This window comes from Procambarus clarkii, chromosome 35 (assembly GCF_040958095.1).
Source record: "Procambarus clarkii isolate CNS0578487 chromosome 35, FALCON_Pclarkii_2.0, whole genome shotgun sequence".
Lineage (NCBI taxonomy): Eukaryota > Metazoa > Arthropoda > Malacostraca > Decapoda > Cambaridae > Procambarus > Procambarus clarkii.
In genome coordinates, this window is record NC_091184.1 from 17985695 (window position 1) to 18057783 (window position 72089).

Below are 72089 nucleotides of genomic sequence, written 5' to 3' on the forward strand. Positions count from 1 at the left end.
GAGAGAATGTGCAGTGACTTAATATCTAACATATTCAGAGATTTGAGTAGGGGTACCGAGTGATGTCTGGGGCCAGAGTTGGATATTGTTCTAATAGCGGCTTTGTGTTGGGTAATTAGAGGACGTAAGTGATTTTGGGTAGTAGAACCCCAAGCACAAATACCATAGTTGAGATAAGGATAGATAAGGGAGTAATAGCCCAGCAAACACAGAACGTTTGTGGACGTTTTTAAATGGTTCCACAAAGGTAATACTGTAACTTTTGACAAAAATACGTATATCTGATGTTCTTAAAACCAAAGGATATAACTAAAAACATATATTCTTGAGACACAGTTTTTTAAGATTTATGTAAAAATTTAAAAATAATAGTGAATGCTATGGTATTATAATGTTTTCATGCTTTATATTTAAGAATAAATAATTTTCAGTCAACATTTAGTTTTTTTTGTTTACTTTCTGTAAAGCTATCCAATTTACGTTCTTATAACATAAATATAACATTTATATGACGTCAGTATAACGTTATTTACACGACATCATTACGTTATTATGATGTTATATTAACGTATAATTCCTGTGTGAAAACCAGAATATATATTGAACTTTATGTTTTAAACCTTGTAAAGTTATCATAAAACTTGGAATAAGACGGTAAGCATGCTTTACTTATGAAAATATACAAACAAATCAACAAAAACATTTTAACATAAAAAACATAAACATAACATAAATTAATTGCATGCATGGGAGTTAACTGGAACTCTGTAATATTGCATACATGAACCTTAAGGTACAAACCCAGTGTATTTACTCATGCAGTTCTTTCCTAAATCTAAATTTTTCCAATTTTTACACTTTGTTTCGAGTTCTGTCTTGTGTTGCTACTTTTAATACCCCATTAATGTCCCCTTTGTTATGTCCATTCATCCCATTGTGCACCTCTACCATATGTCACTCCTAATTCTTTGCTTTTCTAGAGAATGTAATATAAGCTTTGACAATCTTTCTTCATATGACAGGTTAACAGGTAGAACAAAGATTACCATTTATATATGGATAACTATTATAAGTCGGTTTGAATGAGTGAATTGCTGCTTGAAGATAGGTATATACACCTGTGGTACTATCAGATTGCATCGTGGTGAGCCTAAAACCCTTCAGATCCAAGCAAAGGGTAAAATGCCAGCAGATACAATTGCGAACACATTGATACCAAAATGAAAGACATATGACGAGAATTGAGGTAACCAAAGTGAAAAGAGTGTTCACATTACATTGCACTAGAGTGCTCCCGGGTTACTTTCTCTCACTTTCTCTGTTTTGTGCGGATGGTACACCTTGCTTTTGGAGTTTATATGCATTTAAACCTGTAGATAATTCTATTGCTAACACATTGATACCAAAATGAAAGACCTAGGATGACAATTGGGGTGACCAAAATGAAAAGAGTGTATACATTTTATCGCTCTTGTGCGCTCCCTGGTAACACACTCTCGCTTACTCTGTTTGTTGCGGATGGTAAGCCGGGCTTTTGGAGTTTATATGCCTTTAGTCCTGTAGAGAATTCTATTGCGAACACATTGATGCCAAATTGAAAAAACTAGGATGAGAATTGAGGTAACAAAGTTGAAAAGGGTATACACTTTTCAGTATTATCACGCTCTCTAATGTAATGAGAGTTGCCTGAGGGTGGCTCAGCTTTCTTTTTCTGGTACCCTTGGCCTACATTCATCTTGTCGGCGGGTGGAGCGCGCTGCTGTCTTTGACATTATATGCACATAGTTCTGTTGGGAATTCTATTGCGAACGCATTGATACCAAAATGAAAGACATAGGACGAGAATTAAGGTGACAAAGTTGAAAAGAGTATACACTTTTCAGTATTTCCGCGCACTACCAGGGAATGTCCAAACAAAAATGGAGAGAGTGGAGGGGTAACTTGCCCAAAACGCGAAAGTGTTTGGGGAGATTAACTTTCGTTCAATACTATTATGCAAAAGGAGCCACACATCTATGGTTCATCCAATAAAATCAGCAGACTTCTAGATGTTACTACTGCTCGGCTTAGACTCGGTTACAAGTATTTCTGGGAATTCTCATTATCTGCCGATGTAGACCTGACCAAATGTTAACTGTCAACAAAATTATTCGCACACCCTCCGTCACTATGTGATAGTGAATTCAGAGACAATTCTATAACCAATGTACCAACGATGTGTCAATATTTCATTCAAAATGATCTGGTACCAGAAATTTTAGCCAAATATCCCCAGTTTGCTAACTGTAAGTAGTAACTAAGTGATTGTAACCTATCCACCGCTGCCCACTGGATGGGGAGCGGTGTGCAGGACAAACATATCAATTGTGACACTAGCTCTCCACATATGTCAGTTGCTTAATTTAGAAACTGTACTTGTGATCGATCTCGAACCTATTGTTGATGTGACGACTTATACTGAATTTTGTAACTAGCTCATCAAGATTGTAACTTGCTTAGCTAAATGAATTGTTGGGTTCAGTCCCTGAGCCCATTATGTGCCTCTGCAACCCTTTCCACTACCGCCCACAAGATGGGTATGGGGTGCATAATAAATGAACTAAACTAACTTTAAGGCATCCTGAAAGAAAGCTTGGAGGGCTTGAAAAATTGCAGAACGAAGCCTTGAGGATAATCCTTGGGTGCCTTCGTACCACAAAGATACTTAATATGAGAAAGGAACTTAATATTCCGAGCGTTGTTTATCGTGTTACTGAAAATAACTGTCAAATTGGTATAAAAATGCTTAGGCTAGCTCATCCTAACCCTTGCACAGAAGCCCTCCAGAATTTCTTTATTGAATGTAAACATTGTTTCAAATAGATAAATAAAATTGGAACTGAACTCAGAAAGTATCAGATTTATAATTTGTACCAAGAGAGACAACAATAGCACTTTCCTGCACTGTAGGAAATTACACCCTTTTCAATTTTAATCCCTCCCTTTCCATCAAAGGAGCAAATTAGAGATCAGTCCCAGCTTTGTCTTGAGGCAAAGCTCAACGTCTTAAGCCATATTGATGCTCTGTCCACAGAGCATTCTCTCTCTCAAATCATATACACTGAAGGTTTCCTACAGCGCCCAACGGGTGCAGCTGGAAGTGCAGTTGTCCTGGCAATAGGATATGACTTATATTTTGAGTGGGGAGTCCGTATAAACAACTGGGCCTCTATCCTTCAGACTGAACTATTTGCCTTGCTCCTTGCACTGAAATGTGTACAAGTATCCAAACTTGATACATTAGTTGTAAGTGACTCTTTATCATCCTTAATTGCTCTCAACTCTTTAAGACATAACTGTAACATGCTTGTGTCTGAAGCTAGACACAAATACAATAACAACTTGAGGAACCTTATCATAAACAATAATCTCAACAAAAATCACATAGTTCTCAGAGGTGATTTCAATATTGACCTAGGGCTACAAAATAACCCTCAAGTAGACTGTTTCCTCAACAGCATGAATTCCTGTATGCTCATCCCCGCAATCACCAGGCCCACCCGAGTCACTCAAACATCTGCGACTACCCTGGATCACTGATGGACCAACATAACAGCTCCTCTTACATCAAGTATAATCACTGACAGAACAACTGACCACTATCCTACCTTCCTTGTAGCGAACATGGCCATAACACCACCAGGTAACAAGAAAATTACCTTTAGGTTACAATGTGAAGCGGCAATAGGCAATCTCACAAATGCCCTCCACAATGTAAACTGGGAATCTAAATTTATCAATACACAGGATAATAATTCGTTAACTAGCCTCTTTCCAAAATTTAAAGCCTTTACAATACTTATTGTCCTCTCCTCACCAAGCAAGTAACTGGCAAAAAGGTTAAATAATCCCTGGCTCACTAATGGCATACTTAAAGCAATCGACAAGAAACATGAATATGAAAAAAAAACTTAGGATTGGCCTAGTTGGAAAAGAAGTAGTTAAGAGGTATTCATCAGTGCTTACCAGTATAATAAGAGCAAAGCGTTCCTATTACGAGAATAGATTCAAAGAAGCAAAAGGCAACATAAAAAGCACATGGAGAGCCATCTCTACCATCCTAGGAGCTAAACAACATTCACATAATAAGATAAAAATCTCCAAGGATGGTTATACACCTGCAACAGATCTTGAAACAGCAACTGAATTTAATAGCTTCTTTTCATCGTTTGGTGCTCACCTTGCCCGAAAAATCCCAGAGACTCAGACATATGTTACCACATATCTTTCACGCAGCTATCCAAACTCTCTTCTCCTCTCTCCGGTCAGCCCTACAGATGTTGTGTCCATCATTCACTCGCTAAAAACCAAAGCTGGGAACATTAGTGAAATACCATCGATGGTACACAGGCGTGCCTCCCATGCCCTTGCACCATCCATAGCACTGCTGTTCAACAAATCCCTAGAGTGTCATACCTTCCCTGATATCCTTAAAAAAGCAAGAGTAACGCCAGTTCATAAAGGAGGTAACACGGCAGACATAAATAATTACAGACCCATATCGAATCTACCTATATTATCAAAATTATTTTTTTTTTTTTTACAAACAGCTCTACTCCAATCTTGTAAAATTCAATATACTAAGTCCCTGTCAGTTTGGCTTCCGCTCCCAAAAGAGTACCAATGATGCTATTGTTAGTCTGCTTGACTTAATCTTCTCAGCCCTTGACAAAAGTGAGTTTCCAATTGAACTCTTCATCGGCCTGAGAAAGGCCTTTGATACTGTTAACCATAACTACCTCTTACTTAAATTCCACCATTATGGAATCCGTGGCCTTGCCCTAAACTATATCCGATCCTATCTTAGTAACAGACACCAATATGAAGCCATCAATGATATAACCTCTCCCACTCTACCACTTACCGTAAAGGTGCCACAGAGCAGCATCCTAGGACCCTCCTGTTTCTTATATACATCAATGATCTCCCTAATGTCTCTAACATACTTAAACCTATATTGTTGGCTGATGATACGACTCATCTACTCTGACCCCAACCCACTCCTGTTAAATAATGTTGTAAACAATTAATTAAAAAAAGTCTACTTGTGGATGTCAACCAACAAACCTCACACAAAACATAGAAAAGACCTACTATATCTTATTTGGAAACAAATCAACAAATGCAATTCAGCTTCAGATAGATAATGTAAACATTAGCAATAAAAATGATGGAAAGTTTCTTAGCCTATACTTAGACAAGAGACTCAACTTCCGCACCCATATACAACACATAACTAAAAAGGTTTCTAAAACAGTTGGTATACTGTTTAAGATCAGATATTATGTACCCTACTCTGCTCTCCTCTCACTCTATTATGCACTTATCTATCCCTATCATTCTTATGGCGTTTGTGCTTGGGGTTCAACCTCTGCAAACTACCTCAAGCCCATCATCATCCAGTAAAAATCTGCTATCAGGACAATAAATAACTCTACCTTCAGACAACACACAGCTCCCTTGTTCAAATCCTTAAACATGCTAAACAAATTCACTCCATACATTCTCCTGTGTAAATTACGTTTATAAAGCCCTTTTTCTAAGTGCAAACCCTGTTCTGAAACTCTTCCTGGACAGATGTAATAGAACACATGGCCACGTCCCCACCAGACATAAATATCTCTTTGATATCCCCAGAGTCAAACTTAATCTATGTAAACACTCTATGTAAATAAAGGGACCTAGTCTATGGAACTCACTCCCTTATAATGATTTGAAAAGCTGTCCAACTTCTGCCATATTCAAAAATAAAACCAAAAAGTACCTGTAGTACTTTTTAAGTACGAGGGAGTAATGCGCAAAGCGTCCCTCACCTGTGACGTCACAGCGTCACCTGACGCCATATCAACACATCGGCCATTTTGTCGTCAGTTCAGTCATGGCGAGGACTAACCCTTCATGCAAACTGCACCTACTATCAAGAAGAAGAAGATTTTGTGTTCCACCGATAGTATTATCGTAAGTAAGCACTTATATTTTATATTTTATTAAATTAATTGATTCTATTTTTCTGTAATAAAGGTCCAAAGGGTTGTTAAGGAACAAGGGTGTAGCGATACCGACGCTCAGTGCGCTCAACTCACACCAAAGTATCACCTGTGTAGCTTCTGTAATTAGTGTTAATTAGTTATGCTATAAGATAATGAAGCGAGTATAAGATTAACTCGCTACAAGGGTACTGTGTTGGGAGGTGAGGGCTGTTACTGGTGTCTGTGGGGATGTGAGGACTTGTACCAACCACTATCACCACCAGTACCTTGTCTTGCATCCTGCTTAGTATTCCTATTGAGATATGAAGTATTATTGCATTCATATAATTATTCATTCATTGTCATTACTATTTTTATGGGCTATGTTCTGTTACCCTAATGCTTTTTACCCCTGGGCATGTCCATTTACTCTCCAGCCCTTCACAAGCCACTGCTGCACCCCCTCCATGCCCATACTTACTGTGCTTATTCTTACAGGACTGCACTGCATTATGTGGTGCTCACTGCCTGGACACCTTGATACATGCATTATAGGGTTCTGGTAGTTGTTCTACTCACCAAGCCCTTCCAAGGCCAGGCTTGACATGTGAGAGCTTGGTCCAACAGGCTGTTGCTTGGACAGGCCCCTCAGGCCCACATATCCACCACAGCCTTGTTTGTCCGGCACTTCAAAATCAAATGTTTATTTACGTAAGGTACATACATATTTTTAGGTAAGGTACTCTTTATTTGGGTAAATTTATCTTCGTAGTATTTAGCTTTGGCTCGTCTAATTATCTTGGATAGCAATAACGAGTAATTCTTTGAGAATTCTTTGGAGACAATTCCTAACCTATACTTCTCCCAACCTATACTTCTTCTCAAGGTCATCTTCACTTCTTGAAGATGTTCAGGTTTTCTCTTGAAGATGTCGACGGTTGTTCCAGCAATACTGTATTTCTTTTATTGCTGAAAACCTGTTTTCAGCAATAAAAAAATAATCCTGAATCCAGAAAAAAATCCCTTTTGTATCGTCTGGAAATTTTCAAATATTGCTGATCAAACCTGAGTCTAAATTATTTGTATATATTATGAATTACAGAGGTCCCAGGACAGGGTTTTTAGGCACTCCACTTACATTTTCCCACTCTGACTTAACCCCCATTTATACAAACTCAGTCTTATCTTTTAGCTAATAATTTATTGTACACACCATACTCAGCCTGTGTAGGGTAGTTTATTGTGCATGTGTAGTATATATATTTGTGTAGTATATTTGGTATATTTAATGCCTCTAACCTCTCCTCATAGTTCTTGTCCTTCAGTTCTGGGAGCCACTTAGTAGCATGTCTTTGCACCTTTTCCAGTTTATGTGCTTCTTAAGATATGGGCACCATACAACCGCTGCATATTCCAACTTTGGTCTAACAAAAGTCGTGAACAATTTCTTGAGTATTTCGCCATCCATGCATTTAAAAGCTCTGAATATTATCCTTTACCTGCAATTGGTTGTTGCTGTATTTATAGAATATGATTTGTTCTACTTTACATTTGTTTGTTCCTTTTTTTCAAAATTTCTTTCTGCCTCTCTCCTCACTGCCGTGTAGTTGTTTCTCTTTGTATTACTGGTATGTTTGGGGGTTTGGCCTCTTCGTATATTGATTCCATTTTTGTGTCTTTTGGTCTCTGTCCGTCTTGAAATTTCAGTTGAACAAATCCTGTTTCCTAGTTCTGCATCTTTGTTTTGGTATAAATGTTTTTGTTCCTTTATCATATATTTCACAAAATTGACATACTGTGCATTAATTCATCTCAATTACTTCCTTTCCTAACAGCAAGCCTTTCCAGTAAAATTCTTTGAATTCTTTTCTGACTTCTGGCCTAATGTTTGTTTTATCCTAGTGTGTATGATGCCTAGCGTGTGTCTGGTGCCTGTTGTGTTAAACCGAAGATAAATGCATAAGTATAGGTCAGTAATTTCTCCAGCTTTGAAAGGGGCTTTCATTATGCAGCAGTATTCCACTCTAGAGAGCACTAGCGTCTTGAAAACTATCATCATCGGTATAGCATCTCTAGTGTGAAAAGTTCTTGTTATCTATCCTGTCATTTTTCTTGCAGTTGTGACGGCTACTTTATTGTGTTCTTTAAATGTAAGGCCTTCTGACATCAGTACACCCAAATCCTTTATGTTGCTTTTCCGTTCAATGTTATGATTTGACTGAGTTTTGTAAGTGGTTTCCGTTTTTATATTTTTTATTTTTTCCGTAGCGCATGAGCTGAAACTTATGTTCGTTAATCACCATGTTATTTTCTGTAGCCCATAGAAAGACCTGATTTACATCTGATTGGAGGTTTGCCGTGTCCTCTATGTTGCCTACTCTCGTGAAGATTCTAGTGTCATCTGCAAAGGATGATCAAGTACTATAGGTTGTGTCCTTGTCTATGTCCGATATGAGGATGAGAAAAAGTATTGGAGCAAGCACAGTACGCTTGGGGACTGAGCTCTTTACGGTTGATGGTCCAGATTTTATTTTGTTGACTACTACACATTGGGTTCTATTAGTCAGGAAGTTGTATATCCATCTGCCTATTTTTCCGGTAATTCCTTTTGAACGCATTTTATGTGCAATAACACAATGGTCACATTTGTCAAAGGCTTTTTTTTGTCAAAGCGTTTTGTTTGTCTTCCATGGCATCTAGTGCCATGTCAGAGTGGTCCAGCAACTGTGATAGGCAAGAGCGCCCTGTTCTGAAACCATGTTGTCTGGGGTTATGGAGATGCTGTGATTCCATGTATTTTGTGATCTTACTTCTTAGCATTCTCTCAAAGATTTTTATGATGTGCGATGTTAGTGCTATCGGTCTGTAGTTTTTTGCCTCTGCCTTATTTCCTCCTTTATGGGGCGGTGCTATCTCTGCTGTTTTTAGTATGTCAGGGACAATGCCAGTATCTTGGCTTTGTCTCCAAAGAATGTGAAGGGCCTGCGATAACGTTTTTTACAGTTCTTGATGAATATAGAGTTCCAAGAGTCAGGGCCTGGTGCAGAGTGCATAGGCATACTGTCTATGGCTTCTTCAAAATCCAGTGGGGATAGGATCACATCTGATTTATGATTTGATGTTGGTATCATATCCATGAAAAATTCATTTGGGTTATCAATCAGATGGATGGAGAGCTACACTCGTGGTGTCCCATTTTCCCAGCACTCTTTGTCATATAATGCTTTGAAACTTTTGACGGATTTGGCCTCCACCACCTTCTCACCTAACATGTTCCAACCGTTTACCATTCTGTTTGCAAAAGTGAATTGTCTTACATTTCTTCGGCATCTTTGTTTAGTTCGTTTAAATCTATAACCTCTTGTTCTTGAAATTCCAGGTCTCGGGAAATCTTCCCTATCAAGTTTATCAATTCCTGTTACTGTTTTGTACGTAGTGATCATATCTCCTCTTTTCCTTCTGTCTTCTAGTTTGGAATATTTAATGCCTCTAATGTCTCCTCATAAATCCTGCCCTTCAGTTTTGGTATGAATGTTTGTGTGCCTTCATCGTATATTTTGCAAAATATGGAATACATCTCATTTACTTTACTTTAAGAATATGGTTCGATCAATTAAAAACCCTCTTGTTCAAATTGCAAAGAGACTGAAAGAGATGCAGCATGCTCAATGGATTATATATTAGTGATTATTATTAGGATTATATATTAGTGAATCATATTAGTGATTCAATTATTATGGTCATAAAACAATAAACAAATAGTTTTGGTGTTATTACACTCTATTCACAGGTTATATATAAGTATCTGCATGTTTTGTTCACCATTACAAACCACTAAGTTCGTTTGATTTTTGTTGAGATTGTTATTTATGATAAGATTCCTTACGTTATCTGAGAATGAAGCTATGTCGGTATTGGGAAATCTATAGATGGCACTTATAGTCAAGGAGGATTTAAGGGATTTACTGGAGAACTTGGCAAAGGTATATTCACAATAGTCGTCTCTATTACTAATGAGACTATTGCAGATGAAGGTATCTTTGTAAGATATTGCTATGCCACCTCCTTTTTTTATTAGGCCTGCAGTTGTGAATGGCTTTATTATCAGCCAAGTTGTAGCATACAACATAGCATATATATGTATATGGCATACATACATACATACATACATATATATATATATATATATATATATATATATATATATATATATATATATATATATATATATATATATATATATATATATATATATATATATATATATATATATATATATATATATATATATAATATATATATATATATGTTACAACATAACAGGCCAATTACACTGGATTAATCTTTGTGTTTAGATAGGAGATGCCTCGTATGGGCCAATAAGCCTTCTGCAGCCCCTATGTTTATCCCTTATGTATCCCCCCATGTTTTCACCTTCATTGTATTATCACCTGACCTAATGCGGGTATAAAATCAACTAATATATATATATATATATATATATATATATTCAAAATTCGTCAGTGTACTACATTTTTGTTGTTGCTTTTAGGTGATGCTTTTAACCAGTGTATGTGGGTCTGATTGCGCAACCACAGTTCGAAGAATAATGAAGATATGAACAAACGGCCTGTGGTCACTATACAGTCTGGAAGGGCAAAAGAAGAAATTGGCATTTCTACAAAAACAAGAACTATATAATGTTATTTTAAGTAAGTAACCAAAAAATTAAATAATTTTTTTAAAGTTTAAAATTCACTTAAAAATGTAAATTTTAAGTTAAAAAATTTTAACCAAAAAACTTGATATTTTTCATATTTGGAACCATTCCATAATCCCAAGCATAAATGATTATATTTCTATCACTTGCTCTTAAGATTGTTTCATTTAATAGAGGTTGGGCATAATTGTTCTCTGCTGCTAATAGAACTGACTGACTTAGCTATAGGAAAATGTAAAATTAATTGGTTTATCCATTACAGTATTTTGCAGTTTATTTCATGATCCTGTGCTTAATACTTACATAAATAGTAGATTACAAAATGCATTTTTATATCATTAGTATTGAATAATAATAATGCAAATAATTGACTTATAAATGATGTACAATTAATTGGTAGGTGATATTATATTATTAATATTTTTTCATTCTTGCAAAGCCTTAACAAAGTCATTAACATGTTAATATAAACTTGATCACCTTCCACTTATTTTCTCATGTGCTACCTACATGTACAAAACCTTATTCCTAAATGCATATTTTGTTCTGAAACTTGTCCTTTATATGTTGTGTATCACCATCTCTGGAGAGTTTTATCTGATTGATGTATAAATTACTTTTAATTTTACAGAATATTATTGTTATACTGAATTTATTATTATATAAATAACTTAATTTTACAGAATCATCTATCGACGCACATCCACAAGTTGAGGAGGAGGATGTGACCTTCCAGATTTCTCAAGTACTGAAACAGGCACCAAACAGGCCTGGTGGATCTAGGTACAAGGTAAAATAATTGAATTTTTTTTTTTTTTTTTACTAATTGTCCGAGATATATATATATATATATATATATATATATATATATATATATATATATATATATATATATATATATATATATATATAAATATATATATAAATATATATATAAATATATATATATATATATATAAATATATATATAATGTGTCGTACCTAGTAGCCAGAACGCACATCTCAGCCTACTATGCAAGGCCCGATTTGCCTAATAAGCCAAGTTTTCTTGAATTAATGTTTTTTCGACTACCTAACCTAACATTTTCAGCTACCTAACCTAACCTATAAAGATAGGTTAGGTTCGGTCATATATCTCTATTAATTTTAACTCCAATAAAAAAAGAATTGACCTCATACATAATGAAATGGATAGCTTTATCATTTCATAAGAAAAAAAATAGAGAAAATATATTAATTCATGAAAACTTGGCTTATTAGGCAAATCGGGCCTTGCATAGTAGGCTGAAAAGTGCGTTCTGGCGACTAGGTACGACATATATATATATATATATATATATATATATATATATATATATATATATATATATATATATATATATATATATATATATATATATAATATAATATGTATGTGTGTGTGTGTGTGTAATTACCTAAGTGTAGTTAAAGGATGAGACCGTCTTCCCAGCACTCTTTGTCATATAACGCTTTGAAACTACTGACAGTCTTGGCCTCCACCACCTTCTCACCTAACTTGTTCCAACCGTCTACCACTCTATTTGCGAAAGTGAATTTTCTTATATTTCTTTAGCATCTGTGTTAAGCTAGTTTCAATCTATGACCTCCTGTTCTTGAAGTTCCAGGTCTCAGGAAATCTTCCCTGTCGATTTTATCAATTCCTGTTACTATTTTGTATGTAGTGATCATATCACCTCTTCTGTCTTTTAGTTTTGGCATATTTAATGCCTCTAACGTCTCCTCGTAGCTCTTGCCCTTCAGTTCTGGGAGCCACTTAGTAGCATGTCTTTGCACCTTTTCCAGTTTGTTGATGTGCTTCTTAAGATATGGGCCAACTTCTGTTGTTGGGCACCACACAACAGCTGCATATTCTAGCTTTGGCGTAACAAAAGTCATGAACAATTTCTTTAGTATATCACCATCCATGTATTTAAACGCAATTCTAAAGTTAGAAAGCGTAGCATAGGCTCCTCGCACAATATTCTTTATGTGGTCCTCAGGTGATAGTTTTCTATCTAGAACCACCCCTAGATCTCTTTCTTTATCAGAATTCTTTAAAGATTTCTCACATAATGTATAGGTTGTGTGGGGTCTATGTTCTCCTGTTCCACATTCCATAACATGGCATTTATTAACATTAAATTCCATTTGCCAAGTGGTGCTCCATATACTTATTTTATCCAGGTTTTCTTGAAGGGCATGACAATCATCTAAATTTCTTATCCTTCCTATTATCTTAGCATCATCAGCAAACATGTTCATGTAATTCTGTATACCAACTGGTAGATCATTTATGTAGACAATAAACATCACTGGTGCAAGAACTGAACCCTGTGGTACTCCACTTGTGACATTTCTCCAGTCCGATACATTGCCTCTGATTACTGCCCTCATTTTTCTATGTCAGAAAATTTTTCATCCATATTAGAAGCTTACCTGTCACCCCTCCAATATTTTCCAGTTTCCAGAACAACCTCTCTATGTGGAACTGTCGAATGCCTTTTTTAGGTCCAAATAGATGCAGTCAACCCAACCATCTCTTTCCTGTAATATATCTGTTGCTCGATCATAGAAACTGAGTAAATTCGATACACAGGATCTTCCAAATCGAAAACCATACTGTCTGTCTGAAATTATATCATTTCTCTCCAGGTGTTCTACCCATTTAGTTTTAATTATTTTTTCCAATATTCCAATTCCAATTTTTTCCAATAATGTGTGTGTGTGTATGTTTATTTGTGTTGTTGAATATGACCGAAAGTCAGTCTTTCTGCCCCTCTCCTTACTGCTATTGTTGTTTCTCGCATCTGTGTATTGCTTGTATGTTTGGGCAATTTTTCCCCTTTTCCTAGTTCTGCATCTCTGCTTTAGTATAAATTTTGTTGTGCCATTATCATATATTTCACAAAACTTGACCTACATCTCATTTACTTCATGTCCTAACAGCAAGTGTTTGTCAAATTCCTTAAGGAAATATCTGAGTTCCCCATAATGACCTCTCCACAAGTCAGGTTTTTCAACTGCTTCAAGCTCATTTTCTTCCAGATTATAATGCATTGCATACTTTATTCCCAAAAAGACATGGTCACTTTTACCCAAGTGACCATGTCACTTGGGTAAAAGGAGGGAGGTACTGAAAGGAGGAAAAGGGAGGTACCAAAGGAGGGAGGTACTGAATGATAAATATATCTTTCTCTTTCCTGGTAAATATAATATCCAGCATGGAGGGAACATCCCCTTCCCTCATCCTCGTAGCTTGTTTAACATGTAGAAACATGAATGTTTACAGGGTGAGGTTTACGAAATTATATATATATATATATATATATATATATATATATATATATATATATATATATATATATATATATATATATATATATATATATATATATATATATATATATATATATAATTGGTCTCTGGTCTATATATATATATATATATATATTATATATATATATATATATATATATATATATATATATATATATATATATATATATATATATATATATTATATATATACATATATATATACATATATATATACATATATGTATATATATATACATATAAGTTTGTGTGTGTGTAATTTATATAAATAAATAATTAAATATTAATTTTGTTAATATCTTTTCAGGGAAAACTTGCAAGTACAATTCGTATACAAGAGGGGCAACAAGAGCCAGAGGATGTCTACTAAGAAAATATATAAGTCTTTATCCTCACACTCTTGATATATGGTCTTCTCTGGTCTCTTTATTTTCTCTCCTCACAAATGTCCCTTTTTTTTATTTCTTTTACGTTTCTCTCCTGTTTTTCTTGTCTTTTAATCTCTCCTTTCCTCCTCTCTTCTAACACCTCTCGTTTCCTGTCTCTTCTAGCTTCTCTCTTCCTTTACTTTTTATATTTGTGGTATTCATTTATGTCAGTTTTATCTTGTATATTTTTCTTGTATCTTTTTCTTATCTTGTGTTTCTCTTCCCCTTCTCTTCAATGATTTCTCATTTCTCTCCTCTCTCTGTTGTTTCTGTTCTGTCTTCTCTCTCCTTGCCTTAATTTTGTTCTGTCTCCTCTTTTGTTGTGTGTGTGTCTTTCTGTCTGTCTGTCTCTCTTTCTCTCTCTCTGGCTCTCTTTCTTTCTCTTTCTTTCTCTCTTTCTCTCGCTCTCTCTCTGGCTCTCTTGCTCTCTCTCTCTGGCTCTCTCTCTGGCTCTCTCTCTGGCTCTCTCTCTCTCTCTGGCTCTCTCTCTCTCTCTCTCGCTCTCTCTCGCTCTCTCTCTCTGGCTCTCTTGCTCTCTCTCTCTCTGGCTCTCTCTCTCTCTCTCTCTCTCTCTCTCTCTCTCTCTCTCTCTCTCTCTCTCTCTCTCTCTCTCTCTCTCTCTCTCTCTCTCGCTCTCTCTCGCTCTCTCTCTCTGGCTCTCTCTCTCTGGCTCTGTCTCTCTCTCTCTCTCTCTCTCTCTCTCTGGCTCTCTCTCTCTCTGGCTCTCGCTCTCTCTCGCTCTCTCTCTCTGGCTCTCTTGCTCTCTCTCTCTGGCTCTCTCTCTCTCTGGCTCTCTCTCTCTCTCTCTGGCTCTCTCTCTCTGGCTCTCTCTCTCTCTCTCTCTCTGGCTCTCTCTCTCTGGCTCTCTCTCTCTCTCTCTCTCTGGCTCTCTCTCTCTCTCTCTCTCTGGCTCTGGCTCGCTCTGGCTCTGGCTCTCTCTCTCTCACTCTGGCTCTGGCTCTCTCTCTCTCTCTGGCTCTCTCTCTCTGGCTCTCTCTTTCTCTCTGGCTCTGTCTCTCTCTCTCTCTCTGGCTCTCTCGCTCTCTCTGGCTCTCTCTCTCTGGCTCTGTCTCTCTCTCTCTCTCTCCCTCTCTCTCTCTCTCTCTCTCTCTCTGGCTCTCTCGCTCTCTCTGGCTCTCTCGCTCTCTCTGGCTCTCTCGCTCTCTCTGGCTCTCTTTCTCTCTGGCTCTCGCTCTCTCTGGCTCTCTCTCTGGCTCTCTCTCTCTGGCTCTCTCTGGCTCTCTCTCTCTGGCTCTCTCTCTCTCTCTCTCTCTGGCTCTCTCTCTCTCTCTGGCTCTCTCTCTCTCACTCTCTGGCTCTCTCTCTCACTCTGGCTCTCTCTCTCTCTCTCTCTCTCTCTCTCTCTCTCTCTGGCTCTCTCTTTCTCTCTGGCTCTGTCTCTCTCTCTCTCTCTCTCTCTGGCTCTCTCGCTCTCTCTGGCTCTCTCTCTCTCTCTGGCTCTCTCGCTCTCTCTGGCTCTTTCACTCTCTCTGGCTCTCTTTCTCTGGCTCTCGCTCTCTCTGGCTCTCTCTCTCTCTGGCTCTCTGGCTCTCTCTCTCTCTCTCTCTGGCTCTCTCTCTCTCTCTCTCTCTGGCTCTCTCTCTCTCTCTCGCTCTCTCTCTCTCTCTCTCTCTCTCTGGCTCTCTCTCTCTCTCTCTCTGGCTCTCTCTCTCTCTCTCACTCTCTCTCTCTGGCTCTCTCTCTCTGGCTCTCTCTCTCTCACTCTCTGGCTCTCTCTCTCTCACTCTCTCTCTCTGGCTTTTATTTCTCTGGCTCTGTGGCGCTCTCTCTCTGGCTCTCGCTCTCTCTCTCTGGCTCTCATATTTCATTTGATTTAAAAATGTCTGAGATTTTTTACTTAATCTAAGTTATATTGCATGGTGCTAATATAAATATTATACATGTCTGTTTTTTCTTTTCTTTCTCTTTCTCCCTTTCTTTCTTTCTCTTTCTTTCCTTCTCTCTCTTTTTCTTTCTCTTTCTACATGATTATTATGCTTGACTGTGTTTACATTCACTTGTAGATTTTTATTTTTAGTTAATTAGTCCTAAACTTTTGATTAATAGATTTTTATTATTAGTCATAGAAAAACTATAGTGTTATATGTATACTCGGAAAATTTTACTTGTTTTAGTTTTAAGTAACAATAACTGCTTATAACGTCAGACTGATCTCAGCATGACATGAATCACAGGCTGCTTGATCACAAAATCTATTGTGTTCACATATTGCATATATAGATTTTTATAGATTTTTAAATTTTTACTTTTATATTCTGTTATATAGTCTATATATTTCGAGCTATTACATATATTTTGTTGTATTACTCATTCTTAATTAAATAAATATAATATTTTAATTCTCTTTTTGTACCCTATTTATTTGTAATTTACACATACATATATAGGATGTCCATTTCTATCTCAGATATGTCTTCTTTCTTTCTCTCCCTTTCTATTTCAGATATGAATTACAAAATTATTATACCCTAATTTACCCTAAACGTTTTAATGTAGGTAATTAAAAGATCATAAAAAAGTTTTTAGAAATGTTAATTATTTACGTTCTAAGGTTGTATATAAAAGTTCTCAAAAAACCTTTTCTAAACGTAATTATAAACGTGCTGAAAACAATGAAATGTCGTTTTTAGGATGTTTTAAAAACATGAAAATGTTTGCTGGGAGAGAGTCACCAGGGCAGGGCGTGGTACATAATATCTGATCTTAGAAAGAATGCCCACAGTTTTTGAAACTTTTTTTGATATATTTAGAATGTGTCCCTGGAAATTCAGCTTGTGGTCAATGAGAATGCCAAGGAATTTGCCATCTAATTTGTTACAAATTTGGGTATTGTTTATTTTGAGATTTATAAGACTAGAGGATTTATTGCCAAACAGAATATAGAAAGTTTTGTCAATGTTAAGGTTGAGTTTGTTGGCAGTTAGCCAAAGATGGACTTTATTTAGCTCAGTATTTACTGTGGCATTTAGAGCAAGAGGGTCAGGACTGGAGTAAATGAAGGTTGTGTCGTCAGCAAATAGAATTGGTTTGAGGTGTTGGGAGGCATTTGGAAGGTCATTAATGTAGATGAGAAAGAGGAGAGGGCCAAGTATGCTGCCCTGAGGAACACCAATGTTGATGGGTAGGGTGGGAGAAATTGTATTATTCACAGAAACATATTGGAGCCTGTCAGTAAGGTAGGACTCGAGGTATTGTAGGGAGTGTCCTCTGACTCCATAATGATGTAATTTAAGAAGAAGGTTATGGTGGTTGACAGTATCAAAAGCTTTACGCAGGTCCACAAATAACCCAACAGGGAACTCCTTTTTATCAAGAGCTGTATGAATCGAGTTAAGCATACTAATAAGTGCATCGTTAGTGCTTTTTTTGGGTCTGAAGCCATATTGGCAAGGGCTAAGTATATTGAGTTTGGCTAGATATGAGTAAAGCTGCTTATATATAAGTTTTTCAAAAATTTTTGACAAGTTTGGCAGGATTGATATAGGTCTGTAGTTGTTAACATCTGTGGGGTCACCACATTTGTGGACAGGCGTTACTCTCGCTTTTTTTAGAATATCTGGAAAGGTTTGGAGTTCAAGTGACTTGTTGAAGAGCAAAGCAATAGCAGGGGCTAAAGATCTGAATGAACTAACATGTGAATCTTCATATCTCCAAGACGACTGAATCTCTTCCCACACTCTGGACACTCATGAGGTTTATCACCTGAAGGCACTAACATGTGCATTATTATAGTTCCACGTTCTCTAAATTTTTTGCCACACTCGGCACATTGGAAAGGTCTCTCATCCGCATGCACCATCCTGTGCCTCTTCATACTTCCATGACGACTGAATCTCTTCCCACACTCTGGACACTTGTAAGCTTTGTCACCTGAATGCACTAACATGTGAAGCTTCATATTTCCACTCTGACTGAATTTCTTCCCACACTCTGAACACTCATGAAGTTTGCCTCCTGAATACACTAACATATGAGTCTTGATATGTCCAGGACGACTGAATCTCTTCCCACATTCTGGACATTCATGAGGTTTGTCACCTGAATGAACTAACATGTGTCTTCACATGTCCATGACTGGTGCAGTTTGTGTGAAGGTTTTCTCCCCCGGATGTTGGGAGAAGCGTCAAGGTTTGAGTGTTGTTTCTTAGAGTTAGACTTGATGTGAGCACTTGGCGGTCAATGGTGGTGCTTCTTCTTTATGATAGGAGCAGTTTGTGTCAAGGTTTTCCCTTAATGCTCGTGCTGGACATCCCCGGCTGTGGTGCTGCTAAAATGGCGGCGGTTGTTTAACCTCTCATCACCTAAGCGTTCCAATGTTTTTGTCTGGTTCCACATATCATTTTTCCTTTCTTATTTTTGTTTATAATTGGTCATTTACAATTAACACTTGTATTTATTCTCACGTTTATCAATCAAAGAACGTACTTAGAATTGTTTCTTTAAATATAATGCCACACGATTATACTTTTTGAAGGAAACAGCTTTTCCATAGTGGATGTGCTCGGAAACATAATTGACACTGACCCAAGTATCAGTTGGGACATCCCATGTATCGCGTTTTCACAGAGATCACCCATGTGGGGATAGACGAACGCCGAAATAATATTGTTCAAAATCAAATCCAATCAAATGTTTAATCAGGTAAAGTACATACATACAACGGGTGATACAAATATTGATGAATTTATAGATAGAGCTGGTACATACAATGCCTAAAGCCACTAAAAAAATAAAAAATAAAAATGTTTATTTAGGTAAGGTACATACATAAAAGAGATTTTACAAAGAGTGATGGATTCCCAGCAAACACAGAACGTTTGTGGACGTTTTTAAATGGTTCCACAAAGGTAATACTGTAACTTTTGACATAAATACGTATATCTGATGTTCTTAAAACCAAAGGATATAACTAAAAACATATATTCTTGAGACACAGTTTTTTAAGATTTATGTAAAAATTTAAAAATAATAGTGAATGCTATGGTATTATAATGTTTTCATGCTTTATATTTAAGAATAAATAATTTTCAGTCAACATTTAGTTTTTTTTGTTTACTTTCTGTAAAGCTATCCAATTTACGTTCTTATAACATAAATATAACATTTATATGACGTCAGTATAACGTTATTTACGCGACATCATTACGTTATTATGATGTTATATTAACGTATAATTCCTGTGTGAAAACCAGAATATATATTGAACTTTATGTTTTAAACCTTGTAAAGTTATCATAAAACTTGGAATAAGACGGTAAGCATGCTTTACTTATGAAAATATACAAACAAATCAACAAAAACATTTTAACATAAAAAACATAAACATAACATAAATTAATTTCATGCATGGGAGTTAACTGGAACTCTGTAATATTGCATACATGAACCTTAAGGTACAAACCCAGTGTATTTACTCATGCAGTTCTTTCCTAAATCTAAATTTTTCCAATTTTTACACTTTGTTTCGAGTTCTGTCTTGTGTTGCTACTTTTAATACCCCATTAATGTCCCCTTTGTTATGTCCATTCATCCCATTGTGCACCTCTACCATATGTCACTCCTAATTCTTTGCTTTTCTAGAGAATGTAATATAAGCTTTGACAATCTTTCTTCATATGACAGGTTAACAGGTAGAACAAAGATTACCATTTATATATGGATAACTATTATAAGTCGGTTTGAATGAGTGAATTGCTGCTTGAAGATAGGTATATACACCTGTGATACTATCAGATTGCATCGTGGTGAGCCTAAAACCCTTCAGATCCAAGCAAAGGGTAAAATGCCAGCAGATACAATTGCGAACACATTGATACCAAAATGAAAGACATATGACGAGAATTGAGGTAACCAAAGTGAAAAGAGTGTTCACATTACATTGCACTAGAGTGCTCCCGGGTTACTTTCTCTCACTTTCTCTGTTTTGTGCGGATGGTACACCTTGCTTTTGGAGTTTATATGCATTTAAACCTGTAGATAATTCTATTGCTAACACATTGATACCAAAATGAAAGACCTAGGATGACAATTGGGGTGACCAAAATGAAAAGAGTGTATACATTTTATCGCTCTTGTGCGCTCCCTGGTAACACACTCTCGCTTACTCTGTTTGTTGCGGATGGTAAGCCGGGCTTTTGGAGTTTATATGCCTTTAGTCCTGTAGAGAATTCTATTGCGAACACATTGATGCCAAATTGAAAAAACTAGGATGAGAATTGAGGTAACAAAGTTGAAAAGGGTATACACTTTTCAGTATTATCACGCTCTCTAATGTAATGAGAGTTGCCTGAGGGTGGCTCAGCTTTCTTTTTCTGGTACCCTTGGCCTACATTCATCTTGTCGGCGGGTGGAGCGCGCTGCTGTCTTTGACATTATATGCACATAGTTCTGTTGGGAATTCTATTGCGAACGCATTGATACCAAAATGAAAGACATAGGACGAGAATTAAGGTGACAAAGTTGAAAAGAGTATACACTTTTCAGTATTTCCGCTCACTACCAGGGAATGTCCAAACAAAAATGGAGAGAGTGGAGGGGTAACTTGCCCAAAACGCGAAAGTGTTTGGGGAGATTAACTTTCGTTCAATACTATTATGCAAAAGGAGCCACACATCTATGGTTCATCCAATAAAATCAGCAGACTTCTAGATGTTACTACTGCTCGGCTTAGACTCGGTTACAAGTATTTCTGGGAATTCTCATTATCTGCCGATGTAGACCTGACCAAATGTTAACTGTCAACAAAATTATTTGCACACCCCTTCGTCACTATGTGATAGTGAATTCAGAGACAATTCTATAACCAATGTACCAACGATGTGTCAATATTTCATTCAAAATGATCTGGTACCAGAAATTTTAGCCAAATATCCCCAGTTTGCTAACTGTAAGTAGTAACTAAGTGATTGTAACCTATCCACCGCTGCCCACTGGATGGGGAGCGGTGTGCAGGACAAACATATCAATTGTGACACTAGCTCTCCACATATGTCAGTTGCTTAATTTAGAAACTGTACTTGTGATCGATCTCGAACCTATTGTTGATGTGACGACTTATACTGAATTTTGTAACTAGCTCATCAAGATTGTAACTTGCTTAGCTAAATGAATTGTTGGGTTCAGTCCCTGAGCCCATTATGTGCCTCTGCAACCCTTTCCACTACCGCCCACAAGATGGGTATGGGGTGCATAATAAATGAACTAAACTAACTTTAAGGCATCCTGAAAGAAAGCTTGGAGGGCTTGAAAAATTGCAGAACGAAGCCTTGAGGATAATCCTTGGGTGCCTTCGTACCACAAAGATACTTAATATGAGAAAGGAACTTAATATTCCGAGCGTTGTTTATCGTGTTACTGAAAATAACTGTCAAATTGGTATAAAAATGCTTAGGCTAGCTCATCCTAACCCTTGCACAGAAGCCCTCCAGAATTTCTTTATTGAATGTAAACATTGTTTCAAATAGATAAATAAAATTGGAACTGAACTCAGAAAGTATCAGATTTATAATTTGTACCAAGAGAGACAACAATAGCACTTTCCTGCACTGTAGGAAATTACACCCTTTTCAATTTTAATCCCTCCCTTTCCATCAAAGGAGCAAATTAGAGATCAGTCCCAGCTTTGTCTTGAAGCAAAGCTCAACGTCTTAAGCCATATTGATGCTCTGTCCACAGAGCATTCTCTCTCTCAAATCATATACACTGAAGGTTTCCTACAGCGCCCAACGGGTGCAGCTGGAAGTGCAGTTGTCCTGGCAATAGGATATGACTTATATTTTGAGTGGGGAGTCCGTATAAACAACTGGGCCTCTACCCTTCAGACTGAACTATTTGCCTTGCTCCTTGCACTGAAATGTGTACAAGTATCCAAACTTGATACATTAGTTGTAAGTGACTCTTTATCATCCTTAATTGCTCTCAACTCTTTAAGACATAACTGTAACATGCTTGTGTCTGAAGCTAGACACAAATACAATAACAACTTGAGGAACCTTATCATAAACAATAATCTCAACAAAAATCACATAGTTCTCAGAGGTGATTTCAATATTGACCTAGGGCTACAAAATAACCCTCAAGTAGACTGTTTCCTCAACAGCATGAATTCCTGTATGCTCATCCCCGCAATCACCAGGCCCACCCGAGTCACTCAAACATCTGCGACTACCCTGGATCACTGATGGACCAACATAACAGCTCCTCTTACATCAAGTATAATCACTGACAGAACAACTGACCACTATCCTACCTTCCTTGTAGCGAACATGGCCATAACACCACCAGGTAACAAGAAAATTACCTTTAGGTTACAATGTGAAGCGGCAATAGGCAATCTCACAAATGCCCTCCACAATGTAAACTGGGAATCTAAATTTATCAATACACAGGATAATAATTCGTTAACTAGCCTCTTTCCAAAATTTAAAGCCTTTACAATACTTATTGTCCTCTCCTCACCAAGCAAGTAACTGGCAAAAAGGTTAAATAATCCCTGGCTCACTAATGGCATACTTAAAGCAATCGACAAGAAACATGAATATGAAAAAAAAACTTAGGATTGGCCTAGTTGGAAAAGAAGTAGTTAAGAGGTATTCATCAGTGCTTACCAGTATAATAAGAGCAAAGCGTTCCTATTACGAGAATAGATTCAAAGAAGCAAAAGGCAACATAAAAAGCACATGGAGAGCCATCTCTACCATCCTAGGAGCTAAACAACATTCACATAATAAGATAAAAATCTCCAAGGATGGTTATACACCTGCAACAGATCTTGAAACAGCAACTGAATTTAATAGCTTCTTTTCATCGTTTGGTGCTCACCTTGCCCGAAAAATCCCAGAGACTCAGACATATGTTACCACATATCTTTCACGCAGCTATCCAAACTCTCTTCTCCTCTCTCCGGTCAGCCCTACAGATGTTGTGTCCATCATTCACTCGCTAAAAACCAAAGCTGGGAACATTAGTGAAATACCATCGATGGTACACAGGCGTGCCTCCCATGCCCTTGCACCATCCATAGCACTGCTGTTCAACAAATCCCTAGAGTGTCATACCTTCCCTGATATCCTTAAAAAAGCAAGAGTAACGCCAGTTCATAAAGGAGGTAACACGGCAGACATAAATAATTACAGACCCATATCGAATCTACCTATATTATCAAAATTATTTTTTTTTTTTTTTACAAACAGCTCTACTCCAATCTTGTAAAATTCAATATACTAAGTCCCTGTCAGTTTGGCTTCCGCTCCCAAAAGAGTACCAATGATGCTATTGTTAGTCTGCTTGACTTAATCTTTTCAGCCCTTGACAAAAGTGAGTTTCCAATTGAACTCTTCATCGGCCTGAGAAAGGCCTTTGATACTGTTAACCATAACTACCTCTTACTTAAATTCCACCATTATGGAATCCGTGGCCTTGCCCTAAACTATATCCGATCCTATCTTAGTAACAGACACCAATATGAAGCCCTCAATGATATAACCTCTCCCACTCTACCACTTAATTACCGTAAAGGTGCCACAGAGCAGCATCCTAGGACCCTCCTGTTTCTTATATACATCAATGATCTCCCTAATGTCTCTAACATACTTAAACCTATATTGTTGGCTGATGATACTACTCATCTACTCTGACCCCAACCCACTCCTGTTAAATAATGTTGTAAACAATTAATTAAAAAAAGTCTACTTGTGGATGTCAACCAACAAACCTCACACAAAACATAGAAAAGACCTACTATATCTTATTTGGAAACAAATCAACAAATGCAATTCAGCTTCAGATAGATAATGTAAACATTAGCAATAAAAATGATGGAAAGTTTCTTAGCCTATACTTAGACAAGAGACTCAACTTCCGCACCCATATACAACACATAACTAAAAAGGTTTCTAAAACAGTTGGTATACTGTTTAAGATCAGATATTATGTACCCTACTCTGCTCTCCTCTCACTCTATTATGCACTTATCTATCCCTATCATTCTTATGGCGTTTGTGCTTGGGGTTCAACCTCTGCAAACTACCTCAAGCCCATCATCATCCAGTAAAAATCTGCTATCAGGACAATAAATAACTCTACCTTCAGACAACACACAGCTCCCTTGTTCAAATCCTTAAACATGCTAAACAAATTCACTCCATACATTCTCCTGTGTAAATTACGTTTATAAAGCCCTTTTTCTAACTGCAAACCCTGTTCTGAAACTCTTCCTGGACAGATGTAATAGAACACATGGCCACGTCCCCACCAGACATAAATATCTCTTTGATATCCCCAGAGTCAAACTTAATCTATGTAAACACTCTATGTAAATAAAGGGACCTAGTCTATGGAACTCACTCCCTTATAATGATTTGAAAAGCTGTCCAACTTCTGCCATATTCAAAAATAAAACCAAAAAGTACCTGTAGTACTTTTTAAGTACGAGGGAGTAATGCGCAAAGCGTCCCTCACCTGTGACGTCACAGCGTCACCTGACGCCATATCAACACATCGGCCATTTTGTCGTCAGTTCAGTCATGGCGAGGACTAACCCTTCATGCAAACTGCACCTACTATCAAGAAGAAGAAGATTTTGTGTTCCACCGATAGTATTATCGTAAGTAAGCACTTATATTTTATATTTTATTAAATTAATTGATTCTATTTTTCTGTAATAAAGGTCCAAAGGGTTGTTAAGGAACAAGGGTGTAGCGATACCGACGCTCAGTGCGCTCAACTCACACCAAAGTATCACCTGTGTAGCTTCTGTAATTAGTGTTAATTAGTTATGCTATAAGATAATGAAGCGAGTATAAGATTAACTCGCTACAAGGGTACTGTGTTGGGAGGTGAGGGCTGTTACTGGTGTCTGTGGGGATGTGAGGACTTGTACCAACCACTATCACCACCAGTACCTTGTCTTGCATCCTGCTTAGTATTCCTATTGAGATATGAAGTATTATTGCATTCATATAATTATTCATTCACAGTCATTACTATTTTTATGGGCTATGTTCTGTTACCCTAATGCTTTTTACCCCTGGGCATGTCCATTTACTCTCCAGCCCTTCACAAGCCACTGCTGCACCCCCTCCATGCCCATACTTACTGTGCTTATTCTTACAGGACTGCACTGCATTATGTGGTGCTCACTGCCTGGACACCTTGATACATGCATTATAGGGTTCTGGTAGTTGTTCTACTCACCAAGCCCTTCCAAGGCCAGGCTTGACATGTGAGAGCTTGGTCCAACAGGCTGTTGCTTGGACAGGCCCCTCAGGCCCACATATCCACCACAGCCTTGTTTGTCCGGCACTTCAAAATCAAATGTTTATTTACGTAAGGTACATACATATTTTTAGGTAAGGTACTCTTTATTTGGGTAAATTTATCTTCGTAGCATTTAGTTTTGGCTCGTCTAATTATCTTGGATAGCAATAACGAGTAATTCTTTGAGAATTCTTTGGAGACAATTCCTAACCTATACTTCTCCCAACCTATACTTCTCCCAACCTATACTTCTTCTCAAGGTCATCTTCACTTCTTGAAGATGTTCAGGTTTTATCTTGAAGATGTCAACGGTTGTTCCAGCAATACTGTATTTCTTTTATTGCTGAAAACCTGTTTTCAGCCATAAAAAAATAATCCTGAATCCAGAAAAAAATCCCTTTTGTATCATCTGGAAATTTTCAAATATTGCTGATCAAACCTGAGTCTAAATTATTTGTATATATTATGAATTACAGAGGTCCCAGGACAGGGTTTTTAGGCACTCCACTTACATTTTCCCACTCTGACTTAACCCCCATTTATACAAACTCAGTCTTATCTTTTAGCTAATAATTTATTGTACACACCATACTCAGCCTGTGTAGGGTAGTTTATTGTGCATGTGTAGTATATATATTTGTGTAGTATATTTGGTATATTTAATGCCTCTAACCTCTCCTCATAGTTCTTGTCCTTCAGTTCTGGGAGCCACTTAGTAGCATGTCTTTGCACCTTTTCCAGTTTGTTTATGTGCTTCTTAAGATATGGGCACCATACAACCGCTGCATATTCCAACTTTGGTCTAACAAAAGTCGTGAACAATTTCTTGAGTATTTCGCCATCCATGCATTTAAAAGCTCTGAATATTATCCTTTACCTGCAATTGGTTGTTGCTGTATTTATAGAATATGATTTGTTCTACTTTACATTTGTTTGTTCCTTTTTTTCAAAATTTCTTTCTGCCTCTCTCCTCACTGCCGTGAAGTTGTTTCTCTTTGTATTACTGCTATGTTTGGGGGTTTGGCCTCTTCGTATATTGATTCCATTTTTGTGTCTTTTGGTCTCTGTCCGTCTTGAAATTTCAGTTGAACAAATCCTGTTTCCTAGTTCTGCATCTTTGTTTTGGTATAAATGTTTTTGTTCCTTTATCATATATTTCACAAAATTGACATACTGTGCATTAATTCATCTCAATTACTTCCTTTCCTAACGGCAAGCCTTTCCAGTAAAATTCTTTGAATTCTTTTCTGACTTCTGGCCTAATGTTTGTTTTATCCTAGTGTGTTTGATGCCTAGCGTGTGTCTGGTGCCTGTTGTGTTAAACCGAAGATAAATGCATAAGTATAGGTCAGTAATTTCTCCAGCTTTGAAAGGGGCTTTCATTATGCAGCAGTATTCCACTCTAGAGAGCACTAGCGTCTTGAAAACTATCATCATCGGTATAGCATCTCTAGTGTGAAAAGTTCTTGTTATCTATCCTGTCATTTTTCTTGCAGTTGTGACGGCTACTTTATTGTGTTCTTTAAATGTAAGGCCTTCTGACATCAGTACACCCAAATCCTTTACGTTGCTTTTCCGTTCAATGTTATGATTTGACTGAGTTTTGTAAGTGGTTTCCGTTTTTATATTTTTTATTTTTTCCGTAGCGCATGAGCTGAAACTTATGTTCGTTAATCACCATGTTATTTTCTGTAGCCCATAGAAAGACCTGATTTACATCTGATTGGAGGTTTGCTGTGTCCTCTATGTTGCCTACTCTCGTGAAGATTCTAGTGTCATCTGCAAAGGATGATCAAGTACTATAGGTTGTGTCCTTGTCTATGTCCGATATGAGGATGAGAAAAAGTATTAGAGCAAGCACAGTACCCTTGGGGACTGAGCTCTTTACGGTTGATGGTCCAGATTTTATTTTGTTGACTACTACACATTGGGTTCTATTAGTCAGGAAGTTGTATATCCATCTGCCTATTTTTCCGGTAATTCCTTTTGAACGCATTTTATGTGCAATAACACAATGGTCACATTTGTCAAAGGCTTTTTTTTGTCAAAGCGTTTTGTTTGTCTTCCATGGCATCTAGTGCCATGTCTCCATGGCATCTAGTGCCATGTCAGAGTGGTCCAGCAACTGTGATAGGCAAGAGCGCCCTGTTCTGAAACCATGTTGTCTGGGGTTATGGAGATGCTGTGATTCCATGTATTTTGTGATCTTACTTCTTAGCATTCTCTCAAAGATTTTTATGATGTGCGATGTTAGTGCTATCGGTCTGTAGTTTTTTGCCTCTGCCTTATTTCCTCCTTTATGGGGCGGTGCTATCTCTGCTGCTTTTAGTATGTCAGGGATAATGCCAGTATCTTGGCTTTGTCTCCAAAGAATGTGAAGGGCCTGCAATAACGTTTTTTACAGTTCTTGATGAATATAGAGTTCCAAGAGTCAGGGCCTGGTGCAGAGTGCATAGGCATACTGTCTATGGCTTCTTCAAAATCCAGTGGGGATAGGATCACATCTGATTTATGATTTGATGTTGGTATCATATCCATGAAAAATTCATTTGGGTTATCAATCAGATGGATGGAGAGCTACACTCGTGGTGTCCCATTTTCCCAGCACTCTTTGTCATATAATGCTTAGAAACTTTTGACGGTTTTGGCCTCCACCACCTTCTCACCTAACTTGTTCCAACCGTTTACCATTCTGTTTGCAAAAGTGAATTGTCTTACATTTCTTCGGCATCTTTGTTTAGTTCGTTTAAATCTATAACCTCTTGTTCTTGAAATTCCAGGTCTCGGGAAATCTTCCCTATCAAGTTTATCAATTCCTGTTACTGTTTTGTACGTAGTGATCATATCTCCTCTTTTCCTTCTGTCTTCTAGTTTGGAATATTTAATGCCTCTAATGTCTCCTCATAAATCCTGCCCTTCAGTTTTGGTATGAATGTTTGTGTGCCTTCATCGTATATTTTGCAAAATATGGAATACATCTCATTTACTTTACTTTAAGAATATGGTTCGATCAATTAAAAACCCTCTTGTTCAAATTGCAAAGAGACTGAAAGAGATGCAGCATGCTCAATGGATTATATATTAGTGATTATTATTAGGATTATATATTAGTGAATCATATTAGTGATTCAATTATTATGGTCATAAAACAATAAACAAATAGTTTTGGTGTTATTACACTCTATTCACAGGTTATATATAAGTATCTGCATGTTTTGTTCACCATTACAAACCACTAAGTTGGTTTGATTTTTGTTGAGATTGTTATTTATGATAAGATTCCTTACGTTATCTGAGAATGAAGCTATGTTGGTATTGGGAAATCTTTAGATGGCACTTATAGTCAAGGAGGATTTAAGGGATTTACTGGAGAACTTGGCAAAGGTATATTCACAATAGTCATCTCTATTACTAATGAGACTATTGCAGATGAAGGTATCTTTGTAAGATATTGCTATGCCACCTCCTTTTTTTATTAGGCCTGCAGTTGTGAATGGCTTAATTATCAGCCAAGTTGTAGCATACAACATAGCATATATATGTATGTATGTATGTATGTATGTATATATATATATATATATATATATATATATATATATATATATATATATATATATATTATATATATATATATATTTATATTTATATTTATTCATTCAAAATTCGTCAGTGTACTACATTTTTGTTGTTGCTTTTAGGTGATGCTTTTAACCAGTGTACGTGGGTCTGATTGTGCAACCACAGTTCGAAGAATAATGAAGATATGAACAAACGGCCTGTGGTCACTATACAGTCTGGAAGGGCAAAAGAAGAAATTGGCATTTCTACAAAAACAAGAACTATATAATGTTATTTTAAGTAAGTAACCAAAAAATTAAATAATTTTTTTAAAGTTTAAAATTCACTTAAAAATTTAAATTTTAAGTTAAAAATTTTTAACCAAAAAAACTTAATATTTTTCATATTTGGAACCATTCCATAATATTTTCCCAAGCATAAATGATTATATTTCTATCACTTGCTCTTAAGATTGTTTCATTTAATAGAGGTTGGGCATAATTGTTCTCTGCTGCTAATAGAACTGACTGACTTAGCTATAGGAAAATGTAAACTTAATTGGTTTATCCTTTACAGTATTTTGCAGTTTATTTCATGATCCTGTGCTTAATACTTGCATAAATAGTAGATTACAAAATGCATTTTTATATCATTAGTATTGAATAATAATAATGCAAATAATTGACTTATAAATGATGTACAATTAATTGGTAGGTGATATTATATTATTAATATTTTTTCATTCTTGCAAAGCCTTAACAAAGCCATTAACATGTTAATATAAACTTGATCACCTTCCACTTATTTTCTCATGTGCTACCTACATGTACAAAACCTTATTCCTAAATGCATATTTTGTTCTGAAACTTGTCCTTTATATGTTGTGTATCACCATCTCTGGAGAGTTTTATCTGATTGATGTATAAATTACTTTTAGTTTTACAGAATATTATTGTTATACTGAATTTATTATTATATAAATAACTTAATTTTACAGAATCATCTATCAACGCACATCCACAAGTTGAGGAGGAGGATGTGACCTTCCAGATTTCTCAAGTACTGAAACATAGACCAAACAGGCCTGGTGGATCTAGGTACAAGGTAAAATAATTTAAATTTTTTTTTTTTTTTTTCCTAATTGTCCGATATATATATATATATATATATATATATATATATATATATATATATATATATATATATATATATATATATATATATATATATATATATATATATATATATATATATATATATATGTCGTACCTAGTAGCCAGAACGCACTTCTCAGCCTACTATGCAAGGCCAAATTTGCCTAATAAGCCAAGTTTTCCTGAATTAATATATTTTCTATAATTTTTTTCTTATGAAATGATAAAGCTACCCATTTCATTATGTATGAGGTCAATGTTTTTTTATTGGAGTTAAAATTAACGTAGATATATGACCGAACCTAACCAACCCTACCTAACCTAACCTAACCTATCTTTATAGGTTAGGTTAGGTTAGGTAGTAGAGAAAGTTAGGTTAGGTAGGTTAGGTAGTCGAAAAACAATTAATTCATGAAAACTTGGCTTATTAGGCAAATCGGGCCTTGCATAGTAGGCTGAGAAGCGAGTTCTGGCTACTAGGTACGACATATATATATATATATATATATATATATATATATATATATATATATATATATATATATATATATATATATATATATATTTATATATAGGCGGAGGTTTCCACACTGCAGTCTACACAAAGGAAACAAACATAGGAATGTGCCTAAATGCCAACAGCGACTGCCCTGACAGGTACAAGAGGAGTGTTGTTAACGCATACGTCGACCGTGCTCTCAGCCACAGCTCAGAATGGAAGCAAGTCGACGAAGAACTCTGTAGGGTAAGGCAGGTTCTAGTCAATAACGGCTTCTCCAATGGTTTCATCGAAGACATCATAAGAAGGAAAGTGAAAAGCCATGCAACCTCCGAAGAGACAACTAACACAACACCTATACCCCCTATTAGACTATTTTACAGGAACTTCTTTTCCACAGCTCATAAAACAGAGGAAAGGGTCCTGAAAGATATTGTTAATAGAAACGTTATCCCTACAGACAAAAATCAGAGGATACAACTGACGATTTACTATAAAACCAGAAAAACGGCCAGCCTACTCATGAGAAACTCTCCAGACACGAAACAGAACGCTTTAAAAGAGACTAACGTCGTCTATGCCTTCAAATGCCCACTTGGGGACTGTAAGCTCCAAAAAACCCAGTATATAGGCAAGACAACAACATCTCTTTCTAGGCGTTTAACGATGCATAAACAACAGGGCTCCATTAAGGAACATATAATCTCTTCCCATAACCAAACCATCGCCAGAGAAATCCTAGTAAACAACACAGAAATCATCGATAGATACAGCGACAGCAGGCGGCTTGACGTTTGCGAGGCACTACACATCAAGAAGTCAACACCAGCAATCAACAGCCAATTATTGCACAACTATATTCTACCCACCTCAAGACTCCGCTCCAATATAGAAGCATCAAGAAATATGGACCAATAGGCTTTCTACAAACACTTCTATTCAATACCCATTTTTTCGTGTTCTGTCTTGTGTTGATACTTTTAATACCCTATTAATATCCTCTAGTGTTCTGTCTTGTGTTAATGCCACATCATCCTTCCCACCTCACTCAAATGTAATGCCACATCACCCTTCCCACCTCACTCAAATGTAGATATAAAATCAGGGAAACGCAAGTTCTAATCAGTTGTGTATTTGTGAAGTCTTTGAAAATGTAATAAGTTTTACGAAACGCGCCCGTGTCGCGTCAGACTAGAAATAAAAATGAATTTTGGAGAAGTGATTTTTGATTTACCTCCAACAGTGAAGCATAATGTACGAAGGATTGAGAAAATTCGTGTTAGAATTATTAATCTTACTTTTTCGGTCATATTTAATAATATATGTCTACAGGAAAGACTGCTACCAAAATATACTAATATATATATATATATATATATATATATATATATATATATATATATATATATATATATATATATATATATATATATATGTCGTACCTAGTAGCCAGAACTCACTTCTGAGCCTACTATGCAAGGCCCGATTTGCCTAATAAGCCAAGTTTTCATGAATTAATTGCTTTTCGACTACCTAACCTACCTAACCTAACCTAACCTAACTTTTTCGGCTACCTAACCTAACCTAACCTATAGAGATAGGTTAGGTTAGGTTAGGTAGGGTTGGTTAGGTTCGGTCATATATCTACGTTAATTTTAACTACAATAACAAAAAATTGACCTCATACATAATGAAATGGGTAGCTTTATCATTTCATAAGAAAAAAATTAGAGAAAATATATTAATTCATGAAAACTTGGCTTATTAGGCAAATCGGGCCTTGCATTGTAGGCTGAAAAGTGAGTTCTGGCTACTAGGTACGACATATATATATATATATATATATATATATATATATATATATATATATATATATATATATATATATATATATATATATATATATATAATGTGAGTGTGTGTGTGTGTCGTACCTAGTAGCCAGAACGCACATCTCAGCCTACTATACAAGGCCCGATTTGCTTAATAAGCCAAGTTTTCATGAATTAATGTTTTTTCGACTACCTAACCTAACATTTTCAGCTACCTAACCTAACCTATAAAGATAGTTTAGGTAGGGTTGGTTAGGTTCGGTCATATATCTATATTAATTTTAACTCCAATAAAAAAAGAATTGACCTCATACATAATGAAATGGATAGCTTTATCATTTCATAAGAAAAAAAATAGAGAAAATATATTAATTAATGAAAACTTGGCTTATTAGGCAAATCGGGCCTTGCATAGTAGGCTGAAAAGTGCATTCTGGCTACTAGGTACGACATATATATATATATAGTGTGTGTGTAAATACCTAAGTGTAGTTACAGGATGAGACCGTCTTCCCAGCACTCTTTGTCATATAACGCTTTGAAACTACTGACAGTCTTGGCCTCCACCACCTTCTCACCTAACTTGTTCCAACCGTCTACCACGCTATTTGCGAAAGTGAATTTTCTTATATTTCTTTAGGATCTGTGTTAAGCTAGTTTCAATCTATGACCTCCTGTTCTTGAAGTTCCAGGTCTCAGGAAATCTTCGCTGTCGATTTTATCAATTCCTGATACTATTTTGTATGTAGTGATCATATCACCTCTTTCTTCTGTCTTTTAGTTTTGGCATATTTAATGCCTCTAACCTCTCCTCGTAGCTCTTGCCCTTCAGTTCTGGGAGCCACTTAGTAGCATGTATTTGCACCTTTTCCAGTTTGTTGATGTGCTTCTTAAGATATGGGCCAACTTCTGTTGTTGGGCACCACACAACAGCTGTGCATATTCTAGCTTTGGCGTAACAAAAGTCATGAACAATTTCTTTAGTATATCACCATCCATGTATTTAAACGCAATTCTAAAGTTAGAAAGCGTAGCATAGGCTCCTCGCACAATATTCTTTATGTGGTTCTCAGGTGATAGTTTTCTATCTAGAACCACCCCTAGATCTCTTTCTTTATCAGAATTCTTTAAAGATTTCTCACATAATGTATAGGTTGTGTGGGGTCTATGTTCTCCTGTTCCACATTCCATAACATGGCATTTATTAACATTAAATTCCATTTGCCAAGTGGTGCTCCATATACTTATTTTATCCAGGTTTTCTTGAAGGGCATGACAATCATCTAAATTTCTTATCCTTCCTATTATCTTAGCATCATCAGCAAACATGTTCATGTAATTCTGTATACCAACTGGTAGATCATTTATGTAGACAATAAACATCACTGGTGCAAGAACTGAACCCTGTGGTACTCCACTTGTGACATTTCTCCAGTCCGATACATTGCCTCTGATTACTGCCCTCATTTTTCTATCAGTCAGAAAATTTTTCATCCATGTTAGAAGCTTACCTGTCACCCCTCCAATATTTTCCAGTTTCCAGAACAACCTCTCTATGTGGAACTCTGTCGAATGCCTTTTTTAGGTCCAGATAGATGCAGTCAACCCAACCATCTCTTTCCTGTAATATATCTGTTGCTCGATCATAGAAACTGAGTAAATTCGATACACAGGATCTTCCAAATCGAAAACCATACTGTCTGTCTGAAATTATATCATTTCTCTCCAGGTGTTCTACCCATTTAGTTTTAATTATTTTTTCCAATATTCCAATTCCAATTTTTTCCAATAATGTGTGTGTGTGTATGTATATTTGTGTTGTTGAATATGACCGAAAGTCATAGTCTTTCTGCCCCTCTCCTTACTGCTATTGTTGTTTCTCGCATCTTTGTATTGCTTGTATGTTTGGGCAATTTTTCCCTTTTTCCTAGTTCTGTATCTCTGCTTTAGTATAAATTTTGTTGTGCCATTATCATATATTTCACAAAACTTGACATACATCTCATTTACTTCATGTCCTAACAGCAAGTGTTTGTCAAATTCCTTAAGGAAATATCTGAGTTCCCCATAATGACCTCTCCACAAGTCAGGTTTTTCAACTGCTTCAAGCTCATTTTCTTCCAGATTATAATGCATTGCATACTTTATTCCCAAAAAGACATGGTCACTTTTACCCAAGTGACAATGTCACTTGGGTAAAAGGAGGGAGGTACTGAAAAGAGGAAAAGGGAGGTACCAAAGGAGGGAGGTACTGAATGATAAATATATCTTTCTCTTTCCTGGTAAATATAATATCCAGCATGGAGGGAACATCCCCTTCCCTCATCCTCGTAGCTTGTTTAACATGTAGAAACATGAATGTTTACAGGGTGAGGTTTACGAAATTATATATATATATATATATATATATATATATATATATATATATATATATATATATATATATATATATATATATATATATAATATATAAAGTTTGTGTGTGTGTAATTTATATAAATAAATAATTATATATTTTGTTAATATCTTTTCAGGGAAAGCTTGCAAGTACAATTCGTATACAAGAGGGGCAACAAGAGCCAGAGGATGTCTACTAAGAAAATATATAAGTCTTTATCCTCACACTCTTGATATATGGTCTTCTCTGGTCTCTTTATTTTCTCTCCTCACAAATGTCCCTTTTTTTTTATTTCTTTTACGTTTCTCTCCTGTTTTTCTTAACTTTTAATCTCTCCTTTCTTCCTCTCTTCTAACACCTCTCGTTTCCTGTCTCTTCTAGCTTCTCTCTTCCTTTACTTTTTATATTTGTGGTATTCATTTATGTCATTTTTATCTTGTATATTTTTCTTGTATTTTTTTCTTATCTTGTGTTTCTCTTCCCCTTCTCTTCAATGATTTCTCATTTCTCTCCTCTCTCTGTTGTTTCTGTTCTGTCTTCTCTCTCCTTGCCTTAATTTTGTTCTGTCTTCTCTCTCCTTGCCTTAATTTTGTTCTGTCTCCTCTCTCCTTGCCTTAATTTTGTTCTGTCTCCTCTCTCCTTGCCTTAATTTTGTTCTGTCTCCTCTCTCCTTGCCTTAATTTTGTTCTGTCTTCTCTCTCCTTGCCTTAATTTTGTTCTGTCTCCTCTCTCCTTGCCTTAATTTTGTTCTGTCTTCTCTCTCCTTGCCTTAATTTTGTTCTGTCTCCTCTTTTGTTGTGTGTGTGTCTTTGTGTGTCTGTCTGTCTCTCTCTCTCTCTCTCTCTCTCTCTCTCTCTCTCTCTCTCTCTCTCTCTCTCTCTCTCTCTCTCTCTCTCTCTCTCTCTCTCTCTCTCTCTCTCTCTCTCTCTCTCTGGCTCTCTCTCTCTCTCTGGCTCTCTCTCTCTCTCTCTGGCTCTGGCTCTCTCTCTCTCTGGCTCTCTTTCTCTCTGGCTCTCTCTCTCTCTGGCTCTGGCTCTCTCTCTCTGGCTCTGGCTCTCTCTCTCTCTCTCTCTCTCCCCCTCTCCTTTCTCTTTCTCTGGCTCTCTGGCTCTCGCTCTCTCTGGCTCTCGCTCTCTCTGGCTCTCGCTCTCTCTGGCTCTCGCTCTCTCTGGCTCTCGCTCTCTCTGGCTCTCGCTCTCTGGCTCTCTCTCTCTCTGGCTCTCTCTCTCTCTGGCTCTCTCTCTCTGGCTCTCTCTTTCTCTCTGGCTCTCTCTCTCTCTGGCTCTGGCCCTCTCTCTTTCTCTGGCTCTCTCGCTCTCTCTGGCTCTCGCTCTCTCTGGCTCTCGCTCTCTGGCTCTCTCTCTGGCTCTCTCTCTGGCTCTCTCTCTGGCTCTCTCTCTCTCTCTGGCTCTCTCTGGCTCTGGCTCTCTCTCTCTGGCTCTGGCTCTGGCTCTCTCTTTCTCTCTGGCTCTGGCTCTCTCTCTCTCTCTCTCTCTCTCTCTCTCTCTCTGGCTCTCGCTCTCTCTCTCTGGCTCTCATATTTCATTTGATTTAAAAATGTCTGAGATTTTTACTTAATCTAAGTTATATTGCATGGTGCTAATATGAATATTATACATGACTTTTCTTTTCTTTCTCTCTCTCTTTCTCCCTTTCTTTCTTTCTCTTTCTTTCCTTCTCTCTCTTTTTCTTTCTCTTTCTACATGAATATTATACTTGACTGTTTACATTCACTTGTAGATTTTTATTTTTAGTTAATTAGTCCTAAACTTTTGATTAATAGATTTTTATTATTAGTCATAGAAAAACTATAGTGTTATATGTATACTCGGAAAATTTTACTTGTTTTAGTTTTAAGTAACAATAACTGCTTATAACGTCAGACTGATCTCAGCATGACATGAATCACAGGCTGCTTGATCACAAAATCTATTGTGTTCACATATTGCATATATAGATTTTTATAGATTTTTAAATTTTTACTTTTATATTCTGTTATAGATATAGTCTATATATTTCGAGCTATTACATATATTTTGTTGTATTACTCATTCTTAATTAAATAAATATAATATTTTAATTCTCTTTTTGTACCCTATTTATTTGTAATTTGCACATACATATATAGGATGTCCATTTCTTTCTCAGATATGTCTTCTTTCTTTCTCTCCCTTTCTATTTCAGATATGAATTAAAAAATTATTATACCCTAATTTACCCTAAACGTTTTAATGTAGGTAATTAAAAGATTATAAAAAAGTTTTTAGAAATGTTAATTATTTACGTTCTAAGGTTGTATATAAAAGTTCTCAAAAAACCTTTTCTAAACGTAATTATAAACGTGCTGAAAACAATGAAATGTCGTTTTTAGGATGTTTTAAAAACATGAAAATGTTTGCTGGGTTTATAGTTAGGGCTAGTACATACAATGCCTAAAGCCACTATTACGCAAAGCGTTTCGGGCATAAAAAACTTAAATGACTAAAGCTTAATACTAACTGAGCATAAAGAGTAAAATGAAAACATGGAATGAAAACATAGCTGAAAAAGCAGCACAAATACAATTCTGTCGACAAACAGCGCTCTTTAATAATAATAAAAACAAACAGACATTGGATGACATTAGAGGGGTAAGGTAGGTTACAGGGAATTTATTAGGTATAGCTTCGTTTTTATCTTAAACTGGTTGAGAGAGGTACAGTCTTTAACATGGTTGGGAAGGTCATTCCACAATCTGGGTCCCTTGATTTGTAGAGCATTTCTAGTTTGATTAAGTCGTACTCTAGGAATATCAGAACTATATTTTTGCCCGAAACGCTTTGCGTAATAGTGGCTTTAGGCATTGTATGTACTAGCCCTAACTATAAATCCATCACTCTTTGTAAAATCTCTTTTATGTATGTACCTTACCTAAATAAACATTTTTATTTTTTATTTTTTTAGTGGCTTTATTTAGGCATTGTATGTACCAGCTCTATCTATAAGTCCACCAATCTTTGTAAAAATCTCTTGTATGTATGTACCTTACCTAAATAAACATTTATTTATTTATTTATTTATTATTTATTTCTGGTGTGGTGCTCATGGGTTCTAGCTGTTACAACCTTCTATGAAGCTTTTGAGGTCAGGATTGGCATTACAGTTTAGCGTTTTATATATATATATATATATATATAATACACATGAGAGTATGTGCAGTGACTTAAATCTAACATATTCAGAGACTTGAGTAGGGGTACCGAGTGATGTCTGGGGCCAGAGTTGGATATTGTCCTAATAGCAGCTTTGTGTTGAGTAATTAGAGGACGTAAATGATTTTGGGTAGTAGAACCCCAAGCACAAATACCATAGCTGAGATATGGATAGATGAGGGAGTAATAGAGAGTCACCAGGGCAGGGCGTGGTACATAATATCTGATCTTATTTATTTATTTATTTATTTATTTATTTATTTATTTATTTATTTATTTATTTATTTATTTATTTATTTATTTATTTATTTATTTATTTATTTATTTATTTATATATATACAAGAAGGTACATTGGGTTTGTGAGAATACATTGGATAGTACAGTATTTACACTCTTGTAAAGCCACTAGTACGCGCAGCGTTTCGGGCAGGTCCTTAATCTAACAGATAATTTTAAGTAGGTAATTTCTATCAGAATTGATAAATGATAAAGATACATTGCAAGAGAAACATGAGATGAGAGAGCTTAGTAAGTATATTAAAGCACATTGTTATATTAAAGCTCTGATTGATTACATTGACAGCTTGATTGGTAATTTAAACAAGATTAATAGACACCATACAGCAGATTGACAGCACATATAAGACAGCAATGATCACAATGGTAAAGATGTTCAGATTGGGTACATAAAGATTGGGAGATTGGGTAGCAATAGATACAGATAAACAAGATTAATAAACACCATACAGCAGATTGGCAGCACATATAAGACAGCAATGATCACAATGGTAAAGATGTTCAAATTGGGAACATAAAGGTTGGGAGATTGGGTAGCAATAGATACAGTGCAATTTTAAGGCAAAAAGTGAAAAACTACGAAGATGAGATTAGGTACATTTTAGTATTGATTTTGAATGATGTAAAAGTTGGACAGCTTTTCAATTCAATAGGGAGTGAGTTCCATAAACTGGGTCCCTTTATTTGCATAGAGTGTTTACACAGATTAAGTTTAACTCTGGGGATATCAAAGAGATATTTATTTCTGGTGGGGTGATAATGGGTCCTTATTACATCTGTCCAGGAAGAGTTTCAGAGCAGGATTTGCATTTAAGAACAGGGTTTTGTAAATGTAGTTGACACAAGAGAATTTATGGAGTGAGATTGTGTTTAGCATGTTTAGGGAGTTAAACAAAGGGGCTGAGTGTTGTCTAAAAGCAGAGTTTGATATTATTCTGATAGCAGATTTTTGCTGGGTGATGATGGACTTGAGGTGGTTTGCAGTGGTTGAACCCCATGCACAGATACCATAGTTGAGATAGGGATAGATTAGTGCATAATATAGAGAGATAAGAGCAGAGTTAGGTACATAATATCTGATTTTGGAGAGTATACCAACTGTTTTAGAGACTTTCTTAGTTATGTGTTGTATATGGGTACTGAAGTTGAGTCTCTTGTCTAGGAATAGGCCAAGAAACTTTCCATCATTTTTATTGCTAATGTTTACATTGTCTATCTGAAGCTGAATTGCATTTGTAGATTTGCTTCCAAATAGGATGTAGTAGGTCTTTTCTATGTTAAGTGTTTGTTTGTTGGTTTACATCCATAAGTGAACTTTTTTTAGTTCATTATTAACAACATCATTTAGTGTATGTGGGTTGAGGTTGGAGTAGATGAGGGTAGTATCATCAGCAAACAAAATAGGTTTCAGAATGTTAGAGACATTAGGCAGATCATTGATGTATATAAGAAATAGAAGAGGTCCCAAGATGCTGCCCTGTGGCACTCCAACGGTTATTGGTAGAATGGGAGAGGTTATATTATTGATGGCTACACATTGGTGTCTATCACTAAGATAGGATTGGATATAGTCCAGTGCATGGCCTCGGATTCCATAATGATGGAGTTTACATAAGAGGCAATCGTGATTAACAGTATCAAAGGCCTTTCTCAGGTCAATGAAGAGTCCAATCGGAAACTCATTTTTGTCAAGGGCTGAGTAAATTATATCAAGGAGACTAATAATTGCATCGTTGGTACTCTTTTGAGAGCGGAAGCCAAACTGACAGGGGCTAAGAATGTCGAATTTTACAAGATAGGAGTAGAGCTGTTTGTAGATAATTTTTTCAAATATTTTTGATAGTATGGGTAGGTTCGATATTGGTCTATAGTTGTTTATGTCTGCCGGATTACCTCCTTTATGAACTGGCGTTACTCTTTGCTTTTTTAAGGATATCAGGGAAGGTATGACACTCAAGGGATTTGTTGAACCGCAGAGCTATAGGTGGCGCAAGGGCATGGGAGGCACTCTTGTATACACTTTCACACGCTGGGATTTCACTGATGTTCCCAGCTTTCGTTTTTAGTGAGTGTATGATGGACACAACATCTGTCGGGCTGACTGGTGAAAGGAGAAGAGAGTTTGGATAGCTGCCTGAGAGATATGTGTTGATATGTGTCTGAGTCTGTGGGATTTTACTTGCAAGGTTGGCACCAATCGATGAAAAGAAGCTATTAAATTCATTCACCATTTCTAAGTCAGATGACGGTGTAAGGCCATCCTTAGAGAGTGTTATCTGGTTGTGGGAGTGTTGTTTAGTTCCTAGGATATTAGAGATGGTATTCCATGTGTTTTTCATGTTGCCTTTTGCTTCTTTGAATCTAGTCTCATAATATGAAAGTTTTGCTTTTCTTATGATACTGGTAAGTACTGATGAGTACCTTTTAACTACTTCCTTTGAAACTAGGCCACTCCTAAATTTCTTTATATATTCATGTTTTTTGTTGATTGATTTAATTATGCCACTTGTGAGCCACGGGTTATTTTTTCTTTTATCAGTTACTTGTTTGGTAAGGAGGGGACAGTGAGTGCTGTAGAGGCTTAGAGTTTTGGATGTAGCGATTGAATAGAGTAGGACTGAGGACACCTCCCTGTGAACTGCCAAGTTCAAAATCTCTCGTTACACTCCTATGCGTGTAACAAACTAGGCTGTTGTAAGAATTATCCAGAGTGGTTTATCGACAAAAGAGAATGGGAAGCTGAGCCGCATGGTGACCTGACCCCCAGGGGAATTCGCGGTGGAAATAACCGACGCTTTGTTCATAGCTGCGTATAATGAACCATCCTATAGTATTCAGTAATTTAGAGAAAATTAGCCTTTATTCATTTTGCATTAAAATTGTATTGTATAATAGTACTGGGTACAATATCAAGAGTATTCTAATTATTGAGTTTAAGTCACCATCAGTGACGTCACGAATCAGATCTAACTTGTAAAGCGGAGTGACCGGCGGTCATAGGTCATCAGGGGTTGACAGGTCTACTATTTCTCAAAGTTTTAATAACCATTTTTGTGATCGGGAACAGCTTTGCCGTTAGATGTTTGTGTAACTTAATTTAAGTAAAATAATTCAACCAGTCTGGATCAATTCAGTACAACAGAGGTTAATTGTTATAACTTAAACCTGGCTAGTAACTTGGTAAAACTTTGACTAGGCGGAAGGATACAATGTTCTGTCTGGGGTAGACCAGACAAGGAAGAGATCAGTGTGGTCACGGAAGCAGCTGGGAGAGGTCAAACATCTTACCTCTCCCCGAGACCAGCCAACATCTAGAGCTGGTCGCCCAAGGTATAGTTGCTATGGTTATGTATAGAAATAGTCTTCTCATTTGCCATTCAGGTCAAGTAGGGAGTGTTAAAGTGATAGGGAGTGAACAGATTTAGATTTTTGTTTTAGTTTTCTTTTAATAAATTAAGTTAATAATTTGCATTTTTATTGTTTCCATTTGGTTATGTGTATACTTGTCCTGGTCACGTGGTCCACACGAGGCAGAGTTGTATTGGGCGCCGATTCTAACATCGAATCGGAATTATCATTACCGTGTAATTTATTCCACACTCAAGGTCATCGTATATAGTGGGGATCAAGCCCCTAGGTTGATTAATTAGCGTGATCGATCCAGACCTCGATCATTGCTCTTCTTTTTACTGGTCTGGTGGTGGCAGCGTAGAGGCGACTCTAGGGTTTTGATCAGAGCTTAGGTCACGTCATACTGGGTGTAGAATCCTAAGTCGGTCAATCGTCTTAGGACCACGTGGCGTGGAGTTGGCTTTGGTAAAAGTTTTGGAGTCCCTTGGTAGAGAATATAAGTAAGAATACGGGTAGAGGGCAAAGAAAGAAGGAAGTAGAGAGAGGAACCCGAACCCGTGTTACAACTAAGATAGGATTGGATATAGTCCAGTGCATGGCCTCGGATTCCATAATGATGGAGTTTACATAAGAGGCAATCGTGATTAACAGTATCAAAGGCCTTTCTCAGGTCAATGAAGAGTCCAATCGGAAACTCATTTTTGTCAAGGGCTGAGTAAATTATATCAAGGAGACTAATAATTGCATCGTTGGTACTCTTTTGAGAGCGGAAGCCAAACTGACAGGGGCTAAGAATGTCGAATTTTACAAGATAGGAGTAGAGCTGTTTGTAGATAATTTTTTCAAATATTTTTGATAGTATGGGTAGGTTCGATATTGGTCTATAGTTGTTTATGTCTGCCGGATTACCTCCTTTATGAACTGGCGTTACTCTTTGCTTTTTTAAGGATATCAGGGAAGGTATGACACTCAAGGGATTTGTTGAACCGCAGAGCTATAGGTGGCGCAAGGGCATGGGAGGCGCTCTTGTATACACTTTCACACGCTGGGATTTCACTGATGTTCCCAGCTTTGGTTTTTAGTGAGTGTATGATGGACACAACATCTGTCGGGCTGACTGGTGAAAGGAGAAGAGAGTTTGGATAGCTGCCTGAGAGATATTCAGATTCAGATTCAGATTCAGATGTTTATTCAGGTAAGGTATATACATACAAGTGATGTTACATTAATGGATTGATATATAGATAGAGCTAGTACATACAATGCCTAAAGCCACTATTACGCAATGCGTTTCGGGCAAGAAAAACATTAATATCTAGAACTTAATACTAATTGAGCATAAAGAATAAAAGATGTTGAGAACAAATACAAATAAAGATAAAAAAAAGGGGGAACATGACTGAAAAAGCAGCACAAATACAATAGGTTGACAAACAGTGTTGGTTACAAAAAAGAAAAAAAAAAGAAAATAACAGACATGGGTTGACAATAGAGGAGTGAGGTAGATTACAGGGAATTTATTAGGTAGTGTTTAGTTTTTATCTTAAACTGGTTGAGAGAGGTACAGTCTTTAACATGGTTGGGAAGGTCATTCCACATTCTGGGCCCCTTGATTTGCAAAGCATTTCTAGTTTGATTAAGACGTACTCTAGGAATATCAAAACTGTATTTATTTCTGGTGTGGTGCTCATGGGTTCTGTTACAACCTTCTATGAAGCTTTTAAGATCAGGATTGGCATTATAGTTTAGCGTTTTATATATGTATAATACACATGAGAGAATGTGCAGTGACTTAATATCTAACATATTAAGAGATTTGAGTAGGGGTACCGAGTGATGTCTGGGGCCAGAGTTGGATATTGTTCTAATAGCGGCTTTGTGTTGGGTAATTAGAGGACGTAAGTGATTTTGGGTAGTAGAACCCCAAGCACAAATACCATAGTTGAGATAAGGATAGATAAGGGAGTAATAGAGAGTCACCAGAGCAGGGCGTGGTACATAATATCTGATCTTAGAAAGAATGCCCACAGTTTTTGAAACTTTTTTTGATATATTTAGAATGTGTCCCTGGAAATTCAGCTTGTTGTCAATGAGAATGCCAAGGAATTTGCCATCTAATTTGTTACAAATTTGGGTATTGTTTATTTTGAGATTTATAAGACTAGAGGATTTATTGCCAAACAGAATATAGAAGGTTTTGTCAATGTTAAGGGTGAGTTTGTTGGCAGTTAGCCAAAGATGGACTTTATTTAGCTCAGTATTTACTGTGGCATTTAGAGCAAGAGGGTCAGGACTGGAGTAAATGAAGGTTGTGTCGTCAGCAAATAGAATTGGTTTGAGGTGTTGGGAGGCATTTGGAAGGTCATTAATGTAGATGAGAAAGAGGAGAGGGCCAAGTATGCTGCCCTGAGGAACACCAATGTTGATGGGTAGGGTGGGAGAAATTGTATTATTCACAGAAACATATTGGAGCCTGTCAGTAAGGTAGGACTCGAGGTATTGTAGGGAGTGTCCTCTGACTCCATAATGATGTAATTTAAGAAGAAGGTTATGGTGGTTGACAGTATCAAAAGCTTTACGCAGGTCCACAAATAACCCAACAGGGAGCTCCTTTTTATCAAGGGCTGTATGAATCGAGTTAAGCATACTAATAAGTGCATCGTTAGTGCTTTTTTTGGGTCTGAAGCCATATTGGCAAGGGCTAAGTATATTGAGTTTGGCTAGATATGAGTAAAGCTGCTTGTATATAAGTTTTTCAAAAATTTTTGACAAGTTTGGCAGGATTGATATAGGTCTGTAGTTGTTAACATCTGTGGGATCACCACATTTGTGGACAGGCGTTACTCTCGCTTTTTTTAGAATATCTGGAAAGGTTTGGAGTTCAAGTGACTTGTTGAAGAGCAAAGCAATAGCAGGGGCTAAAGATCTGGAGGCTTTTTTGTATATTAAAGTTGGTATCTCCTCAAGGGCACCAGACTTGGTTTTAAGGGAAAGGATTATCTCATTGACGTCAGTGGAGTTAATAGGCTTTAGGTACAGAGACTGTGGATAGTTACCTGTCAGTACTGGAAGATGGAATATCATTTGCAAGGGATGAACCAATGGAAGAGAAGAACCTATTGAACTCAATAGCAGAATCAGAGGCTGAAAGCTGACCATCGTTATTAGACAGGAGAGTCGGTTTGTTATTTAAAGATTTCTTTGATCTCAATATTTGTGAAATTGTGCTCCAAGTTTGTTTAATGTTGCTCTTTATTTGAGTAAATTTATCTTCGTAGTAATTAGTTTTGGCTCGTCTAATTATCTTAGTTAGCAATAATGAGTAATTCTTTGAGAATTCTTTGGAGACAATTCCTAACCTATACTTCTTCTCAAGGTCGTGTTTTTTGTTAATGGATTTCAGTATTCCCTTTGTAAGCCAAGGATTGTTAAGCCTTTTGCTTGTGACTTGTTTTGTAAGCCTAGGACAGTGGGTGTTATAAAGGCTAAGAGTTGTTTGTAGAAAAGATTGCACTGCTAGGTTGATGTCCCCTATGTTACCTAACTCGGACTCCCAGTTGACATTATCAGCAGCAGTTATAAAATTGTTTATAGCAGTTTCATTGTGCAGCCTAAAGCTTAACTCCCTTGTTTCTAGAGGTGGTTTGCTAATGTTAGTTAAGAGAAATGTGGGGTAGTGGTCTGTAGTGCTATCGGTGATTATACCTGAAGTAAGCGGAGAGGTTATGTTGGTCCAGATGTGATCTAGAGTCGTGGCAGTGCTATCAGTGATTCTAGTAGGTCTAGTGATTAAGGGTATGAGGAGGCAGGAATTCATACAGTTGAGGAAGCTAACAGCAGTAGGGTGTTCTGGCTCGCAGAGGTCAATATTAAAGTCCCCTGCGATAATTAGGTGGTTTTTGTTCAGTCTGTTATCAAGTATTAGATTTCTAAGGTTTGAGTTGAATACAGACACATCAGTGTTGGGAATTCTATAGACTGCACCCACAGACAGGACAGACTCAGCACCCTTGACTCTGAAGCTGGCGAAGATATACTCCCCATAGCAGTCTCTAGTTCTAATTTCTTTTAAGCATGTTAGTTCTTGGTGGTAGTAAAGAGCAGTGCCACCACCTCTCTGAAGTTGCCGACAGTTGTGAATTGCTGAGTAGTTAGGCATGTTAAAGAGTTGAGTAGTATCCTCTTTCAACCATGTTTCAGTAAGTATAATAAAAGAGAATTTGTTGCCAATAGTTTCAATCAAGGCACTAACATCATCGAAGTGTTTACCTAGGGATCTAACGTTCAAATTGATTACAGAGATATTGTGATTATGAGTTAATACATTGTTTACATCATGTGCTGCAAAATATCTGCAGTTTAGATCATTAAAGTGATTATTGTCATAGATAGTGGATAAGAGGTTAAGTTCTGGGTCTATACTTGACTGCATAAAAGAAGCTGATTGTAGAATCAGAAATAAGTAGAAAAAAGCTATAAAATAGGGAAAAAAATATACACAATACTGTACAAAACAAACACAAAAGGGGCTTACAGGGGTACAATGGAGTAAGGGAGTATGGCTAGGCTAGGCAACCTAGGCAATTAATGAGATTAAAGAAAAAACATGTAAACATGGACTATACAAAACACAAGATATGGAAATACAAAACAAAAAATATAAGCAAGACTAAGCAATACAAAAAAAAAAACAAAAAAACAAATTGAGCAAAAATGAGGTAGATTGCTTACGAGTACTCACAGGTACACTGTAAGTAACAATTTGCAATTTGAGATGCAGGCAAAGCCAGGGGTACAATGGAGTAAGGGAGCATGGCAAGGCTAGGCAACCTAGGTAATAAATGAAATCAAAGAAAAGTTGAATAATAAACATAGGCAAATTTGAGCTAATGATTAATAACTATAGATAGTTCAGTAATGACTGTATAATTAAAAAGACCTGAAGAACTACTTTAATAACTCAATTAAATAGTTTCGGTAAATGACTAGGTAAGAGTAAGTTAAAAATTAAGTCAGAAAATGAACCAAGGAGACTTAGGATACCTAGCCCCACTAGTTGACAGGGGGTTAATTAAGTTAATTCATTGGGAGTGATAAGGTGAGACAAACCACATTGGGAGAGGAAAGTGTTGAGGTTTTCTTCTCTAGTAATTGTAAACATTTTGCCCTCTGCGGTTTTTCTCACCTTTATCAGACCATCTCTAACGAAGCACTGATGAATAGCATCTGGGTTTTGTTGCCGCATATGTGTTGATATGTGTTGATATCATATGTGATAGCATATGTGTTGATAGCATATGATAGCATTGATAGCATATGTGTTGATATGTGTCTGAGTCTGTGGGATTTTACTTGCAAGGTTAGCACCAATCGATGAAAAGAAGCTATTAAATTCATTCACCATTTCTAAGTCAGATGACGGTGTAAGGCCATCCTTAGAGAGTGTTATCTGGTTGTGGGAGTGTTGTTTAGTTCCTAGGATATTAGAGATGGTATTCCATGTGTTTTTCATGTTGCCTTTTGCTTCTTTGAATCTAGTCTCATAATATGAAAGTTTTGCTTTTCTTATGATACTGGTAAGTACTGATGAGTACCTTTTAACTACTTCCTTTGAAACTAGGCCACTCCTAAATTTCTTTATATATTCATGTTTTTTGTTGATTGATTTAATTATGCCACTTGTGAGCCACGGGTTATTTTTTCTTTTATCAGTTACTTGTTTGGTAAGGAGGGGACAGTGAGTGCTGTAGAGGCTTAGAGTTTTGGATGTAGCGATTGAATAGAGTAGGACTGAGGACACCTCCCTGTGAACTGCCAAGTTCAAAATCTCTCGTTACACTCCTATGCCCTTGAAACAGTATAGATGACTTCTGTTGGACATATAGCCTTTTATCCACAGTAGAAGCCATCCTCCAACATTCCTTTTAGCAAGTTCGCTCAGAATGACGTGTGGGTTAGCAATGCCAAAGGCTCACTTAAGATCTAGGAAAGTGGTATTTGACCTATCAGTATGCAAGGTGAGGAATGTGGTAATACAGTGATGTACAGTCTTTCCATGCGTGAAGCCATATATCTGGAGAGACAACAAGTTACTAGTTCTGTAAAGGAGACGGTTTAGAACCATCCTCTCAAGACACTTACAGAGACAACTAGTGAGGGAGATTAGGCGAAAATCACTCTGCTTGTTAGATTTAGAAATGGGAATAATAAGGTTGCTTCTCTATGACTTTAGAAGCTCCCTAGTTACATAGCTCATATTATACAATGCAAGCAAGGGATTCCCAGGAACTAGCAGAAGCAAACGCAGTATGTTGCAAGTAACTCCATACTCTTGGATGATTATTGTTAATCAATGAAAATAATGGCAGCAAACCATTCTTCCCTTAGTTTTATCCTTTTTATTTAAGCAAGACACTTATCAACTTGTAGCGTATTTAAACTTAACACTTATAAACTAGTAGGACATTATCTGCCTTAACTGAAACCATGCTGATGCTTTGAGAGAAATCTTAATTTTTAAGTGTTCCAGGAGACGTTTCCTTGCAAGCTTCTCTAGCGCCTAACTGAGAATGGTCGATAATGAAGCTACTGTGTAGTTTAGAGTCTCCTGTGTCCTCTCATTATGGCATGCTGGCACTACATTGGCTGTCTTCCATTCCTTTGGCAACTTCCTCTTTTTCAGTAATGGGTCGAAGAGTTAATGGCAGGCTCAAGTCCGCAGATTCATCTATCAGTCTCCACAAATATCATTCGTTGTTTTCAGAGTTTATGACTCACATATTGTTTGGAGTAAGGTGATGGATGAGTATTTACGACTCTCATGTTCCTTAGAGTAAGATTGTGAATGAGTGTTTGTGACTCACATGTTGCTTAGAGTAACGTGGTGGGTGAGTGTTCGTGATTCTTATGTTGTTACAGTAAGGAATTGGATGAGTACTTATGGTCCGAATGTTATAGTAAAGCTACATTCAATGTGTTTTAGAACTTCAATATGTTGGCTTATCTGACTGAACGGCCGGAGAAAAACCCTCAGTAAGCCAGATCTGGTCGTCAACGATCCACCTCCCCTCAAGTCAAAATGACGTCCACCGCCATTGAGTCATCGCCCCTTAATACTCTATTCTTTACATTTCCAACCAAACCCTTTATAGACTTTATTTACCATATTCCCCATGCATGCTTCTTGATTGAATCCATTTTTCCCCTCATAGTTTGGCTATAAAGGTACACATTATTCCTAACAATCTTCAGCTGAGAAGGCACTACTTTGCTTGGCGGAGTATTACTGGTGACTCTCGGCTTCCCAGATATCAGCTGTAGATTTATTCCAATAAATATTGTCCACTATGTCTACCAATAATTTATAATTGAAACTAACCTCCACAGGAGGTAAGGTTCATAACAAGTGTGTGTGCTAATTATTACTGGAACATACACTTATAGAAATGATTTACCTTACTGTCACTTATTCAAACACATTTAAAATTCATGAACAGTAACAATTCAACAAATATTTTTCATATATTATTTATTTATTTATTTGGTAAATCTAAAACCTATACAAAACAAGCAACTCACTATATTTCATTTTGCTTCTTAGATTCTTGGTGTTTATGTAAGATAAGATCTGTGTTTATGAAAGAGTAATCAGAAGCCGTCGTAGCCCAGCTGTGGGAGCGTCCTCCGCGGCCTCGTAGCCCAGCTGTGGGAGCGTCCTCCACGGCCTCGTAGTCCAGCTGTGGGAGCGTCCTCCGCGGCCTCGTAGTCCAGCTGTGGGAGCGTTCTTCGCGGCCTCGTAGCCCAGCTGTGGGAGCGTCCTCCGCGGCCTCGTAGCCCAGCTGTGGGAGCGTCCTCCGTGGCCTCGGAGCCCAGCTGTGGGAGCGTCCTCCGCGGCCTCGTAGCCCAGCTGTGTGAGCGTCCTCCGCAGCCTCGTAGCCCAGCTGTGGGAGCGTCCTCCGCGGCCTCGTAGCCCAGCTGTGGGAGCGTCCTCCGTGGCCTCGGAGCCCAGCTGTGGGAGCGTCCTCCGCTGCCTCGTAGCCCAGCTGTGTGAGCGTCCTCCGCGGCCTCGTAGCCCAGCTGTGGGAGCGTCCTCCGTGACCTCGGAGCCCAGCTGTGGGAGCGTCCTCCGCGGCCTCATAGTCCAGCTGTGGGAGCGTCCTCCGCGGCTTCGTAGTCCAGCTGTGGGAGCGTCCTCCGGGGCCTCGTAGCCCAGCTGTGGGAGCGTCCTCCGCGGCCTCGTAGTCCAGCTGTGGGAGCGTCCTCCGCGGCCTCGTAGCCCAGCTGTGGGAGCGTCCTCCGCGGCCTCGTAGCCCAGCTGTGGGAGCGTCCTCCGCGGCCTCGTAGTCCAGCTGTGGGAGCGTCCTCCGCGGCCTCGTAGCCCAGCTGTGGGAGCGTCCTCCACGGCCTCGTAGTCCAGCTGTGGGAGCGTCCTCCGCGGCCTCGTAGTCCAGCTGTGGGAGCGTTCTTCGCGGCCTCGTAGCCCAGCTGTGGGAGCGTCCTCCGCGGCCTCGTAGCCCAGCTGTGGGAGCGTCCTCCGTGGCCTCGGAGCCCAGCTGTGGGAGCGTCCTCCGCGGCCTCGTAGCCCAGCTGTGTGAGCGTCCTCCGCAGCCTCGTAGCCCAGCTGTGGGAGCGTCCTCCGCGGCCTCGTAGCCCAGCTGTGGGAGCGTCCTCCGTGGCCTCGGAGCCCAGCTGTGGGAGCGTCCTCCGCTGCCTCGTAGCCCAGCTGTGTGAGCGTCCTCCGCGGCCTCGTAGCCCAGCTGTGGGAGCGTCCTCCGTGACCTCGGAGCCCAGCTGTGGGAGCGTCCTCCGCGGCCTCATAGTCCAGCTGTGGGAGCGTCCTCCGCGGCTTCGTAGTCCAGCTGTGGGAGCGTCCTCCGGGGCCTCGTAGCCCAGCTGTGGGAGCGTCCTCCGCGGCCTCGTAGTCCAGCTGTGGGAGCGTCCTCCGCGGCCTCGTAGCCCAGCTGTGGGAGCGTCCTCCGCGGCCTCGTAGCCCAGCTGTGGGAGCGTCCTCCGCGGCCTCGTAGTCCAGCTGTGGGAGCGTCCTCCGCGGCCTCGTAGCCCAGCTGTGGGAGCGTCCTCCGCGGCCTCGTAGCCCAGCTGTGGGAGCGTCCTCCGCGGCCTCGTAGCCCAGCTGTGGGAGCGTCCTCCGTGGCCTCGTAGCCCAGCTGTGGGAGCGTCCTCCGCGGCCTCGTAGTCCAGCTGTGGGAGCGTCCTCCGCGGCCTCGTAGCCCAGCTGTGGGAGCGTCCTCCGCGGCCTCGTAGCCCAGCTGTGGGAGCGTCCTCCGCGGCCTCGTAGTCCAGCTGTGGGAGCGTCCTCCGCGGCCTCGTAGCCCAGCTGTGGGAGCGTCCTCCGCGGCCTCGTAGCCCAGCTGTGGGAGCGTCCTCCGCGGCCTCGTAGCCCAGCTGTGGGAGCGTCCTCCGTGGCCTCGTAGCCCAGCTGTGGGAGCGTCCTCCGCGGCCTCGCAGTCCAGCTGTGGGAGCGTCCTCCGCGGCCTCGTAGCCCAGCTGTGGGAGCGTCCTCCGCGGCCTCGTAGCCCAGCTGTGGGAGCGTCCTCCGCGGCCTCGTAGCCCAGCTGTGGGAGCGTCCTCCGCGGCCTCGTAGCCCAGCTGTGGGAGCGTCCTCCGCGGCCTCGTAGCCCAGCTGTGGGAGCGTCCTCCGCGGCCTCGTAGCCCAGCTGTGGGAGCGTCCTCCGCGGCCTCGTAGTCCAGCTGTGGGAGCGTCCTCCGCGGCCTCGTAGCCCAGCTGTGGGAGCGTCCTCCGCGGCCTCGTAGTCCAGCTGTGGGAGCGTCCTCCGCGGCCTCGTAGCCCAGCTGTGGGAGCGTCCTCCGCGGCCTCGTAGCCCAGCTGTGGGAGCGTCCTCCGCGGCCTCGTAGCCCAGCTGTGGGAGCATCCTCCGCGGCCTCGTAGCCCAGCTGTGGGAGCGTCCTCCGCGGCCTCGTAGCCCAGCTGTGGGAGCGTCCTCCGCGGCCTCGCAGTCCGGAGTTCCACCCTGTTGCTAACAGCTTCTTTTACTGTTCACGTAATAAGTTTTTTTTTCTTGTATCATGTATTCTTAAAGGGGCATATTGGTAAAATATGCAATAAATGAAAACTGGTTCGGTTTCAATCAAACTTTTTTGCTAGTTGCATATGAAATTGGCTTCATCTGATCCGAGTCTCAGCATCGAAGCATAAATTGGAAGGGAGAAAAAATATATAATTATGTGTCAAAATTTTTCCAAAATGATAAAAAATTAACATCAAACACAAGTGTCAACTGAAATCATGTCTATGACTCTCTGCTATCACAATAGCATATAATAATAATAATAAAATTGTTTTATAAAATAAATGAGTTAAAAAAAATATATTTGTTTTCTATTTTTTTCTTATTTGTTTATCAGGCTATTTGCATGAAACTTATACACCTGAATGCACGTAATCCTTTCTGTAAGGGTGCAAATTGTGGAAGAAATTGGTTGATGTCAACCTCAGCCACAGATGGCAGCACCTCTGACTTCATTTCATTATAACTTTTTAATCAAGTAACATAAATGTAAGTACTTCTCTTTCATTTTTTATTAAATTTACATGAAACTTACACTTTAAATGTAGAGTTTATGTCTCTACAATCTGTAAGAAGCGTTTTTTCTAAGTTTATTTATTGATTTAATAAATAGTAAATAGACATGATATATTTGCATATTTTTTTTTTTTGTTGGGGGGGAGGGAAATTTGATTATTTATATTAGTCAAACTAAACATATTTTGGAAAATCCAGTAATACAAATTCTTTATTATATGCTACTGAGATAGAACAGTGTCATAGAAATGATTTCATGTGACACTTGTGGTTGTAGTAAATTGTTGAAAATGTGTAATATGTGTTGAAAAAAAAATTCTCCGGTTCTGCATAAGCTGTGATATTGAAACTTAAAACAGTTGCAGCCCTTTTCACATGCAACTAGTCCAGAATTCCACCCATTATCGTAGTGAGGCTTCTTTTACTTTTCTCCTAATATAGTTTTTCATTTTTTTTAATTCTTAAGATGTGAGTATTAATTTGGAAAGAATATAGTAAAATATCAAACAATATAAAGAGAGAGTTGGATATCAAATCGATATGTATGTCTATGGAACATTAGTAAGTCCGGGACACTGTGTTGCCTAGATAATAGTCTTTTGGTCACCTAAACGTTTCTCACAACTTTGATGTAAATTATCTGTCCATGTGCGCGTGTACCATCCTAGCAGTCTTCACCTTGTTAACAGAATAAAAAAAAATCTGTTTCTAGCCTATAATATTCCTGGTGCCCTCTCTTTGTCTCACCTACGTTGAGATCTTTGCATTTGTCAGTGTTAAAGGAAAGTGACCATCTGACCATCTAGATCTCCTTGTACTCTCCTTCAAACGTCATTGTTTGTAAATCTCAGCAATTATGCACAATCCGCAAGTATGAATACCTAAGACATTCTTCTGTTAGTTTGATGACATATATCACAATCTGAATTATCCCAAATGATCTCGCGGGGGTACACTACTTGCGTTTTTTTTAATATTTGAATCTTTTGCCGCTGATTTTTCTTCTTTCTGCATTATCCTCTGTTTTCAACCAATGATATGTTCTCTCCTCCACACTAACACTCCTTTAGTTATGAAATCCTGATCTTCAATTCTGTGATTGAAACCTTCTAAAAAGAAGTGTGGTAAACGTTTGTTTCTTTTCAATGAAAATACAGGCAGCAAACCCTTCTTCCCTTATTTTTATCATTTTTATTTAAACATAACACTTATGAATTCCTATAACATTCTCTATCTTAAATAAATCCATGCTGGTGCTTAGAGAGAAATCTTTATTTGTTAAGCGTTCCAGGAGACGTTTCCTTGCAAGCTTCTTTAACGACTAACTGAGAATGGTCGATAATGAAGCTGCTGTGTAGTTTAGTGGCTCCGGTGTCCTTTCTTTCTGGCACATTGGCACTACATTGGCTGTCTTCCATTCCTTTGGCAACTCCCTCTTTTTCAGTGATGAGTCAAAGGGTTAATTGTAGGATCAAGTCCGCAGCTACATCTTTCAGTCTCCACAAATACCATTTGTTGTTAGAAGTATAATGTTGGATGAGTGTTTATGACTCACATGTTGCTTACAGTAACGTGGTGGGTGAGTGTTTATGATTTACATGTTACCTTGAGGTTACCTTGAGGTGCTTCCGGGGCTTAGCGTCCCCGCGGCCCGGTCGTCGACCAGGCCTCCTGGTTGCCGGACTGATCAACCAGGCTGTTGGACGCGGCTGCTCGCAGCCTGACGTATGAGTCACAGCCTTGTTGATCAGGTATCCTTTGGAGGTGCTTATCCAGTTCTCTCTTGAACACTGTGAGGGGTCGGCCAGTTATGCCCCTTATGTGTAGTGGAAGAGTGTTGAACAGTCTCGGGCCTCTGATGTTGATAGTTCTCTCTTGAACACTGTGAGGGGTCGGCCAGTTATGCCCCTTATGTGTAGTGGAAGCGTGTTGAACAGTCTCGGACCTCTGATGTTGATAGAGTTCTCTCTCAGAGTACCTGTTGCACCTTTGCTTTTCAACGGGGGTATTCTGCACATCCTGCCATGTCTTCTGGTCTCATGTGATGTTATTTCTGTGTGCAGGTTTGGGACCAGCCCCTCTAATATTTTCTACGTGTAAATTATTATGTACCTCTCCCGCCTGCGCTCAAGGGAGTACAGTTTTAGGCTCTTTAGTCGGTCCCAATAGTTTAGATGTTTTAGTGAGTGGATTCTAGCAGTAAAGGATCTCTGCACGCTCTCCAGGTCAGCAATTTCTCAAACTTTGAAAGGGGCTGTCATTGTGCAGCAGTACTCCACTCTAGAGAGCACAAGCGTTTTGAAAAGTATCATCATCGGTATAGCATCTCTAGTGTGAAAAGTTCTTGTTATCCAACCTGTCATTTTTCTTGCAGTTGTGACGGCTACTTTATTGTGTTCTTTAAAGGTAAGGTCTTCCGACATGAGTACACCCAGGTCCTTTACATTGCCTTTTCGTTCTATGTTATGATTTGCCTGAGTTTTGTACGTGGTTTCCGTTTTTATATTTTCATTTTTTCCATAGCGCATGAGCAGGAACTTATCCTAGTTAAACACCATATTATTTTCTGTAGCCCATAGAAAGACCTGATCTACATCTGATTGGAGGTTTGCCGTGTCCTCTATGTTGCCTACTCTCATGAAGATCCTAGTGTCATCTGCAAAGGATGATACAGTGCTATAGGTTGTGTTCTTGTGTTTCTCATCCTCATCCGATATGAGGATGAGAAAAAGTACTGGAGCAAGCACAGTACCCTGGGGGACTGAGCTCTTCATGGTTGATGGGCTGGATTTTATTTTGTTGACTATTACACATTGGGTTCTGTTGGTCAGGAAATTGTAGATCCATCTGCCTATTTTTCCGGTAATTCCTTTTGAACGCATTTTATGTGCAATAACACCATGGTCACATTTATCAAAAGCTTTTGCGAAATCTGTGTAAATTACATCAGCGTTTTGTTTGTCTTCCATAGCATCTAATGCCATATCATAGTGGTCCAGCAACTGCGACAGGCAAGAGCGCCCTGTTCTGAAACCATGTTGTCCGGGGTTATGGAGATGCTGTGATTCCATGTATTTTGTGATCTTACTTCTTAGCACTCTGTCAAAAAATTTTATGATGTGCGATGTTAGTGCTATCGGTCTGTAATTTTTTGCCTCTGCCTTATTTCCTCCTTTATGAAGTGGTGCTATCTCTGCTGTTTTTAGTATATCAGGAATAACGCCAGTATCTAGGCTTTGTCTCCACAGAATGTGGAGGGCCTGCGGTAGTGGCTTTTTACAGTTCTTTATGAATATGGAGTTCCAAGAATTCGGGCCTGGTGCAGAGTGCATAGGCATACTGTTTATGGCTTCTTCAAAATCCAGTGGGGATAGGGTGACGTCTGATATATGATTTGATGTTGTTATCATATCCATGAAAAATTCATTTGGGTTACCAATCTCTCGCTGAAAACAGAGTCGTACTGCTTCCTCAGTAGCTCGATCATTTCTTTGTTGTCATCGGTGAAAGTTCCATCTCCCTTTCGCAGGGGCCCGATACTAGATGTGGTTTTTGATCTTGATTTTGCATAGGAGAAAAAATATTTCGGATTTCTCTCTATTTCACTGATGGAATTTTGCTCTCTTTGCCTCTCCTGGGTTTTGTATGATTCTTGTAGCTTCCGTTCAATTGTTTCTATTTCTCTACCTAACCTTCTTCGCCGTTCTTGAGATAGGGTGCGACTCTCAAGTTGTTCCGCGATTCGTTTTCTTCGCCTATATAGGGAACGACGTTCCCGTTCCAATCTGCATCTCTTCCTCTTTTTTCTTAGAGGTATGCGGTTTGAACATATTTCTAGTGCTACTGAGCTTATTTTTTCCAGGCACTGGTTCAGGTTTGCATTTTCTAGCTGTTCTTCCCAGTTTATTTCTGTGAAGTCCTGGTTTATTTGCTCCCAGTTTATCTGTTTATTATTGAAGTTGAATTTGCTGAAATCTCCTCCACCGGGAATCTGGACTGGTTTTGAAGGTCTACTCCCCATGGTTGTCATAACTTCAATTAAGTTGTGATCTGAGTAATAGGTATTTGTAATCATTATGTTCCTGATCAATTCATCATTATTAGTGAAAATGAGGCCCAGCGGGTTCTCCTTCCTAGTTGGTTCTACTATTTGCTGGTTTAAGGCAAACCTGTCGCACATCCGTAGCAGGTCATTTGCATGTGCCTGTTCATTTAGGGTACTTCCTGGTATTCTTTCTGATATTACTGTATTAGCCAGGTGCTTCTATTTCAGGTGCCGTAGGTTGAAGTCCCCAAGCAGGATGATGTTCGGAGCTGGATTTGTGAGGTTTTCCAAGCAGTGTTCTATTTTCATTAGTTGGTCTTTAAACTGTTGAGGGTTTGCCTCCGGTGACTTATATACAAGGACAATAACTACATTTAAAATCTCTATTTTGATTATCAGCACTTCCACCATATCATTTGAGGTGTTTAGCAGCTCAGTACAGATGAGTGTGTCTTTGATGTAGAAGCTGACCCCACCCTGAAGCCGGTGTTTCCTATCACATCTGAAAAGATTGTACTCTGAGATCCATATTTCACCATCATGGTAGTCCTTTGTGTGGGTTTCTGTTAGGGCTGCAAACACTGCATTTGCCTCATGAAGGAGACCATCTATAAAGTGAACTTTGTTGGATTTGCGTGTTTTTATACCCTGGATGTTGGCAAATATAAATGATGTTATCGTGTTAGTGGAAGTGCTGGAAGCCTTACTTGGTGTTAATATCTGAGGCTCTGGTAAGGAGGCCACTGTGTTTGTGTCCAGGGTGTGTCGTTTTGGAAGTGATTCGTCCAGTTTTGGTAGTAGGACGGGTGTTGTCTGGTGTAGTACCTGTGTGCTTGTTGATAATTTGAATTCCAGTCTTGTGGGTATCTCCGTTCCCCTCTGTAATCGTGTAGTGGTTCCATCTGACTGTTCCTCTCTCTTATATTTACTACTCTGTTTCTGCCTTCCTCTAAAAAATTTCCAGTAGTGTCATATTGATCTTCCTGTCTATAACGCTCTGTACCTCTCACATGGAATTCCGGACACTGAAGATTGTAGCATTTTTTGTCCCTAATTGAAAATTGACATAATTTAGGGTGGAAGTATCTACACCCTGTTCCAAAACGGCATGTACCCCTCTCCAACATGTTCCTGCATTTTCGAGTATGCAGAAAATGGCATTTTGCTCCTAATTTTCTATATTTGCATATTCCTTTAGCGTAGAATTTGCAAATGTGTTCCGGTTTTGCGTTTTTCAAGGTATTTATATCTGTGACTGTCTTGTCTACCTCTTTATTGGAGCCATCTCCGTTTTTCGTCCCAATTCCTTCATCTATACACTCTGTCTCATTGTTGCTCTCATCGTTTATATTATCTGGCTCTACAATATTACTGTTATTTTGTACCACAATAGTCTCCTCCACACTACTGCTGCGGTTCTCTAAACTATCTGTTCCTGAGTTTTGGTCGTTATCCAATGTTGACTTTTCCCAGTCCGCATATATCACTGGTAGCCTGTCTGTGAATGATAATCTCTGTGACTCGGGAATGTTTTTCATCAGTTTAGTTATGTTCTCTAACATTAATCTGTCATCTTTGCAAACCCAGTAAATTCCTTACCTTTTTATGCATCCTGGAGCTAATTCTGTACAGCCCAGGTGAAATCTTATGTTACAGATGCAGCACGTTACGCCTACATTACGTCTTCCCAGTACTCCCGAACACTCGCCACACCTCTCCATTTTCTGATGTATTGTATTGTATTTCAGATTCACTGTATGGATCACTTGTTGATGTCAGTCCTTTTAACTCTTTATAAAATTATATGTATATATATTTATATGTTTAATATTTATAATATTATATGTATACCGTATATTTGTAATATTATGTATGTTATTTTGTTCAAACTTTATGGCAGGTACTTAGCGTAGGATGTTGCTTACAGTAACGTGGTGGGTGAGTGTTTATGACTCACATGTTGCTTACAGTAACGTGGTGGGTGAGTGTTTATGACTCACATGTTACTTACATTACCGTGGTGGGTGAGTGTTTATGACTCACAGGTTGCTTACAGTAACGTGGTGGGTGAGTGTTTATGACTCACATGTTGCTTACATTACCGTGGTGGGTGAGTGTTTATGACTCACATGTTGCTTACAGTAACGTGGTGGGTGAGTGTTTATGACTCACATGTTGCTTACAGTAACGTGGTGGGTGAGTGTTCATGATTCTTATGTTAGTTACAGTAAGGCAGTGGATGAGTGCTTATGGTTAGAATGTTATAGTAAAGCTAGATACAATGTGTTTTACAACTTCATCTGAGTAGTTAAACCTTATTGAAATTCTGATTATATTTGTAATTTTCTATTGAAGTACACATCAAATCAGCGCTTGCATGCTCATGTGTATGTCTAAATGACTGTGTTGGTGTGTGTGTGTGTGTGTGTGTGTGCTAATTATGCCTGGACCATACATATATAGACATCGTTGACGTTACTTCCACTTATTCAAACACATTCCAAAGTTCATGAACAGTAACAATTCAACAAATATTATTCATATCCTGTTTACTTATCTATAAACTTGGTAACTCACTAATCCAAACAAGACTGGATTTCATTTTACTTATTAGATCCATGGTGTTTACACAAGATAAGATCAGTGTTTATGAAAGAGTAATCAGAAGCCGTCGTTGCCCAGCTGTGGGAGCGTCCTCCGCGGCCTCGTAGCCCAGCTGTGGGAGCGTCCTCCGCGGCCTCGTAGCCCAGCTGTGGGAGCGTCCTCCGCGGCCTCGTAGCCCAGCTGTGGGAGCGTCCTCCGCGGCCCCGTAGCCCAGCTGTGGGAGCGTCCTCCGCGGCCTCGTAGCCCAGCTGTGGGAGCGTCTTCCGCAGCCTCGTAGCCCAGCTGTGGGAGCGTCCTCCGCGGCCTCGCAGTCCAGCTGTGGGAGCGTCCTCCGCGGCCTCGTAGCCCAACTGTGGGAGCGTCCTCCGCGACCTCGTAGCCCAACTGTGGGAGCGTCCTCCGCGACCTCGTAGCCCAGCTGTGGGAGCGTCCTCCGCGGCCTCGCAGTCCAGCTGTGGGAGCGTCCTCCGCGGCCTCGCAGTCCAGCTGTGGGAGCGTCCTCCGTGACCTCGTAGCCCAGCTGTGGGAGCGTCCTCCGCGGCCTCGCAGTCCAGCTGTGGGAGCGTCCTCCGCGGCCTCGTAGCCCAACTGTGGGAGCGTCCTCCGCGGCCTCACAAGCCAGAGTTCCACCCACAAACTGCTATCGTCTTCTTTTATTGTTCATGTTATAAATGTTTTTTCTTGTTCCCTTTATTATTAAGATGCGAATACTAATTTGGAAGTAATCTAGTAAATTATCCCTTTTTTTTAATACAATCTGTAGAGAAAATTGGAGATCAAATCGATATGGTTGTGACTTATTTTTATTAATATCGTTATTAATTAAAATTAATTGCAATTTAGCCTAATTTTAAGAATATAATTAAGACTTATTAGAATGAGGATAATGCTGGCATTCACTGTCACACAGGACAGAGGATCACACACAAGACTGAACAAGGTCTGAACTGTAGACTGAAGCGCATATATATCATAGTTACCATCACTGTTTCAATGTACTAATATGTAAAAACAAGTTTCTGATCAGGGGAAGGAAGACACCAACAGTATGGGGGCTTATTTATTACGTAGTAGAAGTACAAGTAGAATAATTTCTGCAGAAGTAAATCTGGCGTCTATAAGTAAGTCAATTGTATAACGTAGCCATGGCTAACTCAAAGTACACCGAATCAACTTAAATTGTACACCCGTAGTAAATTATAAGTAATCTTATAGCCTAGTAACAAAATCTGCAGAAACCTAATGGCCTATTGTCTAGAATTAGAAGTAAGGCGAATGTCACGTGAATCTAACTCTAAGTATAACAGTCAGGACACCATGAGTAAATATAAGTGAACAACATAACATAATGGTAAACCCTAGCTGGAAATACGGAAATTAATCAGGTGGCAGAAAATTACATAAAGACTGGAAAAGCCTGATATGAATTTGGAGAAGAAAATAACCCCAGGCCATAGGCCATGCCGCCAAGGAATAAAGAGAAAGAATTTCCTGACTTAAGGTAGGGCTTACTAGTAGAATGGCTGTAAAGTCAAAGTAGTAGCTGCGGACAGCGGAACACTTGGGGACCGACGCTGCACCCCCACTCCGCAGGCTAGCAGGCCGGACACCCCTCCCCCTTCCCCGAAGGGCGAGTGCCCGCTGGCCGCGAGGGAAAACCTCAGGGTGGCAGAGCAACTTCGGCTACCCGACTAGGAAGTAAAACGTCACTCTTCCACCTGCTGACCGTCATTAGCGCCGTTCGGCAAGCCCGTCTAGAGACGACTGAGGGCCCCGTCAAGTCCAATGAGTGAGGGGCTTAACCAGTTGGAGTCAAGCCTAGCTCTTCGAACCCCTAACTTGTGGGTGGCGACGGGGGCGCTGCTCCTGGGAGGGTTCGTCGCGGGGCCGTGCTGGAGGACATGGGCTGTAGGCAGGGTGCCTCCTTTGGCAGCGCAGGCAGTAGTGCTTGAATGAACATGAGGTGAAAGTGCGGCTGGGTCCCCCCAAGTGGTAGGCGAAGCAGTAGCCCGGGGGGAGCCCTGCTGCCCGGGTGCTAGAGAGAGTAAGGGCTGCCGGTCGCCCCGCCCCCTGCCACGTCGGCTGAGCAGTGGCCTGGGCGAGGCTTTGCACCAAGCGAAATTCCAAGTCCAGCCTGTAATCCAACCATGAACAGCCCGACCTCTCCCTGTCCCACCTGAAGGCCTTGTCGTACCACATCCAGTCGCCTTTGAGGGTCGTCTTCATGGTCTTCACGTAACGTGCATAGGTGAACAGCGCCTGAGCCTCCACTGGGTGCTTCTCGACGTAGATAGTGGCGTAAATGTCGAGGTCATGCGCCCACTGGTCCGGCATCAGGGGCGGCTGCTTCTTACCAGCTGCCTGGGCGTCAGGGTTTGGCGCAGAGTGGGTCTTGAAAGATCCTGGTTCCCGTTCATAGGCAAGCAATTGCCTGAGGTCCACATACTTGTTTGCCCAGACCCTCTCCCGAAGGGCCTGTGGGACGTGCACGGCCAAGAGTGGGATGCTGGAGCCCGGGGTCGCCCGGAGTAGCCCCGGCCAGGGGCTAGTAAGGGGTGGGGGGCGCTCCGCGGGGGACTCATCGTAAAAGGACAGACTGGAGGAGCTCTCACGTCGCCTCGACGTATGCTCCCTGGCCCTGGACCTAGATTCAGGAAGCTCTGTGTATTTCTTCGTAAGTGGGTTTGCTACGAAGGTTCCTAAGTGCGCCCTAAGAAGATGCTTAGGTGCGATTCAATAAGGTATACTTAGGAAGAAAATTGTTGGTTCACCTGCGTGCCGATAGAGGTCACTACTGTGTTTCGTTTGGCCAATCAGAGAGCAGCAACATTCTTCATATTGAAGATTTAGCGCTGGCTTATCGGAGCTCTACTGCCTCCTATTTACGTCGAATTTTCTTATAAAATTAGTATATTTCGAAGTAAAACAATGTTTTTTCAACTTCTACAGCCAGCACCGACATTGTAGTAAACAAATATGTTACATTTGTTGTTTACCTACGTAATTCTAAGAGATACTGTGTAGCTGTCCTTGTTGCTCGGAAGATGCGCTGACAATTATTGTATATATTTACTGAATTTACCCAAGGACCACTAACTATCTAGTGACCTCGAAGAGGACAGAAAGCCGGCGGCTTGTTAAAGGGCCTGCCAATTGTCTTAATGATATTTTTTAGCTGGAATTTGGCATTTACGGCTTCAGTGGGTAGGCGGTTCCATGGGTTTATAGCCCTCTTGGTGGAAAAAAACATCTGTTTTCAGTCCTACTTGAGAGAACATACTCTCCAACACTATATCTGTGATTGTCCTGTTATCAGTGACTTCATACCAAATGGTATGAGGTATTTTGAGCTCTGTAATTACTTCATACACTCAGGAATATTGGAAGATATTCTTGTGCTGCACCCAGATTTTGCCAGTGGAGGCTAATAGATCAGCATTAAGTATTTTGTTCTCTCCTAATTCCAAGTATGACTGGCCATCCTGTGAGGTGAGGATGTTGGGTGAGCTTGTAGCTGGTTTTTGATCTACACTGTGTGGTCCTTTATACAGAATAGGGAAGCAGCACATTGCTGTGTATACCTAAACATGTTTAAAAATACATTGTTTGAGAGGAGTTTTGTAGAAACTGGTAAGAGTAATTATAATATAATGTTTCCATGATTCAGTGCTTACCTCTTGTGAAAATTGCTTAGAGTTGTTTAGTCAGAGTTGATTTGTTTTTTGTATTGAGGCTGGTATTTTCTAAATTGATTCCATGTACAGTATGTCTAACCATCCTGTGAGATGGGAGTATTAGATAAACTTATAGCTAGTTTTTTATCTACACTGTGTAATATTCCATATAGAATAGGGTAGCAGCACATTGCTGTGTATACCTAATCTTCTTAATAAAAAAAATCAGTAATAAAGATTTTAAATTATAGTTTGTATTATTACAAATACAGTACTGTATTATCCTTATTAAATCATGTTGACCATGGATCATTAAGATCTCATGTTGATATGTAATACAAGTCATATTTCTTTTGAACTGCTAATCCATGCTAATCATTCATTAAATTGTGCATTATGTCTCAATTTTTCACTTCCTTGGATATACTGTACAGTACAAAAAGATAGGATAAAAATAAACCAGTAATATTTCTTTCATTATATTTTTCATTTAAATAACTGCATCAATATTTTTACAGATGACAGGATTTGTTTTCCCATTCAGGTGCCTTATTTGTTAAACAAAATTTGGTTTATTGTTACACACAATGGTGCTACATGGGGGTCTGTGCATGGGGGTCTACCACTGCAAACCACCTTAAGCCCATCATCACACAGCAAAAATCTGCTATCAGAATAATAACTAACTCTGCTTTCAGACAACACTCAGCTCCCTTGTTTAAATCTCTAAACTTGCTAAATATTAACTCCCTCCACACATTCTCTTGTGTCAACTACATTTACAAAACCCTGTTCTTAAATGCAAACCATGCTCTGAAACTCTCCCTGGACAGATGTAATAGGACCCATTATCACCACACCAGAAATAAATATCTCTTTGATATCCCCAGGGTCAAACTTAATCTGTGTAAACACTCTATGCAAATTAAGGGACCTAGTCTATGGAACTCACTCCCTAGTGAATTGAAAAACTGTAAAACTTTTGCCTTATTTAAAAGCAAAACCAAAAAGTACCTAACTTCATTTATTTAGTTTCCTACACTGAGCTTTAAATTTGCTCTGTACCTAGTGGTACCCAATCTCCTAATTTTTATGTAATATCAAACAACCTTATCATTGTGTTCATTGCTGTCTTCTTTTATGTGCTAGCCATATGCTGTATTGTGACTACCAATTTTTATCAACTACCATTCAAGCTGTCATTGCAATCAATCTCATATTGTTTCTGCTGTATTGTGCCTACCAATTTGTTGTCAACTACCATTTTAAGCTGTCATTGCAATCAATCATAGCTACCTATGTGCTTTAATATACTGTACCTATAATTTTCTCTCATCTTTTTTTTTTTTTTTTCATTCCATGTAATCTGTTATCATTTTTTTGTCTATAAATTTTGCAAGTATTTACCTCCTTAAAATTTTCTTAGATTAAGGACCTGCCCGAAACGCTGCGCGTGCTAGTGGCTTTACAAGACTGTAATTACCATAATTGTATCCTCACATTCCTTATGTACATTCTTGTATATGCATAAATAAATAAATAAATAAATAACATAGCCTTCCCAGCTTGGTGCCTTCTTTTAATACTGATTAAAAAGTAAATAATAAATACATTTTATTCAGGAAAAGTACATACAGTTGATTTACAAACATAATGTTGGATTTATAGGCAGAGCTAGTACATACAATACCTAAAGCCACTAATACTCATAGCATTTTGGGCAAGGTGTGGGGAAAAAAAAACACAGACTAAAACTTAATAGTAATCGGGATTAGGTATAAATTGTTTTGAAAGAAGGAATAAAAAATACAAAAAGGGGGTTAACATAGCATAAATCAGTAATTGCACATGTTGGTGAACAGCGTTGTTTAAAAAATAGCAAGACATGGGTTGACATTTAGGAGGTAAGTTAGGTTACATGGAGTTATTTAGGCAGTACTTGGTTTAACTCTTAAACTGGTTGAGAGAGGTACAGCCTTTGACATGATTCGGGAGGTCATTCCACATTCTGGGTCCCTTGATTTGTAGAGCACTTCTAGTTTGGTTACACACAGCCAAATTGAGTAACAGGAAGAGGTCTTGGACACAAATTTGTTCCATGCTAAATGTAGAGGAATCAGCTGAGTATTCCTCAAATAAAATAAGTTGCCTCAGCTTATAAGGTAAATAAAATAAGCATTTCTCAAATAAATAGCTGCCTCACCTCACTGCCTTACTGTTACATAGCCTTCCCGGCATGGTGCCTTCTTATGATAATTAATTGTTCCACACCCAAATTGTATAACAGGAAGAGGTCTTGGACCCCTACTTCCCTCTCTCTTTTTTAATAATCTATATAGTCATAATTATAGCTTTAAGTATTCAATGAATAAAGTTTTTGACATTTTTACCCTTTTCCTTACCTAACATCATTTGTGCAGCATATTTTTATTTTATGTCTCACCCAGATTTAATTTCAAAATAAAACCAAACTAAATAAATTAGAAATGGGTATGTATAGCTAAGGTACACCCTTACTACTAGGTGAACAGGGGCATTTGGTGATAGTAAATGATCCCATCAGGCAGGGCTCATCACCTTCTCTCATATTTCATGTTCACCAGTGTTTATTTACTTAATAACTACTGGTATAATATCTTGCTATTATAAAACTAATTATACTATCATCAAACACATATTTACTTCAAGTTCCAAGCAGAGAATGCATATATAACTAACACGAAGGATTCCTCTTCACTAGATTCACCAGCTATAATATTTTGGTCATGTTCCAATATCATAAATCGATCCCAGTGTTATGTAGTAGAGAAAAAATGACTTATATCCAGTTTACGTAAAGCTACGAGTGGTCGAAACCACACTTAAATCCCGGAATGAACTTACGAAGGTTTTTCCACTTAGGGTAGTTAATTGAATACGGATGTAGCCGCCACGAAGGCGCTAAGACGGAAAACGCTCTTAGCTAAGAAGAAAAACTTTCGTAAGTACCTTCCTGAATCCGGCCCCTGGTCCGTGGGCCACGGTCGGTAGGGGAGGGCGGGATGGCTGTGGCAGCCGCGGCAGGGTTGGCCTCGGTGGTCCCCATACCCAGATGGCTTGTGACACGAGAGGGCCCCCGAGTCTGCGCGATGAGCGCCTGCAGCGTCGTCTAGTCGTTGGCCGAAAGGGGTGGAGGCTGCGACGCTGTGCCACCCGCCCCTTTGCCGGCAGGGGGCCTCTGGGAAGTGTGCTCGCCGTCAGTATCCGAGCCGCCCGAGGAGGGGGAGGCGAAACGGGTGTGTTTCGTTCTGGCCTTGGCCGGCTGTATCCTCGCACCAATGCGCTGTTGTCCTCGTGTCGACGCCGCTCGAGCCCTCTTCCGTGTTGCAGTTGCTGCGTGTTCCGGCTTCTCGCCACTGCGGAAAGAAGAAACGTAAGCATTGGTAGGACTAACAGGAAAAAAAGCAGGCAGGGAGACCCAGCTGCCGCACCAGCAAACGTCACATACACAAGTAAATGAATGTAAAAGTAAAATTAAGTGACCATAGTGAGTGAGAATAACGGACAGTAACAAATGCTAGAATAAGGGCTGGAGAGAAACTGACGAAGGAGAAGAACAGCAGCAGCAAGGAGCACAGAGCCTAGGCACACCCCCGAGCCGGGCGGCCTAAAGGGGGGGGGGGCATGAGGCTGGGGATCAAACGAGAACAACAGGGAAGTGAGGAGAAGAGAAACGTCGCCTAACGGCAACTGACAGAAAAAGCAGGACCAAGCCTTAGGAAGGGCTTAAGTACTTAAGAACAAAGAAAAAGTTGACAATAAAAAAGTCACCTTAAATAGAATAACTCGCAAGTATGGAAGAATAGGACGATGAACAGAGGAAAAATGGGGGGGGGACAACCTGTATACACAACAACTAGTATGACCTAGCTGAAAGTGACTTAGTGACTCAAGACTGTAAGCTAGAATTAAACAAAACATAATTGGAAAGCCAGAGATAAGTAAATTAAAACAAGAAACTGGACCCATGCTTAAATTGCGACAAAATTGCAGAGAAGAGTATAAGTCAATTGCAAGACCAATGAACTAAAGATTAAAGGCAAAAGGCATAAGCAAAGCTAAATTGCAGGTGGAAAATGCAGAGCTTCATACACAATGTAAAAATTATATCTGAAACCTCAGTTAAATAATATAGATACTTATAAAACACCAAAATAGGAGCAGACTCCCTGTCGAATAACGTGCCGTGATGGATACAAAACATGAATGCAAGGCCAATAAAACAGCAAGATAGGCATGAGGCTTAAGCAATGCTAGAAAATGCAGAGAATAAATAGCGGAGTAAATACAAGACATAACTGAAAGCTAAACAATTAAATAGATTAAAACAGTATTATTAATATCCTTGTATTTAAAGCTGAACAATTAAAATAGATTAAAACAGTATTATTCATGGTATAGTTTGGATAGATTAAAACAGTATTATTCATGAAATAGTTTGGTTAGATTAAAACAGTATTATTCTCAAAAGTGAAATTCAAAAATTATTTGAGTATCCCTCTAGAAATGGACACTGCTTTAACACTGCAACAGTATTATTAAAGTAAATACAAGACATAACTGAAAGCTGAACAATGTAATAAATTAATTTTAGAAAATCTTAAATAAATAATATAAATAACATAGCAAGACCAAAAAAATGGACAGACTGCTTGACGGCAGGGCGCCTACACTTAAGGTAGTGGAACTGAATAGGGAGAATGAGAGGGAACGTGTACGTGTGGGAACAACATGGCGGCTACACCAGACGAACGAAAACGTCTGGGTACAAACATGCCGGGCTATCAGACAAAAACGTCTGGGACGAACATAATGGGCTACACAGGCCAAACAAAACATCTGGGGACGAACAAGCCGGGTTACACTGGACAGACAAAATGTCTGGGACGAACATGCCGGGCTACACCGGCAAGACAAAACGTCTAGTTACGAACATGCCGGGCTACACCGGTCAGACAAAACGTCTGGGACGACCATACCGGGCTACACCGGCCAGACAAAACGTCTGGGTACGAACAAGCCAGGCTACACCTGTCAGACTAAACGTCTGGGATGAACATGCCGGGCTACACCGGCCAGACAAAACGTCTGGGTACGAACATACCGGGTTATCCTGGCCAGACAAAACGTCTGGGTACGAACATGCTGGGCTACCAGGGGGAAGGCAAAACATCGGAGACGAACATGCCGGGCTACACCTGCCAGACAAAACGTCGGGTACGAACAAGCTGGCTACACTGGTCAGACAAAACATCTGGAACAACGTGCTGGGCTATACCGGTCAGACGAAATGTCTGGGAACACTCGTGCCGGCAACACCAGTCAGACACAACATCTGGGAGCAAACGTACCGGCAACACCAGTCAGACGAAACGTCTGGGAACAAACATGCCGAGCTACACCGGTCGGACCTGTCAGCCACCCGTAACATAACAGGAAAAAGCCCGGGACCCGGGGCTCAAGGGGCGGCGTAGGGCAAACAAGCCACTGCATGCCTGGCCATAGAAGCTGTAGTGCCCCCCCCCCCCAGCCTGGGCCATAGAGACAGCAGAAGATGAGAAGGCTCTCGGCTAAGCCCCACCCTAAGCCTGATGCCAAGGCAGCCCTTAGGCAAGGAAGCTTCAGGGCCTGCCCACCGGGACACCGCCACCACATGGGCGTCTCCTGCTCGTGGGCGTGAGGAAGAGGGACAGGAAGGAAGCGAAACACAACCCAGGGTAAGCGCTTCACGGAGCGCCATGCCACGTGAGTGATGCCGACCTTGACATGGGCCCATAGAGTTGGGCCCTAGGGACAGAAATAACTATTATAACCTGGCCACATGGCGTGACCGCCAAGGGCGACGCCAGGCCGCTCGCAGGGAGCCCGGCCAGGCATGCACGACCAAGCACAGCACGAACCATAGCCCCTAGGTACAAGCCCAGGGGACACAGCATACTGGGCTCCAGAATGGACGCCTGGGAGGGCAGGAAGGAAGCGAAGGGCACACCTGGGGCAAGTACTCCACCAAGCTCCAAGCCACGTGGGCGCCGCCGACCGGGCTTGGGCCCCTAGGGCCGAGCCCAAGGTGCACAGGACCACTGAAAACCTGGCCATGTGGCGTCGCCGCAGAGGGCGACGCCAGGCCACTTGTAGGGAGCCTGGCCGGGCATAGCACGAACCAGGGCCCCTAGGGGCACGCCTAGGGAACACGGCAGACTGGTGCCCCTAGTGCACGTCTGGGATGAAGCGCTACCTGGCGCGGCCCGCATGGGGCACGGCGGGAGGACACACGCCGGCTCGGGCATTGCGGCAGCAACAGTCACGTCTTGTAGGGCGCAACTGCATACCACAGACAGGCGAACGGGCAAAAGGCCCTAGAGAACTAGCTAAGGCGGCAAGGACGGACCGCGAGGGATGGCGCTAGGCACACGCTGACACTGGGGACAGTCCTGACTAAAATTGAACAGAAAACCTCTCTTTACCTTAGGGTTGGCTGAGTAGGGCAGGGGGCCCCTGCCGTATCAGCCTTGGAGGTCAAAGGCCCTGTAGGATCAGGGAGCATCAGATCTGGGACCGTGGTAGCGGGCGTGAGGTCCATTGCTTGAGAAGTCCCGTGTACACCGTAAATCGGACTGGAAATGCAGTATAGAGTACTGGCCCACATGTCATTGAGGCGCAGCGCAGTTTTGTGGAGCGCTTCGTGAGCCGCGGACCGTGGCGGGAATGGAGTGAGGCAAGACCTCTCCTCTCACGCTATTTATATGCCACCCAGACTGGCCGCACCGCGCCTGCGGAACGCACTGCGCAATTTCTCTTCCTTCCCGATCAGAAACTCCACCGCTTTTCGTGCCAAAAGCAGTGTCCATTTTCTACTGTACACTGCCACACAAGGGCTGGGATCAGTTCGTATGAGATGCAGGTTTAAAAATAATAATATAAATAAAATTGTTCTTCATTTTTATAAATTGACAAGAAGATTTTGGATAAATTGTTAGGATGTCGTCCAGTACACCAGATTCAATGAAATAGTTACGCAGTTGGTTGTACAATAGGCCAGGAGGTCTGAAATCTTTTAGTTTCACATTCAACAATACAGTGTTCTAGTGACTACATTAAAGGTTTGTCACCGAGTTTACAATCTGAATATTCTGGTAGTGGCTCAGCCTCACTAACCTGCCAGATGTGCCTATAGCCAAGGCGAATTCGCGCAATGACTACGTCACATTGCCTGGTCCGGCTACTGTGCTGACCATGCAAATACCTATTATTACAAAAAGTTGTCATAGATTTTAATACTGCAGCTTTCAGGTCTCTGGGAATTTCTTAATTCTTCTAAATCTGAAGTAATATCTTTAATTTTTATGTGTTTAATAATTGCATTAGATAGTCCAAAGTCATAATCAGTATTTTCTTTCCTGCAAGCCTCATTGGCCAATCGATCTGCAAAGTCATGTTTTTCAACTCCAACATGGGATGTTATCCACACAAATTTTATACAATAGTTATTATCATTGGCCCAATTGGATTCCATTTAATATTACAAGCTACTTCAAACATACATTGTGATGGGTTATTTAAGGACTGCAGAGCACTTTTAGAGTCACAAAATATCACTCCACCCCCGTTGAGCTTAAGGTACTAAGTGGCTAGATAAATACCCAATAGTTCAGTCTGTATCATGCTTCCCAGTTGTTCAATCTCTGTGTACTAGACATGATCATTTCATTCTCTTTATACACTGCTAATGCACAACCTGTTCTACCAGTGCCTAATTGCACAGAACCATCAAAATAGGATATAGTAGGCATATGATTCAGTTGGTTTCAGATTTTGTAGATGACTGTCAATAGCTTCTACTGTTATACATCTCACAGAACTGTGAAACATTAGTAAGTCTAGGACACTGCGTTGCCTAGATAATAGTCTTTTGGTCACCTAAACGTTTCTCACAACTTTGATGTAAATTATCTGTCCATGTGCGTGTGTACCATCCTAGCAGTCTTCACCTTGTTGTGTTAACAGAATCAAGAAATAGCTTTCTAACCTATATTATTCCAGGTGCCTTCTCTTCGTCTCACCTATGTTTAGTGCTTTGCATTTGTCTGTGTTAAAGGAAAGTGACCATCTGTCCGACCACCGCTTGAGTGCATCTAGATCTCCTTGTACTCTCCCTCAAACGTCTTCGTTTGTAAATCTCAGCAATTATGCATAATCCGCAAACAAGGATACTTAAGACTTTCTTCTGTTAGTTTGATGACATCTGCATGACCCCAAATGATCTCGCGGGGTACACTACTTGGTTTTTTAATACTGGCAACTATTCGCCGCTGAATTCTCTTCTTTCGGCATTACCCTCTGTTTCCAACCAATGATATGTTCTCTACCACACAGCACTCCTTTACTTATGAAAGCCATGTCTTTAATTTTGGGATGGAAACCTACTAAAAGGGTCCGAGTTACACCTTTGTTGATTATCAATGAAAATACAGACAGCTAACCCTTCTTCCCTTAGTTTTATCATTTTTAATTAAACATAACATTTTTAAATTCGAATGACATTAACTGAGAATGGTCGATAATGAAGCTACTGTGTAGTTTAGTGGCTCCTGTGTCCTTTCATTCTGGCACATTGACACTACATTGGCTGTCTTCCATTCCTTTGGCAACTCCCTCTTTTTCAGTGATGAGTCGAAGAGTTAATGGAGGCTCAAGTCCGCAGCTACATCTTTCAGTCTCCACAAGCACCATTTGTTGTTTACAGTGTACTCACCTAATTGTACTCACCAATTTGGGCCTGCAGAATCGAGCTTTAACTCTTGGACCCCGCTTTTCTAGTCGTTGGTTGTTTAATGCAATGACTCCTGACCTATTTATCTATCATTCCTATTTTTAAATTTATGAATGGAGTTAGCCTCTACAACCTGCTCCTTTAGGTCATTCCATTTACTCACTACCCTTACGCTAAAAAAAATTTTCTAACAAATGCTTTGACACAACTGAGTCTCAAGCTTTTATCCGTGCCATCTTGTTCTATTGTTATTCATTGTAAATATTGTCTGTTTCCCACCTTGTCAATCCCTCCAAGTATTTTATACGTCTGTATCATGTCCCC

The 72089-nt window shown here is 39.5% G+C and overlaps 1 long non-coding RNA gene across 1 annotated transcript; it reads left to right on the forward strand.

Moving 5' to 3' along the window:
- Positions 1 to 25044: 25044 nt before the first annotated feature.
- On the forward strand, positions 25045 to 36219 carry LOC138371250 (uncharacterized). Its single transcript, XR_011230362.1, has 4 exons — positions 25045 to 25137; positions 29489 to 29648; positions 30346 to 30452; positions 35368 to 36219. It is a non-coding gene; the product is annotated as an uncharacterized lncRNA (long non-coding RNA).
- The last annotated feature ends 35870 nt before the right edge of the window (positions 36220 to 72089 follow it).